A 72,089-nucleotide genomic window follows, 5' to 3' on the forward strand; every position below is an offset into this window, starting at 1 on the left:
AAAAGAGATATTTTTCTATGAAATTTTAGGCTCTTGGCGGATGTCTAAAAGTTTTAAAGTCTGTTTTTCCATTGTGGCTTCATATTCTATTTATAGGGAGAGAGTGAACCTAGGGTTTTTTGTTAAAATTACCTTAGTACCCTAAAGTTCATTCCTTTTATGTGAAAGATGGTGCATAGGTGTCCCATCCTATATGGTTGATTACAGAAATCACATATATTTAATGACAGCTGCCTCTTACTAAAAATATCTTCTTTGATTTTTTTCTGCCCAGAAATGTCGTCCAAGTTGTCGCGGCAATCGCATTTTGCTCAGTAGTCTCATAATGTCATGGCAATTCCCTTTTGCTTATCCTTTCTCCAAAATCCTACACATCATCAAACAAAACACCTTCCCCATAAAGCAACACTGATTACAAAATAAAATGCCTCGGCAAACAGAATCTCACCATATACAACTATATGCTCCTAAATGCATATATATGATCCTATATGAGCTCTTAGACAGTCAATAACTTAAGTGAAAAGGTCTCAAATATGACTTTTTTATGGAGTTATCAATCATATAGACATGTTTGAAACCCTTTAACTCGTTTATAATGGCAGCGAATCAATCAAACATTATCTTAATGTCTTTATCGGGCTTTGTCTTAAAATTTATATTATTGAGAGTGATGAGGCCAATCTTTGATTTATTGACTTGACTTGTACCTTCATGAGTGACTTTAAGTTTGTCCCAAATTTTCTTTGCATTGGAACTTGAAGACACTCTACTATACTCGTCGGGGTCTAATGCCTAAAAGAGAATATGCATAGCATTGGCATTGAGTTAAAGGGTCTTCGGTCTTCATCTATCCATTTTGGCTTGACCTTTGGTACAATTAGCTCTCCTTGCCTCTTTAAAGGAATGGATGATCCGTTGATGATGACATCCCACACCGAATAATCGGTGGCTTGTACAAATAGCATCATTATATACTTCCCATAAGAATTGTTTGCACCATTGAAATAAGGAGGTTTTGATATAGATTGAGACTCACCAAAAATTTTGTAGGAGGATTGAGTGGCAATTGATGATGAAATGATTGAACTCTTCAAAGGATCTTCTCAAGATGATGTTAATCCTTCCATTGAGTTAAGCTCTGATACTAATTGTTGAGTTAATCGAATGGATAAAATAGTCAATAGGGAGTGAATTGGTAAATAAAAATCTTGGTAGAAGCTTAAAAAGAAATTGAAAAATAAACTCAAGAATTTAGAGTGGTTTGACTTTCTAAACCAAAGTTTACATCCACTACCTTAGCTATCCATACTAAGGATTTTCACAAATTTACTAATTGTAGCAACTTTTGAGGACAAGGTGTAACCTTACAACTCCCTCAAGAATTATACCTCAAATTCTTGAGACGCTTTCTCAAAGAGAAAAAAATTGCAAACTTATAAAAATCTCATTAGGAATGGTTTTGCACAATTCAAGAACAAATAAAAATACTTGAAAAATAACAACAAATGAGTACAAAAGTGTTCTTTGAAAGAAAAAGGAATGTTGACTTAAATTTTGCTCAATTTTATTGTTTTTGGCTTTCTCCTTGCATTAAGTATAAAAAATATAACTATTGCGGAAGGGTAGTATCGATACTGGTACAAGGGGTATTGGTATTACTGTTATAAGTAGTATCGCTACTGGGACTAGTATTGATACCATATGAGTATATTAGAATTTGACAATTTCAAAACCAAAAGGGCAGTATCGATACTATTATTAGGAGTATCGATACTATTATTAAAAGTAGTATTCATACTAAGGATTTTCACAAATTTACTAATTTGTATCAACTTTTTAGGATAAGGTATAACCTTGCAACTCCCTCACGAATTATACCCTAAATTCTTGAGACACTTTGTCAAAGAAAAAATTAAAACAGAAAACTTATAAAAACCTCACTAGGAATGTGTTTGCACAATTCAAGAAAAAATAAAAACACTTGAGAAATAACAACATATGATTACAAAAGTGTTCTTTGAAAACAAAAGGAATGTTGAAGAATATTGACTTGAATTTTTCTCAAATTGATTGCTTTTGGCTTTCTCTTTGATCTCTTGTCTTCATATATGACTTGGAATCTTATTTTTATACTCCCTCTTTAATTCTACCCATTTGGGTTGTTGTGGGAGTAAATAGAGCCGTTGGGAGATAGTTTCCGGCAATAAATGCTGCATAGATGCTTTTAGTATCGGTACTCGAGCTGTGGGTACCGGTACTCTCTGCATTAAATATAAAAATATAGCTATTAGGGAAGGTAGTATCAGTATTGGTACAAGGGGTATTGGTACTACTGTTATAAGTAGTATCGATACTGGGACTAATATTGATACCAAATAAGTATACTAGAATTTGACAATTTCAATACCAAAAGGGCAATATCGATACTACTATTAGGAGTATCGATACTACTATTAAAAGTAGTATCGGTATTGAGATAGTATCGATACTAAAATAACATTCTGTTTTGTTAAACCTTTATGCAGTATCGGTACTGCCTTAACAGTATCGGTACTATTGTGTTATTTTGGACTTTAGCATCGATACTATATTGATACTTCATGAACAATATTTTTCTTGCAGTATCAGTACTACTATGCTTAAATTGAATTTTTGACTTTATTGAAGTTCGTAATCCTTAGGAAAAATTATTTCAAAAATATTTCCAGTATTTGCTCAATTTTTAATAGAGTGAGGAGTAAAATAAAGTTTTTGATCTTAAAAACAATTTATATATCCGAATGACCGGATCAAATATAATCTCAAAATTTATTAAAAATATTTATCATTTTTTGTATATTAAAATATCAAAGTATGTTCAACATTATCAAACCAAAAGAGTATATTGAATCAAATCACTAGTTGTATAAATGTATTCTACCATCAAATAATAACAAGTTATTGTTAAATTGTTATTATATCAGGAAAATAATATAACATTTTTTAGGAAAAGAAACAAGCAACTTAAGAGAAGAAAAAAATACAAAAATAATGTTATTTTTAAATACAAAGGGTTAAATTTGTTGAATTATTTTAAATTAAGATCAAACTGATACATTGAATAAATTTTAAGGATTTAAAATAATATTATATCAAGTTACATCACAAACCCATATATATATTGAATAGTCTGGGGTGATTATAAAGTAGTATATATTTAAAAATTTTCTTAATCATTGACAACACACACCCTACAGACGCAACTACTTGGTTGTTCCCCTTAACCATTGAGTCCATTTGATGGATTCACTATTTCATCTATATTTAACGATGAACTATTTGTAATTGTACTTTAATTGAGTATATTGTTTGTAACTTTGAGAAAAAGTGACATATTTATTACCGAACTCATAATTAATTAACTTTACGTATAATTTACCCAATATTTAACGACCAAGTTACTTATTTGTAATACTCCATCCGCTCCATTAATTTTGTCTCATGTTGATCAAACACATAATTTTAGGAGATAAATTTGATCACATGCCAAATCAGATAAAATGAGGGAAATGACAAAATTTTTCTCAAAAAGTGAATGATAGATTTGTTTTGATAAATGTAAAAGAATGAGATATTATTCAGGTAAAGAGAAAATCTAAGTGTTATTATTTTTTGACTTTTCTAATAGTACATTTTGAATGAAATACTTTTTAAATAAAAAAACAAATTTAATGGACAAAGAGAGTGATATTTTAATTAACTTGTTTATAACTTTTTAAAAAAGAAGACTTGTTTAGTACCAAACCCATAATGAATTGACCTTAGGTGTAATTTACTCATAATTATATGCAAAGGCTCGCCACAATTAGTCGATTACCCTACACTCTTTGGTAGGGCTGTAAATGAGACGAGACAGATCGTGAGCTACTTGAGATCGACTCGATCAAGGCTAGATAAATACTCGGATCGAATAGACTCGACTCGAGCTCGACTCGAATTCTTAACGAGCCGAAACGAGCTACTTGATACTCGACTTGAAAAGCTCGTGAGCAGCTCGAAAATATAATATATAAAATTATATTTTTTTAAAAAATTATTAAAAATATTAATATTTATGTATTGATTTTTTTAAAGAGAATACATTAAGATTTTCATGCATTTAAGGTTCGAGTTCGAGTTTGAGTTTGAGGCTTCAATCGAGTTAAGTTTAAGAATTTTTTTTCTTCATTTCGAGCCTTTACGAGCTGCTCACGAGCTTCAGTTCAGGATTTCGAGTTCGAGTCGAGCTTGAAAATTTTAAGCTCGCGAGTTTTCGAGTCGAGTCGAGCTCAGCAATACTCGAGCTCGACTCAGCTCGTTTACACCCCTACTCTTTGGTCTTTACCTTTTTGGTTAATTACAAATTTTATCACTGAATTTTACTCTCTCTCCTATTTTATTTACTTAACTTTAATTTCTTTTTAATTTTTAACTGAACTTAATAAATTGAATTTTTTGTCAATTCGTCATTAAATAGTTAACGATGTTAAAATGATATCGTTTAAAAAACAAATTTTTTATTAAAATAAATTCATTTTGCATCTATATAACAACTTATTTATAACCCCTTTAGTGAGAAAATTACTGAGTGACAAAAAAATCTAATGTATTAAGTTTAGTAAAAGAATTAAAAATATTTAAAGAATAATGAGTAAAATAGTAGGTTGATTAAAGTTTAACTACCAAATTTGTAATTTACCCTAATCATTTTGGATAAACCCAACCAAAACTAATAAAAATAAAAAATGAAAATAAAAATAAAAATAAAATAAAATAAAAGTGGAAGCGGGACGCACCAAAATTTTATCTCTTCATCCTTTCAGTGTACCTAACTCCGAACCAACCCCACTACGACACACGTGTCAACCATAGGTTGGTTCTGGATCTGCTTCGTGTACTAGCCACGTCGCTCCTCTTTGCTAATTACTCTCTCTTCTACCTTTTTCTTCTTTTTACACCAGTCTCTCTTTTCATATGTAGATCATTTCAAGCCTTTGATCATGATAAGGTACTGATAGAGAATATTTCTATTTCTCGTGGAATTGTTTTTGGCTATTCGTTTCTGTTTCTTTTTGTTTTATTTGACGAGAAGATGATCGTTATCGGCTGAAATTGTACAATTTTTTAGGCTTTTCTTCCTTGAATATTGACGCTTATACTGTTGTTCTTTCTAGCTTTATCTCATCCTTTTTGTATTTTTTGGTTAGATTTTTATTATGAGACCTCTTCAGTTATTTCCGAGAGAAAACGGAACTTTTCTCTTTTGCAGGAAACTGGAAATATTTTCTGATAATCGGTGTATGACTTGACGTTTTTATTCCCCTGTTTTGTGTTTATTAAATTTAACTTCTCTATTCTTCTTCTTCTTATGATAATAATAATAGTAATAATAATAACAGTACACTCCATGCTTCTTTTGGCTTGAGGACTGGAAATAGTATTTTAAAAATTGAAAGGAAGGCTTAGAATTTACATTTCCGTTATTTGGAATGAACATCTAATTGAATGTAGTGCCCTGCAGTTATAAAAGTCATGCAATTGAGTTTGAAACCATAAGGTTTCTTTTGTTCAGGGAAAAAAAAGAAAAACTGTTACTTTGTCGGCTATTTAATAAAGGCTTTATGTTAGGCACTTCTGTTTTTTTTTAAGTCAATCTAAAAAGAAATCCGACTTTTGGTTATATTTACCAATTTTGCTTTGTATTAATTATATTTAGTATGATTGTGACCGAGAATCATATGATAAAATATACACAATCTTTTGTTCAACTTTTTTGGTTTGTATTAGTCGAACTTTTGGTATATCCATGCCTTCCTTTCTTTGATCGTAAAGCTTTTCATACTAATGAATCTGTTCTGTGGATTATACGTGAACTGTTACATGATTGTTGGATAAATAAACTTAGTCCCTTAAAATATGGTAAAAGAAAACAGTTAAAATGAAACCCAAAGAATAATATAAAGGAGAGTACATTTATGTTAATATCCTTGTAGATAGCATGTAATAAGTTACAGTGTTTATCCAGCACGTTGCTCAAATAGTTTACCCGTTTCAGGAAAAGTTTTTTCATTTCTTTCTAATGAATGTTTTAACCTTATCCAAACCACTCTAAGAATTGGTGTGAGTGATTTACATACATATTTGCGATGATCGTGTCAACTGAGTGCTTATTCTGCTGCTGTCTTTCATATTCACAGGGCAAACTGAAGTGTGTTTCTAGTTTCTGTAATTGAACAGATCTATGGTCTGCCGCAGTTTTTATTACATTTATTGATCGCAAGGTATTTCCTTAATGGGGGGTGTTTGTTCTAGGAAAAGGGACCAATTAGAAATTGAAGATGGTTTACATAGAGGGGTTTCTGGAAGATTTTGCAAAAGTGGAAGTTCAAAGTGGTTGGCGACAACTTTTTCTAGACCAGTTGTAGAAATCCAAAGGGGAAAAGGAAAATGTCCATCACTTATGGAGTTATGCATTTATAAAATACGGGAGGTATAGCTAGCTTAGACCTTGCTTATGCAAATCCTTACATCCTGTGTCTGAATGATCTTCTAAGCTTGGTTCATGAGCAGGATATAAACAATTATGGTTCATTCTCAATGCTTCCAAGAGATCTAAGTCAGCAGATCTTTAATGAACTAGTGAATTCTCAATGTCTGACGGATGTTTCTCTTGAAGCTTTTCGAGATTGTGCTCTTCAGGTAACCAGTGAAAACATTTAGCAAGTCAGATATCAAAATCTGTCAATGAATTAATTTTTTTTTCAGTCTAGTTGAACTGAGTGTATCTTCTTTGCTATAGGACCTGTACCTGGGAGACTATCCTGGGGTTAATAACAACTGGATGGATGTGATTTCTTCACAAGGCTCATCTTTGCTTGTGTTGGACCTCTCAAGTTCTGATGTCACTGATTCTGGGTTGATATATCTCAAAGATTGTGCTCATCTTCAAGCTTTAAATTTAAATTACTGTGACCAGATTTCCAACTGTGGGCTACAACACATCAGCGGTAATCTTTTAATGCCCTACAATTCTTGTCTAGTCAAATGCCAAATTTCTGTCATAGGTGAAATGATTAAATAGCATTGATTGCAACCTTTGATGAGACATAACTATACAAATCTGGAATTTGGTTTTTTGCCGAACTAAAATTCTCAAGTCTGTTTTCATTCTACCTTCCGACCTGGTTTCTCTTTACTGTTTCCTTTTAATTAGCATTAAGTACTTTACATTTCATGGTATTTTTAATGGGCCAGAATGTAACACTAAATATTCAGGTCTCTCAAACTTGACCAGTCTGAGCTTTCGAAGAAACAGTGTGATTACTGCTCAAGGAATGAGTACCTTCTCTTGCCTAGTGAACTTGTTGAAGTTGGACCTTGAAAAATGTCCTGGGATTCATGGGGGGCTTGTTCATATTAAAGGTAATTTTTTTCTTTGAAGGTAGCTTATCCTTATGACTTTTATAATTGCCCTCGTCTCTTTCTCTCTCTCTCTGGTGCTATTAAACATGATTTTGCATGCCATCCCTTTCTCGCACTGTGCCCGAGGCAGAAAGCTCTTTGGAGGAACACATTTTGGAATGGTAGCATTGTGGGCATTCTTAACCTGTACTGGGGATGCACAGTGGCAGAGTAGGATCTTAGTTTTGTTTAGTTGTTGGGCTCTCAAAGTTCTATCTACAGTAGTAAGTCTAGTGACTATGTTTGAATAACAGAGAAATGTATAGAATGATGAATTTGTGGTGGCTCTGGCCCTTAACTACTTAGCATATAATGAAATGTATTTCTATGGACTTCTATTTGCATGATGAATATAGATGCATGAGCTATTATTTAATATTTGGCTGATGAGCACTATTTATCATTTCACAGGTTTGACGAAGTTAGAGTCTCTTAATATTAAATGGTGTAATTGCATAACAGATGTTGATATGAAGGCTCTCTCAGGTGATTCTTTCATTGCCATATATGTTAGTCATAGGATTGGACACTAGAACTTGAGGAAAAAAGGAAGAGTTTGGATAACATAGTTTTCCAGAACATGTACACTTTTTGAAAGCGTTTTCTCTCTTTTGATTGCATTTCAACTTTCAATAGGCACTCAAAGAGTTGTACACTTTTTGAAACCGTTCTCTCTTTTGATTGCCCTTCTCCTCTATTTTTTTATTGTCTGGCTTTCTTAGTTACATAAATCACAGTTAGAATAAGGACACCTTAAACTGACTAAATTTGTGCCACTTTTGCTTTTGTCATTTTTGTGCTAATGCAAAAGTTTTCTGGGTAATGTTAGTTTACTTATTCAATTACATATCTGGTTAACTTCTCTTGTCATGTTTTAGGGCTTACAAATTTGAAAAGCTTACAGATATCCTGCACTAAGGTCACAGATTTTGGCATCACCTACTTAAAAGGTACCTTGCCAGTACTTTCTATCTCACTTGCTATCATTTCCATAAAAATAAAATAAAATAAAAGTTGCTATAGTGAATTAGGATGGAAAAGAATTTGTCATCTAAGACTGCTAGTTTGTTGATGTTGGATTAGTGTACTGCATGGTGTGGAATGTTATGCTGAAGTTATCATTCAACAAACAATATACACTGTGCCAACAAACCTTGGCCCATTAAGTTGATCAAAGAAGTCAAAATTTGTAAACCTTTTAAGTATGTAGGTTGAATGATATAGAATAAACGTCTTTCCTTTTTCCTTAAAAAACTTCCCTTTTGTTTTTATCATTATTACTTTGGGAATCATTGATTTATTTTATATTTAATCTTTTTTATTTTTTATATATTCTGTGATACATTGAAATTTTGTTCTATGACAACTGGATTTGTGTAAACATTTTATACTTTCAATTTTCTTCACCATGATTTCGGTGGTGGTGTTGTTGACTTGTGTATATTATGCATGTTCAATTTAATAGTTAACGCTTGGCCATTTTCTACTTATTGTCAGGTTATAGGAATTATGGAATCAGTTGTTATTGATTATTGAACTTCTATTCGATGAAATTCTTTATACTTTCAAATCTGTTTCAGGTCTGCAAAAGCTTTCTATTTTGAACTTGGAGGGCTGCCCGGTTACTGCCTCATGCCTGGATTCTCTTTCTGGTATGTATTCTTGGCATGCATATTGCATTCATTTTCCTCTTAAATTGATTGCATTGGGAGCTGCAGACTGCAATTTTGCTTTTCCATTAACAGTTGGCGTTTCATTTAAATCATCTTTGTGCTTTACTTTTCCTATTTAGTATTTTCATGCTGATGACAGAAACTTGTGCATTTTCATTTTAGAAACTAGTCTTTGTAATCTCCTGATGGTCTTTCTTCTACGGTTTCTCACTTCTTTCAACATTTATCATGTCATTCTTAGGAAATATTCAAAATGATTGATTGACCATATAAACTCTACTTGCGTCTTATTTTGATTACTTTGTCTTGTACATTAAACATGATACTGAATTGGACTTTTTTTGCACAGTTCTTGCATCTCTGTTATATTTGAATCTTAGCAGGTGCAATTTCTCTGATGATGGATGTGAGAAGTTTTTTAGTAAGTTGGTTTCATGCTCTTACCAATACGCATATGTAAAAATTCTTAGATGGCCTTTGGCTTATTGCATTTTTTATTTTGACAGAGCTTGGTAATCTGAAAGTATTAAACTTGGGTTTCAATGACATCAGTGATTCTAGTTTGATACATATGAAAGGTGTTCCCCCCTTCCCTTGTGTTGTTTGATAGAATATTGAACTATATAATGTCTTTGCTTCATATATCTTTCGTCTCGTATTTTGGAGGACTGATAATGAAGAGGATATAATGGAATAAAAATCATTTATCTAAATAATGAGTGGTTATTCTTTGCAAAACATATAATAGAATCTTGTGAATCGTGACATGGTTTTCTTTGTGAAATTTGTTCCATGTTTTTCAGTGGTAGTTTCCGTCTGTAATTTGATTTTTTTTTGTTGCTTGGATCCAGGTTTGACAAATTTAGAGAGCTTGAACTTGGATTCATGTAGAATTGGTGATGATGGGCTGGTTCATTTGTCAGGTTGTTGGTCGAACTGCTATCATCTTTCTTTGTTTATATATTTTTTTTAATTTTGAAGTAGAAACAATTAATTTAATTTAAATGTTTCTACCTACCTTGTTTTTCTTCTGCTGTGGGAGGATTGGCATCTTCAATAAACCATCCTATCCTATTACCTCAGCTCATAATTATTCTCCGCTATCTTATCCACACACACACACAAAAAAAAAACTAATAGATGGCAGTGGCTGAAAACAACTGCTTTCGTTTGTTTAGGTCTTCAACGATTGAAATGTTTGGAGTTGTCTGATACTGAAGTTGGAAGCAATGGCCTTCGCCATCTTTCTGGTTAGATATCCTCCTTTCTCATAGCATGAAGTTTTCTATATTTTGCAGTGGTTGTTACTTTTTGTTTCTAGTTTTGGTGGTAAAGTGCTTCTATAACTCTTGTTTCATAAAAGTATTTTTTTTATTTGATTCTCTGTTATCATTACCTTGATTTGATATCCTTCTTTGGAAGCCTTCTCAAAACTCGGATGATTCTACATGGAAAATTTTAGAAAACAATTGAAGGCACATGAAGACATTAGTTTTTTATTTCATTTGTTTCATTTATTATTATTATTTTATTTTAATATTATTATTATATTATATTTATTAAATAATTAATTAATTTTAATACATTGTAGGCCCAAAACCATAAGCCCGATTACAAACCAGACTGGTCCAAACTTAATAATAAACCTTAAACCCTCTTAGGGTTTCAGCATCATCTCTCAGCCGCCTTTCTTCTCAACCGTTGGATCTGGCCTTGATCCAACGGTCCCCAGATGTGCCAGAAGAAACCCTAGGGTTATGATACCCTAGGGCCACTTTGACGTTTCCTCTTCCACGCCACTGCCAGGTGCTTCAACCACGACGCTGTCGCCCTCGTCGAAGATTCCAGCGGTTGCCACGACCTCTCCACACGTCAATGCCCAATGGGTGAGTCACCACAAGTTCGGTGACTCACCAAAAACTTCCCTTTGGACCGGTTCGAAGAGGATATCGGTAATGGCTATAAAGCCTCACCATATCCTGCAAAAGAGGAAAAGATGGGGCACCCGAGAGATACCGAACGGACAGCAACTACAGAGAGAAAAAATAACCCACAACAGAAACATAAACCAAAAGAAGAGAAGCACTTACCAAGAGGAGCACAGCTATCGGAACCTCCATGCACAGCCAAAAATAACTGAAATACCGAGAGTATTTCTATAGATCTAGGTAATTACAAGGCTTTTTAGAGAAAAAGGACACCGGATTCGTCTTTAGGACGTTATGATCTTTATTTTGGGGGATTTTGAAATTTTTCGGCCACCGACAGCGGTAGTTGCCGACGTCGGAGCACGGCTGCCGGTCGGTGGTCTCTCTCTCAGTTTTAGAGAGAGGCGAGAGTTAAAAACTCTCAGTTTAGAGAAAGAAGAGAGAAGAAGAAAGAACAAATGAGAAAATGGCCCTTAGGGCCGGTTATAACAAGGTTTAAATACCCTCACCAAAACGACGTAGTTTTGGTGAGGGTCTTTGTGTAATTTCACGCATGGATAAATTATTCCCGCAGCCACTGTAGCTTTAAAAACTTGCAATTTGATCATTATAGTATTTATTTATTATAATTTGGTTTTCCCATTTTAATTTATACTAATTTAGTCTTTTACAGTAAATATATATATTAGGCAAATATCCGATTTAGCCCTCATAATTTTATTAATAAATATTTTAAACCCCGAATTATATGTTTTAATTTGTTTTAATTTAATGTGCTAATTTAATATAATTTTATTTTAGTCACCAAATTAATAAATGGGTAAAATAACATGTTTAATCCCCGTAATTATAAATAATTAATTGAATTAGGTATTTAATTTCATTAGTTTATAATATAATCACTAATTTTTATAGTTCTCGTTTTTTTACTATGAATTTTATATATGAATATAATTTAATTGCTTTAATTTCAATTATTTGTTGTTTAAAAACTTTCTCAAATGTGTTGTCAATTAGATATTCATGATTAATTTGCCTTTAATGTTTCATTCTCCTTAATTACTTGTAATCTTAATACTTATATCTTTGACTTTATTTTCCTTTTCATTTATTTATAATTGGTATCTTAAATTTACTTTCCATTTTATCCATTTAAATCATAATAGAAATTATTACCATTTGATTTTATTATATAATTATTTATTAAAATATAAATCTTTTTTAGTATTTATTATATTCATTTACAATGATTGCTTTTCTTATATTTATATATGGTATTATTATATATAACGTTAAATGTGTTTATATTATAGTTTTAATTTTTATTTATTTTATTCATTCTTAGATTGCAATTTATTTTATTTAATTAGTACCCTGTTAATTTCAATATATTTAAATTATTACTTTAATTATTATTTTATTATATTAGTCATATAAATAAATATATATATATATATATTTTGTTTAAATAATAAATATTTACTTATTTTTTATATATTAAGAAAAGGCAGTCTTAAAGCAACTGGATGTCCATTTCCTGATATTTTAAATAAATATCTTACTTTTATAAATTATATCTATTTTTAATTATTTTTAGATAAATATTTTATATTTATTTATTTTTTAATATTAAGAAAATAGCTGTCTTAAAGCACTTAGAAGTTGTTTTGATATTTCTAAATAAATAAATATTTTATATAAATTAATAGATTTTCTTAAAATTATAAATTTGGAGTAACAAAATTATAAATTAAATATATTTTCAAATTCTTAAATTTTCAATAATAGAGACAACTTATAATTAATAAGTATTAATTTTGGGCGTTATAGTGGTGCTAATCCTTCCCTAAACGTAACCAATCACGAACCTTTTTTATTATTAAAAAGAATAAATTTTTGGTTATTCGCAAGATCAGTTTATCTTTTAAATTATGTTTTCTTAAAAACTATTTTAAAAGATTGTTTTTAGGTATTTGACCTACCTAACCCAAAAAGGTTAATGGTGACTCCCAAAATATTTTTTAAATAAATTTTTTTTATTTATTCATTTTATTTTTCCTGCCAAGTAAAATTTCGTGTCCGGACGAAAATCGGTTACGACAGCTTGGCGATTCTGCTGGGATGGTGAAACTTTAAAACCAATTATTAATTGTCTCTATCAATTAGAAAATTAAAAATTCATATATTTAATTTTTAATTCTTTCTTTTCAAAATTTATATATATATATTTATTATTTTCATAATATTTATATTATTTTATTAATGTTTTATTTTATTTTTCAAGTATTAAATTTTATTATTTATTGTCTGTCAGAGGTTTGCACATTTCTCCTCACACACAAACACATGCATTGCATAACATAAGGTTTTTAATCAAGCTTGTCCCTTTTAAGTAGGAGTGAAAGCGACGTCTTCGTGAGAATTTATTCTCCGTGTCAGACCTAGCAAGTAGTTTTCGGGGTTCATATGCTCTATGTCTTCGTGGGAATTTATTCTGTGTCAGGCATAGAGAAGTGTATCCCCTCGAATTGAACTCGATCCACTTTAGTCTGTGATGGACTAGGATTGAGGGTTAGCAGCCCAAGGGGGCACTAACAAGGACAATTCGGGTACATTTATTCTTAGATCTGAAACCTTGCATATAATAAACCTTAGAACTTCTCCTGATCTATGACAATACTAAACCTCTGTCCGTAGGTGTACACAAAGAAGAAATAAGTTTTAGCTTTTAATTTTTTTATTATTATTTTTCTCTCTGAATAAATGCATGCGAACTAGAAATCATGCAGTTAGGTTAATTTTTCCAAACAAAGCATGGAACAAGAAAGCATGAGATTAGGATTTATACCTTGATAAATAGAATTTTTCTTTCCATTAATTGGTACTAATTATTCTATTTTTGTTTTCTTATTTTTCCATGCATGTTACATTGCTCTAATTTGTTTATATTCTTTTGTCTGCATTACATAATCATTGCATAATCAAAAGGTGTTGACTTGAAAGACTGTTCATCAAATTGGAAAGAAATCGTAAATGGACAAAAAGTTTTATGATCAAACAAAATATGATGCGGCCAAGGAAAGACATCCTGAAGAAACTACGAGGATCGAGGGAAGTTCTGTACATAGAGAACTGGTTATATTAATACCAAAAGTATTACACAAAGATCCTACCATATTGATACCAAAAGCAGTCTATGGTAAGAACATCAGTCAGGGCATTCAGAGTAGTGGAGGTTTTTATGAAGCTCGAGCATGTTATTTGAAAGACTTGAACGACCAAAACAAGAAATTGAGCACAAAAATGAAAACCATGCATGAAGATTTTCAGAAGATCAGTCAAGCCTTTCAAAATGCTGGCCTAGGAAGTACCCCAGAAGAGTGGATAACAGGGGTCACCAAGCTGAAAAAGAACTGCAACTTATATGAAGATCTTGTTCAAGAACTTCTTGGACATAAAGGTTCTCTTACAAGGGAAAATAAGCAACTCCAAGAATTGATACAGAAAATGAAAGAGAATGTCATGGAAGAAGCTGCAGTCCAGACAAGCAATATGACCCATAAGCTGATAGACCAACCTGATTTTACGAGGAATTGAAGCAGACTGATAATTCAACTATTGAGCATGAATGGAAATTAACTTGGCTTTAGAGAAGTTAGGAGGGAAAGTTATCCCATATATGTAAAGTTTTGCTGAAGTTAGGACTGAAAGATGTCCCCTATATGTAAAAGTTTTGTTTGATGCACGGAAACATTTGTGTTCAATGAAATATGTTCTAAAATGATCACTCTTGAGTAACACCTTTTCATACATGCATTTGCATTTTGCATCTGTACATTTTTACGTTTGTATTTACATTTACATTTTTAAACTTACATCATGCATTAAAACATATTTAATTAATTAATATTTATTTATTTTCAATATCAAAGAAAAAGACAGTCTTAATATAACTGGATGTCCTATTCTGATATTTTAAATAATTTACATTTTTACATTTGCATTTGGCATCTTTGCATTTTTCTGTCATAATACATTAAAACATTCATTCATTAAAATAAAGATTTCAACCGAAGTGATCTTGGTTTTACCTTGTAGCAAGAACGCTTAGCACGACACAAGAAAAATGTCTAAAGAAACTGAGGATAGGCTATCCAAATTAGAGATAGAGCAAAAAGAGATACAGGAAGAATTGAGGAGCAAGTTGGCACAAATCGAAGCTAATTCTCAGATCGATCTACTGAACAATATGAAAGAAATGATTGAGAAGCATTTGACTGCTAGAAAGAGTCTTGTTGAAAACTCCACAAATCCTCTGGGTATTACACCTGCTCACATTCCTGAGCACACCTCTGTACGTCAGGAAATCCAATCACCAGTTCACTTCACTGTTAAGAACCAACAATATCAGGCTGGAGTTTCATTCCCCACTGACTGTCTTACTGCTTCTGGGTTAAAGTCAAATGAATTTTGTACTACTTCTAGAGAGACGGTTGAGTCATTTTATGAGTTTGACGCCAAAGAATTGAACTTGGTCCCCGACTTAATTCTCCCACCAAATTTTAAAATTCCAGATTTTGAGAAGTATAATGGGACCACATATCTTGAATATCATATCACTATGTACTGTCGTCGTATGACTGGCTATGTAGAGAATGAAAAATTGTTGATCCACTGTTTCCAATATAGTTTATCCGGGTCTGCATCCAAATGGTATAATCAGCTAAAACTTACTCAAATACATTCTTGGAGGGACTTATCTCAAGCCTTTTTGGGTCAATACAATCACATGGCTGATATGGCCCCTGATCGAACAATGTTGCAAAACATGAATATAAAGTGCAATGAAAGTTTTCGACAGTATTCACAACGATGGAATGACGTCGCTTTTCAAGTGCATCCACCATTGACTGAAAGGGAGTTCACTACTTTGTTCATCAGTACATTAAAATTTCCCTATATTAATCACATAATAGGGGCTGCCACTAATAATTTCTCTGACATCATCATGATTGGAGAAATGATCGAAATACCTATCAAGAATGGCAAGATAAGCGGCTCTTACGATACTAACGTCGAGAAAGAAGTTGAGGTTAATATAATGAGGTCTTATTCAGTTAAACATGGTGCCAAACCTTATAAAGTGGTCAAGAAGAAAAAGAATGTGCAGGGTTTTCAATTTCCTCCCTTCCATTGTTCGAGTGAAAAAATGCATTTAAAAATGCTCTCAGCCAGATTAACTACTCCACGACTTGTTCCACCACAGTGGCCTCCAAATGAGAATTGAACCTATAAGGAGGTTCCTTGGATAAATCAGACTGGAATTTCAAATTGTTCAGCTAAGGTTCCTGGTAACCTTGAGGGAAATTTCCAAGATCCTTTAGAGCAAACAATTCAAAAATATAAGGTAAAAGAAGGGGTGAAGGTTCAATGTTCAGAAATTGTTGCTTCAACAGAGACTAATGTGACCAAATCCTGCAAAAAATATCAGGTGCAAGAAAATCAAAAGACTTCCATGGATGTAATTCGAGATTGGCCCCTAGGTCTAAGAAAGAATGGAGCAGAAATAACCCAGAAGACACCTGAGATACTTATATCAGATTTTCTGAAAACTAGTAAGGCAAGGGGCAACTTAAGGAGTCTGGTTAATAATACCCCAGTTGTAGCTGAAATGAGCTTCTAGAACCCCCTCGATCACAGGAGAGCATTTATTCGCACAGAACGATCAAAGAAAGTGATAATCTCTCGAGCGAGAAAAACTCTGAAGGTGTTTCAAGAATCTATCTCAGATATGTACCTTCATTTGGTTAAAGGTCAATACATTACACCAAGATTGGTGAAAGTATCACTAAAGCCTTATGCCCATTGCTATGATCAAAATAGCTTCTGTAATTTTCACTTGGGAGTATCTGGGCATTCAACAGGGAATTGTTGGTCATTGTTAAAAGAAATAGAGATGCTCGTTGACAAGGGAGTCTTGACACAAGAAATGATCAAGAAAAGAGGGACAAATAAGGATGAGAATCCTGAGCCAAGCACACACCCAACATTCAAGGAATGATAGATGCAAGCTAAATAAGCAAGTGGAAGTTGTTATCTACCACTGTAGTACTTTTCTATTTTCAGCATCCTGTTTAAACTTGTTTTTTGTTCCTTTCTTAACCTTTTGTGCAATAAATAAATTTGTGTTGCTTATTAAGGTTATGAGCATTGAGTCAATTTTGTAATCTTGCAGTTCTTTGAATATCAACTGGATTAAAAATCTCTTCATGATTAGAGTTATAATCTTTGACAGAATATCAGGATTGAAAACCAGAAAAACAAGGACCATTGACCTTACCTCAGAAGAAATACACCCAAACACTATCCTATTACAAATATGAGATAGCCTACTCCTATTGAAAGAAATTACAAAAAGGCTTGGTATTTATATATATGAGCGTACAACATGGGGCATCGTTGATGTATTACATTACAAAACCGATTAGAATATTTTTCTATTGATGACGTTCGATGATGAACATAATTTTTACAAATAGGTAAATCTAGTTTAAGTCAGTTGCTTGGGAATTGAACTCTAACGAAGAGATTTTCTGAATTCCACCAAAACACCTAGACTATAACAGGTTCTTCTTAACAAGCTTAAGAAATTGGATTTGGATACCCATGTTATATTATTATATACAATAAAGCTTGAGTTGTCCCACTAGAGCAAATGGTTAATCGCCCCGGCTTTATGGATAATATTCAGCTAATCTATTTATACTATTATATGCAATAAAACTGTCCCTCTAGAGCAATTGGTTAATTGCCCCGGCTTTATGGATAAGTTTCAATTAATCTGATAAAGGTGATTATATTATTATATACAATAAAGTTGAATTCAGCTAGCCAAAATGGAAAATGCGTTAACAAATGGACTAAGGGAGTTACGAAACACCTGTTATAGTCAACTTCACACAAGCACTCAGAAATTTCATTTTTAGATCGATATTTTTGCACTACTTTGATTAGATGAGTCTAAATGAAAAATTCCAGAGAATTGAAATGGAAGGATTCTAGAAGGTCTAGTGATTGGCAATCCTAGTTGCATCATTTTGTACGTATCTGGTTAAAATACCAAATCCTCAAAGTGAGGCATGTGACAAAGTTCACAAAGAGAAATAGATGAGTGACATCTTAAATAGATGTAACCATAGAAAATAGGAAAGCCATCCTGAAACCAACCCAAATTTTGATATTTGTCAAAGAGTTAAAATTCTTAAATTTTAAAGAGTTGTTAATTCTTTTGATATTCTTTGAATTCATGCTTATGCTTTGATTTTATTGTGAACCTGTGATAGATAACATTTTACAAAATTCTATCATTCTTCGATAAAGAAAAGAGGAAAAACATTTTTCAAACAAGACAGTCTCAAATGAGGAAGGTCCGTAAAGCAGATTGTTGCCTATTCTACATCTATCGTAGAAAGAATAAGTCAGACCAAAATGATGAAGCATTCTTGAAATCAAGTGGTCTGAGAAGCCGAAAAGTTTGGGGAATTGAACTCATGACGCTCTCTTGTGACATTATTAGCAATTCATCAAGAAAGATTATCACTTATCTCATGTTGAAGGCGATAAGCATCACCAGACTAATTATTTTCCCTAGCCATCAATCCATGTCTCTAGCAGATTCTCCAATCACAGAGTCATAAGTCCCATTAAGTGTATTATGGGAATGAACAAGTCACCACTTTCACTCTGGTTATACTGTGATACTGGTCTCAAGTCTTGGTACATCATTGCTACTTCTTCCATGTCGATCATTTTCCTTGTCAGGATTATATCCATAATGTCATTCAGAAGATTGTTGAACTTAAATAAGACATTGGAACAGATTCTACACTTGTATGCTTTTTATATTGGGTAACATTAGTTACAGGATTCCAAAAGTAAAGATAACCAGTTTTACCATCAACTAAACCTTTCCATGGTTCGGGAAGAGTGAGATATAGCAGTGAATATCTTGAAACAGCAGAAGAGACAGTCACTGTAGCAGTCATTCCAAGAAAATGCACCAACAGAAATCTTCTAGTTCACCCCGATGATGTTTATTTCTTCCAGTAAGGTTGTTACAATGGATGCCACCGACAACCAGGTCGAATCTCCCAGATCTACTCATCAATTGCTCTAACAGATCACTATTCAGTTCTTGCGTATCTGTTTTCAAAGGTATGCCAAGACAGGTAGAAGGCAACCTCTGCGCCACTGATCCCAGAGAAAAGAGACAGGACATTGATACTACCAGGGAGCATGTCTCTATACAGATCCTCGTGTATGGTTTTTAGGGAAATCTATAAGCATTTCTTCCTCATCAGGTTCAAGTGGATCAACTTTATTCCTTCCAACTCATACCGAATTTTATTTTCGGCACTCATCAAGAACATACTTATGGATACTCGAATGTGGCTCATCGTCATAAGCTTCAAGAGCCTTACAGATCATTTCTGTCATTTTGGCACTTCATGTACATGTTTGTAAACAGTTCAACTTGGTTCTTGGATCCCAGGAAGATCACCATTTCTTTGTCAATAGAAAAGCATCATGTATGGTGCGTGGAAGAAGCAGAATAAGAGGAAATATGTTCTCAATTGGCAGATTATGAACGTAGCCCCTTTTATGTGAAGCAACACAAAAATACTTCGAATCTACAAATTCTGGCTCTACATCATATGAGTACCATGACATTTTGGTCCAAACACCAACTGGAGCAAGTGTCATGTTCTCATAGTAGAAATAATGAGACCCAATAGCATCTTCTGGAAGTGATTATTTGAGTTATCTGATCTGGTTCGGTAGGAACCCCAAAACCAATAATTGGATTTGGAAGATGAACTGCATGATCGTCTTCATTGAGAAACTTTTTTCAAGCTTCCTCTGCTTCTTCCTTTACAAAAATCATAGCCCGAGTTTTGCCTTTTCTTGTAATTGGGGACATTGCATAATGGTTTCCTATCTTCTACCGGAAGAAGTACGTCAGCAGCCTTAGCCATTTGAGCAGCACATATAAAGTCTGTCAATTCTGCAATTGATGAATCTGGACCACATATATCCATGATTATTAAAGCTTCAGCCTCTGAGTACTCCATTTTCGTCAAATATAACAGTTCATTCTCCTCATTAGCATCAGAAATCAGGATTTCCTCGGTATCAGAAGAACTATCAATATTTGTGAAATCATCTTGAAAGATCGCTTCATAATCAGATGAGTAGTTATCAGAATCAACATGTTGCATGGGTGTGGATTTTCAAGAGCCTGTATATATAGTCTTGCTATTGCATCAGATTACTGTTCACATGAATTGGTTTCTCTCTCATAGAAAAGTATATTCCAGAAATAGCCTTCACTGAAAACAAGGTTTACTATGTCAACCTGGAATGAATTACCAAGCGATTTATACCACTCTGTCTGACTAGATCCCTTCAGATTTAAAAAATGGGAACTTCATTCAAAAGAGACACATATCTCAGACGTTTCTGTCAGAATGATTGAGTATTTCTTAAGTTTGTGACGACATGAAGAGAATTCCTTAAGTTACTTTACAACACTGCTGTTTAGTGACATCAGAATGAGAGTATTCAAGATAAATAGATTTGGGGCACGAATAAAGCCACAAGTACCCACCACAGTGCATTGCCAAAATTGAACCTTGTGGGAATCATGATATTCAAGTCAAACAGACGTTGAGAGTGAACCAAAAGCAAAATGTTGGGGCATTTTGAAAGCCATTTCAGACAGAAATAATCTATGTGTGGTATTTTGAAGGCCTACATCAGTATGAATATTTGGGCATCTTTGAAAGCTCATATCAACAAAAAAAAGCAAATGCTAGGGCATGCTGAAAACCCTTTTCAATCAGAATGAAGAATATTGACGCATTTTGAACGTTTGTATTAGCCAATGTTGGGGCATGCTGAAGGCCCACATCGTCATATGTTAAAGATCATTTGACGTGAGTAAATATTTCCAATAAGACAAAAAGGAATGAAGAATGAAAATGGTAAAACAGTGACAATGGAACTGACTATACATTATTGTTTCGTTCAACAGACAGTTACATCAGGATCATATTGTTGAACAAATATCTACTCAGCAAGAATGGTTTCAAATACTCAATCTTCTTAAATCATGTGTCACACGACAGCATGTTCTTTGTTAAGCTACATCACGGTTGCATGAATAAGGATGGTCCCCAGGCAAACCATTTGATCCAGGGTTCAGTTTCTTAAAATCTCGGCTTTGAAATTTTGTATTTTGTGTGTCGGTGATGACTGGACATTTTTCTTTGAAGTTTCCGACAGTTAGTTTCAATAATGCTGTTGGGATTACGAAGCCATTTTTCACATTAGTTTTTGTTTACTTGATGATATTGAATAAAGAGGCTCAACATATATTACTCTTATTCCCGTTATTATTAGGGTTATCATTGCCAGTCAGGCTGAACTGAGTTTATCTATTTTTGGTTTTATCATGTGTGTGTTTCATCCCCAGCAACAAGAATTCCATGGACCTCTTTCTGTATATGGATCCTATAGTTGATGTGTTTCTACTTCCTACAATGCTCATTAAGGAAGAAAATGTGATCAGTATTACACTTTCCCTTGCCCGAGATGATATCAAGATCAGTTGATATCTCTTATTCAATTCGGCACTAGCATATCTTGTGAATTTGACCAACTTTTTGGTCATGAAACACGCCGGCATCTCATTTGTATTCCAACTGAGTTTTGTTCTCAAGTGGTCTTATGACATCATACAAAAGCTTTGAACACTATGTAAAGAGCTTCCTTGACCAGAAAACTGTGCAGAAAATACAGGAAAGGATGAATGTTTGTCAAATGTTTATGAAACATCTATACATAAGTTACAGCTGGATGAATGTGTTTGAACCAGTGATTATGGTACTGAACCAATGTTGTATCATATGGTTTCCATCTATTGATGCAAGACAAAGCATGTCTTCTTCAAGCCCAAGGTTAGAAGTGATATATGATGAAGATTTCTTTCCACAGAAGGGAAGCAGAAATTTTAACAACAAGAAACTAATGGAGCCAACTAATGTTGAACAACAAGTTGTTGTTGAGCATCTCGACATGATATGGTCCAAATTGCCTTATTCGAGATCTGATTAGATGTTGAGACATGAAAAGAATTAGGATAAATCCTCCTTTTAATGTGTTGCATGAGTCAAATCAGAACAGACATTGTTCTCCTAATTAATCCCTGCTGAGAATGACATGTCTACATTTACACTCTCTAAAGATGATATATTTTTTCTCCTAAGATGATAGATTTCCTCTCCAAAGATGATAGATTCTCTTTTCAAAGATGAAAGTTTTATTGAATTTCTACACAAATCCAGATAAAGAAAGCTGATGTTATCAAAAATAAAAATAGGGCATCAAGGTCATAATTTTGATTACGGCAAGAGTTCCATAAATGAAACATTTCTTCTGAGACTTAAATGAAGCAAAGAAGATACAAAGATTGCTCTTCCAAATCAGAAATGCAGTTTGAAATGACATTTTGACCAAGTGAAGGAAGACCGAGTTCACACTTTGAATCAAATAAAGATGAACTTAACATTCATGCATCATATCTAGACATTTGCAAATATGGGCATTTTCATTCATTTTATCCATGTTGAATATTTGACAGGAACTTCAAAGATTTTAGCAAAGATTTGAATCCATCATTCAATGGATCAACATTTCCAAAAGAGTTCATAATGAGAAGAACTCATCTGAAGAAAGAAGAAGAAGTTCATAATGAGAAGAACTTGTTCAACCTTTTGCTCGAATTCATCACTCGGTGGATCAGCAGTGCCAGGTAGAGTTTATAATGAGAAGAACTTATCTGAAGAAGGAAGAAGAAGTTCATAATAAGAAGAATTTTTTTGTTCAACCTTTTGCTTTAATTCATCACTCAATGGATTATCATTACCAGTTAGAGTTCATAATGAGAAGAACTTATCTAAAGAAGGAAGAAGAAGTTCATAATAAGAAGAATTTGTTCAACCTTTCGCTTTAATTCATCACTCGATGGATTAGCTTTTCCAGAGAAAGTTTATAATGAGAAGAACTTATCTGAAGAAGAAGAAGAAGTTCATAATGAGAAGAGCTTGTTCAACCTTTGTATGACTCTATCACAGAAGGAGATAGATCAACATCAATATTTTCAGAAGTATTCATAATGAGAAGAACTCATCTGAATAAGGAGAAGAAGTTCATAATGAGAAGAATTTGTTCAACCTTAATTTAATTCATCACATATGAAGCTGAATTAATAATACCTCTTTTGAAGATCAGCATTTTCAGAAGGAGTTCATAATGAGAAGAACTCATCTGAAAAAGAAGAAGAAGTTCATAATGAGAAGAATTTGTTCAACTTTTTGTTAGATTACATCATAAAAGGAAATAAATTGTCATCCCCAGTGGAAAATTTCATAATGAGAAGAACTAATCCCAAAGAAGAACTTGTTCAACATTTCCATCATAATCAAGTGAAGTCAAATGAAAAAAAAAAACTTATTGTCTTTTCGTCTTTGCCATATTCTCGTTAACACAAGAATGAACAAAGAGGGGCAGTTGAAGACACTAGTTCTTTATTTCATTTGTTTCATTTATTATTATTATTTTATTTTAATATTATTTTAATATTATATTTATTAAATAATTAATTAATTTTAATACATTGTAGGCCCAAAACCATAGGCCCGATTACAAACTAGACTGGCCCAAATAGACTGGCCCAAATAGACTGGCCCAAACTTAATAACAAACCCTAAACCCTCTTAGGGTTTCAGCATCATCTCTCAGCCGCCTTTCTTCTCAACCGTTGGATCTGGCCTTGATCCAACGGTCCCCATATGTTCCAGAAGAAACCCTAGGGTTATGATACCCTAGGGCCACGTTGTCGTTTCCTCTTCCAAGCCATTGCCAGGTGCTTCAACCACGACGTTGCCGCCCTCGTCGAAGATTCCAGCGGCTGCCACGACCTCTCCACACGTCAATGCCCAAGGGGTGAGTCACCACAAGTTCGGTGACTCACCGAAAACTTCCCTTTGGACCGGTTCGAAGAGGATACCGGTAATGGCTATAAAGCCTCACCATATCCTGGAAAAGAGAAAGAGAGGGGGCACCCGAGAGATACCGAACGGACAGCAACTACAAAGAGCAAAAAAAAAAATAACCCACAACAGAAACATAAACCAAAAGAAGAGAAGCACTTACCAAGAGGAGCACGACCATCGGAACCTCCATGCACAGCCAAAAATAACCGAAATACCGAGAGTATTTCTGTAGATCTAGGTAATTACAAGGCTTTTTAGAGAAAAAGGACACAGGATTCGTCTTTAGGACGTTCTGATCTTTATTTTGGGGGATTTTGAAATTTTCCGGCCACTGCTGTTGGTGGCTGGCGGTGGTTACCGACGCCGGAGCACGGTTGCCGGCCGGTGGTCTCTCTCTACCAGTTTTAGAGAGAGGCGATAGAGTTAAAAAAAACTTAGTTTAGAGAGAGAAGAAGAAAGAACAAATGAGAAAATGGCCCTTAGGGCCGGCTATAACATGGTTTAAATACCCTCACCAAAACGACGTAGTTTTAGTGAGGGCCTTTGTGTAATTTCACGCACGGCTAAACTATTCCCGCAGCCACTGTAACTTTAAAAACTTGCAATTTGATCATTATAGTATGTTTTTATTTATTATAATTTGGTTTTCCCATTTTAATTTATACTAATTTAGTCTTTTACAGTAAATATATATATTAGGCAAATATCTGATTTAGCCCTCATAATTTTATTAATAAATATTTTAAACCTCGAATTATATGTTTTAATTTGTTTTAATTTAATGTGCTAATTTAATATAATTTTATTTTAGTCACCAAATTAATAAATGGGTAAAATAACATGTTTAATCCCCGTAATTATAAATAATTAATTGAATTAGGTATTTAATTTCATTAGTTTATAATATAATCACTAATTTTTATAGTTCTCATTTTTTTTACTATGAATTTTATATATGAATATAATTTAATTGCTTTAATTTCAATTATTTGTTATTTAAAAACTTTCTCAAATTTGTTGTCAATTAGATATTCATGATTAATTTTCCTTTAATGTTTCATTCTACTTAATTACTTGTAATCTTAATACTTATATCTTTGACTTTATTTTCCTTTTCATTTATTTATAATTGGTATCTTAAATTTACTTTCCATTTTATCCATTTTAAATCATAATAGAAATTAATACCATTTGATTTTATTATATAATTATTTATTAAAATATAAATCTTTTTTAGTATTTATTCTATTCATTTACAATGATTGCTTTTCTTATAGTTATATATGGTATTATTATATATAACGTTAAATGTGTTTATATTATAGTTTTAATTTTTATTTATTTTATTCATTATTAGATTGCAATTTATTTTATTTAATTAGTACCCTGTTAATTTCAATATATTTAAAATATTATTTTAATTATTATTTTATTATATTAGTCATATATATATATATATTTTGTTTAAATAATAAGTATTTACTTATTTTTTATATATTAAGAAAGGGCAGTCTTAAAGCAACTGGATGTCCATTTCCTGATATTTTAAATAAATATCTTACTTTTATAAATTATATCTATTTTTAATTATTTTTAGATAAATATTTTATATTTATTTATTTTTTAATATTAAGAAAATAGTTGTCTTATAGCACCTAGAAGCTCTTTTCTGATATTTCTAAATAAATAAATATTTTATATAAATTAATAGATTTTCTTAAAATTATAAATTTGAAGTAACAAAATTATAAATTAAATATATTTTCAAATTCTTAAATTTCCAATAATAGAGACAACTTATAATTAATAATTACTAATTTTGGGCGTTATAGGGGTGCTAATCCTTCCCTAAACGTAACCAACCACGAACTCTTTTTATTATTAAAAAGAATGAATTTTTTATTATACGCAAGATCAGTTTATCTTTTAAATTATGTTTTCTTAAAAACTATTTTTAAAAGATTTTTTTAGGTATTTGACCTACCTAACCCAAAAAGGTTAATGGCGACTCCCAAAATATTTTTTAAATCAAAATCATTTATTTATTCATTTTATTTTTCCTGCCAAGTAAAATTTCGTGCCCGGACGAAAACCGGTTACGACAACACCTATGTTAGACACATACCCAGATACGACAATCTCATATGAGTCCGAATAACAACATTGTTCATTTAATAGTTTGAGGAGCTTTAATCATTGAATAAGCATATTTAGAATGATATCTTCTCAAACAGTTAATTCTTATATATGATCATCCAATTTCCTTTTGGTTTACTTGTAGATTTGGTTAACCTGGAGAGCATAAACCTGTCATTTACTGGAGTTACGGATGGTGGTTTAAGAAAATTGTCTAGACTCTCATCTCTGAAATCACTCAACCTGGATACTCGTCAAATCACAGATGCCGGACTTGCGGTTCTTACCAGTATGACCGTTCGGAGTGCCTATTTGTTTAACATGATTCATTGTGAAATAATATGTCTGTGTTTCTAGTGATTGTGTTAATTGTCTAAACACCTGTCAACAAGAAACAAATTTTGCTATTGATCTTAAAGCTCTACTAATGCAGCGAGATTGTGTTAATTGTCTAAACACCTGTCAACAAGAAACAGATTTTGCTATTGATCTTAAAGCTCTACTAATGCAGCGAAGCATCTAGTTAACTTGTAAAAGCCTTGGATCATGTGCATATTATTAAATATACATTCAGCGTTGAAGATTTTGTTTATCTGGTGTTTTCTCCTTTTGAAACAGGTTTGACTGGCCTGACTCATCTTGATCTTTTCGGAGCTCGTATCACTAATTCAGGGACAAACTATCTGCGAAGTATGATATATGACACTTTGTATTTTGAATTTCCTTTCAAAAACAAGAAATATTCGACTTTCTAGTTTCTCAGAATGGCCAAGAACCAATATATCGATAATTTTAGCTTGTAAGGTGTTAAGAGTCGGCTGTGTGTTTTACTTGGATACATTATGTTATTGACAAGTTTTTTACGTTAACAATTCGATTGTTATGCCTGTACGTTAAGTTAAGGAGTTTGTATAACAAATCTAAACACCTATTTGCTTTCCATACATCATCTTTTGTACTCTTATTGACGTGTTTTTGAAGAATTAATATAACTGTTTGCTTATTTAATAGACTTCAAGAACTTGCGCTCCTTGGAAATATGTGGCGGAGGATTAACCGACGCTGGAGTGAAGAATGTTAAAGACCTTTCATCCCTGTCATTGCTGAATCTGTCACAGAACTGTAACCTCACGAATAAAGCATTGGAGATGATTTCCGGTATGGCTCCGACTTAACACAATATATTTTTTCTGTTCCAGGGAGGGTGGGGAGGAAATATGCTAATATGGGATCTTCGTTTTCCTTTAAGCGGTTTCATATTCAGAGACGAGAATGGAGGAATGATCCTCCAGATGTGTGAAAAAATTTATTCCCTATACCAACCTTCACTCCCATGTCCAGATAACATAAGAGACGTGATGAACGAGGTCGCCATTGTAGACTAACCGCACTTACATATGAAATGCAGGGTTGACAGGATTGGTCTCTCTGAATGTTTCAAATTCTCGAATAACAAGTGCAGGGTTGCGACACTTAAAGCCACTGAAGAATTTAAGATCTCTGAACTTGGAGTCTTGCAAGGTCACCTCGAACGACATCAAGAAGCTTCAGTCATCTCACCTCCACCATCTCGTGAACTTCCGCCCCGAGTAAATCCCATTGGTGGCGTTTGTATATTCTGTGAACGTCTTTTATCTTACCTCTATATATGTTTATGGAAGATGTTTGATGTAAATCTGTATATTATGTTATCGGGGTTTGAATGTATCGGACATGAATATGCAAGTCCGATATTTGTATTTATGTCTGAATTTGTGTCGAGGCTTCGACACAACGTGAAAATTGACCCGCCCCTTCCGGAGCTGCGGTGAATAGATTGAAGGATGGTGTAAGTAATGTCCTTTGGGTGGTATTTATGAACAGTTTGTGAAGCTATTATTCTGATTTGATCTATGAATGAATGATATTGAACGATTGACCCATGTGATTCTAATTTTTAATTTTAAATTTTTAATTATAGGTGTTTTGTTGAGTCATTCGATTATTAAAAGTTATAAAATAGTCTTTGTTTTGTTGAGTCTCTTGATTATTATTATTATTTTATTAATATAAGGTCCTTTGACTATAAACGTTGAAAAAATTGTCATCTAATTGTTCATATGTTTTAAATTCGTATTTTTTCTTTAAAAAATTGTTAATTGTCTGAACAAGAAGTTAATGTTTTGATTGGGATGTGATAGTTGTTTGAGATTTTGGAATTAAATTTTATCATGTCTAAACTGGCAAATTAATATCCAGTTTAGAATGTCGCTAAATTTTTTTAATGAAAAAAGAAAAATTTGGAATACACGAATAGTCGGGTGATTATTTCGTAACTTTTAATAGTCGGGGAATTCAATAAAACGTCTTATAATCGAAAGATCATTTTATAACTTCTAATAGTTGGATATTAAAAAAAATAATATTCTATAATCGAAGGATCATTTGTGCATTTTACCCTTTAATTATTGTTCGCGTTCGAGAAGTGTTAATTTTAGTAAAGAAAATATTGTTTACTTATATTTGTTACATTCTTTTTACATTTTTTAATAGGTCAAATTTTGTCCGTACACTTTAAGTATTTAGTCTATACACTCTAATATGATCATTTTAATTTTTGTTTTAGTCTGTGTTGTGCCTAAGTTTTAGATTTAGTTCTTATATTTTAATTTAGTCTTTTTTAACCATTATATTTTTTTCAAATTTAAAATTTCATTCCTAACTGAAACAATAATATTAAATATAAAAGACAAATTTTGCTATTAGTTTTTTTATTACATATTAGAAAGTCGCATGGTAATTAGATTTGATTATTTTTTTTTTTCACATAGTTATAACGTGTTTGAATAATTATTGTAATTACACTCTTCAATTGTTACGGCGAGGAGAGAGAAATTATGTAAATACAAGTGTTATTATATTCTTTAATTTAATAATTATACCAAACATAATATAGAGAATAGAGACATAATTACATTGCAGTGTCGAGCATGCCCATAATTCTTATTCCTTAATTTGATCGTTTTAAGCTCTTGTAATTTAATTAAATTGTTTTTCCCTGTTTAGATAAAAAAATAAATTTTTTATTTTTAAAAATATAAGAACTAATGATAGAATTTGAGCAGTTATAAAAGAAGCCAACTCATATATTTCGTTACCCATATGGCCATATATGAAGGATAACAAATTGAATAATTTGTAGTATAAGGGCTAAATGTATAAAGTGTTCATAATATAAGAACTAATTATAGAATTTGACCAGTTATCAAAGAAGCGAACTCATATATTTCATTACCCATATGGCCATATTTGAAGGATATTCATCTTTTAAATTGTTCAATTTAATTTCAAATTTTAATTTATTTAAATAACATCATTCAAATTTTATTATTGATAAATTAAATTATTTATAGTAATATCGTTCAATAATTATAACGAATAAAATTATAATTGACACTTTTATTTAACACATTTTTACGTATATCATCAAATAATGTTTAATTGATAATTTAAATATTTTTGTTAGAATTTTCTCAAATATTTCATGAAGTAAATTCAAAAGAAAAACTTCTCTATAAATTCTAACAAAAGAAATGCATTAAACTATTAATTAAATATTATTTGATATGATATGTAAAAAGTATATTATAAAAGTCTCAGTTAAATTTTTTTCGTTATAATTATTTAACAGAATCAACATTAATGATTTATTTTATTAATAAAAAATTCAATTAAATTTAATTAGATTAAAAGTGTATTGTCTAAATAAAAATTTAAATTTAAATTCAATGAATTGAAATGTAAATTACCCTAACAGAAATAAAAGTTCAACAACTTGGTCATTTAATAATTAGAAAAGATTATTAACTTTTATGTTTTATTAATATAAAACTTATAACTAATATTTTCTTAATGAATCGAAGAATTATGTATTGGAAATTTTAAATTTAAATTATAAACATATGATATTTTGTATAAAATTAAATATCATATATAATTATACTACTTATAAATATAAATTTTAAAAGATAATATTATTAAAAAAACAAAACAAAACAAACATATTAATGTATTTTATGAACTAATAAGTAGATCATTTATCTACTAAATATTTTCTACGCTTGTTGAAAAAAATCTAGTGAATAATTTTATTTTAGATTATCAATCATATTTAAAATATTTTTTTATTAATATGAGATAATTATAAGGTAATATCTTTTCAAAGATAATTCTCAATTATTTGATATTGAACGCTCACACCCCTGAAATTCATGGTGCTTGAACCTGAAAAAATAACAATGATTCTTTTATCACCGAGGTCGTTTGATTCGTACATTATATTTAAAATATTAAATCACTAATATTATTAATTTTCAATAATTTATTTTAAATTGACATCGCAAGTAAAACAGATTTTAACTCAGTTTAAAAAAATTAAATGTAAAATATAAATTGTTAAAATTTTCATTTTAATTAATTTTATGATTTAAATTTATTATATGATAAATTTTAAAAACAATCTTTATATAATAAACACTTTTTTATTTTGAAAATAATCATCATTCATTTTAGGGTACAATATACAAATGATCCTTTGATTATAAGATATTGTTTTAGTGAGTCCCTTAACTATTGAAAATTATAAATGGTCTATAAGATTTTGCTTTGTTAAATCTCTCGACTATTAAAAGTTATAAAATAGTCACTCAATTATTCATATGTTCTAAACTCATCATTTTTTGTTAAAAATTAATGGTCGTTTAAGTTAAACGTTAACTGACTGTGATATGATAGTTGTTTGAGATTTTAAAATCATATTTTATCATATCTAGTAATAATATTAACGTCCAACTCAGATTATCGTCAAATTTTTAACCAAAAAAAAGAGTTTGGATATATGAATAATCAGTAGTTAAATGACTCAACAAAACAATGTTCTATAGTCAGGAGATCATTTTATTTCTTTTATTAATAAATTTTTTAACAAAACATCATCTTATAGTCGAAACTATGTATATACTTTACCATCCATTTTAATATATATATATATATATATATATATATATATATATATATATATATATATATATATATTTAAATTGTTAAATAATTTAATAATGAAAACGGCGGAATACCGCAAAGTAATAAATGTGGAGTTTTAGATCCAAGTTAAAGAGCTGACGTGGCAAAATGGAAAAGTTGGTCTAAAAATATCTCCTCCAATGGCTACTCCTTCATTTCCAACAAATTGCTCTCTCATCCTCTGTTTCTCCTCCACACGAAGCATCCCAAAACGTTGACCCACCACGGATCTGCTCTTTGACCCTTTCAAAATCCATTTATTTCAATTCAATTCAATTCCTCCCCATTTCTTTGTAATTTCTTTAATCTCTACATTCCATTTTTTCTGAGAGTTCTCTGCAAAGTTTCAAGCTTTTTTTTTTTTTTGGTTTTAGAATGGATAGTAATTATTCAGCTATTCCCAGAGGCTCCCATGTAGAATTACAAATGCAAAATGAGCCCCAGGATTTTAGATCCCAACAGAAATCTCTCCTTTCTGATGATGGAAACCGGGTAAACTACCCCAAGGTTGCTAATGAGTATGATGATCTTAACGATGGTGATGATGATATTGATGTTCATGTAGATCTTGATGATTATTCCCTTGTTCAAGGTAAACCCAATACTGGGTCTGGTATTTCTGGTGCTGTTTTTAACTTGACCACCTCCATTATTGGTGCGGGAATCATGGCTTTACCTGCCACTATGAAGGTTCTTGGTGTTGTTTTGGGGATTTTTTTTATAATCCTGATTGGCATTTTGTCTGAAATGAGTGTTGAGATGTTGATTAGGTATGCGGTTTCTTGTAAAGCTAGATCTTATGGGGAAGTTGTGCAGATTGCAATGGGAAGAACTGCTAGGGTTTTGTCTGAGATTTGCATAATTGTCAACAATGGAGGTGTTTTGATAGTTTATTTGATTATTATGGGTGATGTTATGTCCGGTTCAGATCGTCATATTGGGGTTTTCGATCAGTGGTTAGGACATGGCTTTTGGGATCATAGGAAGTTGTTGATTTTGGCTGCTGTTGTTGTTTTTCTTGCTCCACTTTGCGTGTTAAACAGGATCGATTCGTTGAGCATGACATCGGCTGCCTCGGTTGCTCTCGCCGTTGTTTTCGTCATGGTTTGCTTTGCTGTTGCGTTCATTAAGCTCATTGAAGGGAAAATTGATCCTCCAAGGATGACCCCAGATCTCGGTTCGAAAATGGCAATTTGGGAGTTCATAGTAGTTATCCCTGTTATGACGAATGCTTATGTTTGCCATTTCAATATTCAACCTATATATAATGAGCTCGAAGGTCAATCTCCACAGAAGATGAATCGGGTTGGAAGGATCACAACTGCTATTTGTGTTGTAGTCTATGCCTCAACAGCTATATCAGGGTATTTTCTCTTTGGGAAGGACACTGAAGGTGATGTCTTGACCAACTTTGATAGGGATCTTGGAATTCATTTTAGCACTGCTTTGAATTACATTGTCAGGGTCGGTTACATTCTTCATTTGGTTCTGGTTTTTCCTGTTATCCACTTTTCCCTACGGCAGACCGTGGATAGCTTGGTGTTCGAGGGATCGGCTCCTCTAACAGAGAGTCCGAAAAGATCTTTGGCATTAACCATAATATTGTTAATGCTTATTTATATCGGATCGACTATGATCCCGAATATATGGACAGCTTTCAAATTTACAGGTGCAACAACAGCTGTTTCACTTGGTTTTACTTTCCCAGCTCTCCTTGCATTGAGGCTAAGTCAGCAGGATGAGAGGCTGAGGTTGAGCAGAGTAGAATTTCTTTTGTCATGGTTGATGTTAATATTGGCTATAATAGTTAGCATTGCCGGGACAATCGGAAATATATATACTGTTCGAAGTGAATCTGAATGATTCCTCCGGAAGAGTTTCGGCCCTGTTTTCCCAAGGTATCGTTGGTTAATCTGTTTCTATGTTGCTTTGCTTGCTTGATAGACAATCCGATGGTTTGGGATGATAATATTGTTATGCATTTTGTTGAGGTTCTGGTACATGGGAAGCCTGGATGGTTCGATTATGCACTGATACACTGCCTTTTAATGCTTTTCAGAGCAACTGCAACAGGTTACTCGGCGTACGATGAGGACTTCGAAGGATACTGAATGGACCCTCATCTCTTGTAAGTTTTGCGACTTTACAAATCGAACTACGCTACGGATATTCTTAGTTACAATATTCTTCTTGAACAAAAGATTGGGGTATAAGCATTTGCTGTAGGAAAATTATTGCTAGTGATTTATTACATTTTTATTTGAAAGTTATTTTTGCTTATAGAGAAAAGCTCTGCAATGTACTGTTATAATTTTTATGATACTTGTTCTGCTATATAGTTGCTACAATTCAAGTATGAAAACTGGAATTGCTTCATTGATGAAATTCGAATGATATTTTTTATTAGATGGTATGGATTTCATCCGGATTCAACTAGATGTAAAATCCGATTGATCTGATTCGCACCTATACGTGTGTGTATGTATACATACATATGCATATATTCATACATACATATTTTTTACATGAGCCCTTGAGTCAGTTGTGATGTCTTTGTTGGAAAGCTTTGGTTTTATGCAGGTGAAATATACTACATTGTGTGTACGTATACATACATACTTATACACACTTATACATATATTCATACATACATGTTTTTTACGTGAGCCCTTGAGTCGGTTATGATGTCTTTGTTGGAAAGGTGTGGTTTTATGCAGGTGAGACATACTGCATTGTTAATTTCTTATGCTAATTCAGTATTGAAAAGCAACTGGTAAGATGTAGTTTTAATTAAGAAATGTATGAGAAACGTTGTATGGAGTGGATCTTTCAGTTTCAGGTTTCCGTCCCTTTCTTTCAACTTCAAGAAATGTATGTTATTTTCATGGATTTTTAATGCTAAATTATTTCGTCAGTCACCTGACGTTTAGTTCGCGAAAAAAATTATTATTAAAGCAATAATTTTTTAGTAGCCGTTTAGCTCGCGGAAAAGATCATTATTAAAGAGAATAATCCTTTCCGAAATTGTATTCCCACGTTTGGTTTACGGAAAATATTATTTATTATCAGGGAATAATCTTTTCTCAATAATAGTATTTTTTGTTAAAATGGTGGGGATGTCGTTACTAAAATTTTTTGGTATTACACAATTTCCATCACTTTGGACAAAAATACCTTTGGAATAATGAATTTTTCTTATAATCATCATTCTCAATTCATATTTTTCGTGTTTTTTTCAAAATTATAAATACAATAATATACAAAGAGTTTGATTTAGTAAAATATTAATAAATTTGAGTTGTTAAAATTATTTTATGTTTTTAATATTCAATATATTAATTATTTGTAATTTTATGAGGTGAAAAATGAAATTATTGTAAAAAATGTAATTATTTAAAATAATATTTAATTTTGAGTTATTAAAAAATGGATCTTATACATTGAAAAATAATATCTTTATCCACTCCAGATCATAAATTTATTATTTTTATATTATATTATATTTTATAATAAATATAATACTTATGGAAATTATTTAAAAATATAAGTTTGATATACTAATTATATTAAATATATATTAAATGTATTTTTTCTCAAAAGCTAAATAATGTAACGATTAAAATAATTTTATGAAATTTTATTTAAATAATTATAATTTAATATTAAATTTTAACTTTTTGAAAGAAAAAAAATATAAATCACAGATAAATTAATAAAATATGCATTCAAATAATCTTATATTTCTCTATCCAAACATTATAATCTTAAATTATTGCTAAATAATCCAAATAAGAAATACAATATTCCTATTGCATTCCAGACGTTGCTTGTACCAAACACCCCCTAAAAGTAAATAAATATAGAAGAGTAAGGTGGAGAGAATGTAAAATAAAAAGGGTAAATTACGCCTTTAGTACCTAAACTATTAGTTTTGATATGTTTTATACATAGACTTTTATTTTTTTTTAAATTATACCTAAAGTTTACTTTTTTTGTTTTATTTAAATATCCGTCGTTAAAAACTTAACGCGTTTAATACCTAAACTATAAGTTTTGATCCGTTTTAGTACCTAAATGTTCAAAAAAAAAAAAACTTAATGGTGGGATACTAAAATGAAACAAAAACTAAACTTTATGTATGATTTGAAAAACAATTGAAAGTTTAAGTATTAAATAAGATAAAAACTGATAGGTTAGATATTGAATGCATAGTTTACCCAATAAAAAACTATGAAATGACAAAGTGAACTGCAATAGATATGCCAACAGAGAGTATTTTATCATCAATTAAGCACAACTCTTTCTAGTCGATTGAAAATTTTCCTTTCCTAAGGGGATTGGCTTCCGGTTAAAAGTCCATTATCTATTTTCCTACGGGGATGGGTTTAATGATGAAGCTTTTATAAACCTCAGTAATCACGAAAAATGGATAAAGCAATTAGATGACAATTGAAAACGCCAAATCCAAAGTAGATTTAAGTCGATTAAAATTAGTTGGTGACTGAGTAAATATGATAATTCAACAAGACAAAATCATGTCCCTCAGATATGATAATTCAACAAGACCAAAAAAAAAAAAAAAACTTCGGAAATGTAAATGCAATGCGCTAATGCAAATATCCAAGTTACGGAATACACCATTTTTACAAAGTTAATAATTTTGTATGATTTATATGAAAAGACGTAAATACCCCTAAGCATGATTACCGATTTAGTTGCGTGATCCAAGTTCTATTCGGTCGACAAAGATGGATGTTCTTCCGATCTACAATTTTATGAAATTTTCCAACTTTATTCAAGCTCAAATGAATTCCCTATAAATAAATCTATGTTGGGCGCCACTTCAATGACTGATGCGACGTTCGGTATTTGAGCCTTGATTATTTTATACTTGATTTTTAGATTCGATTAAAGGGAAATTATGATTGTTGGTTTCAACACAGCTAATTGTATATTTCTTTCTTCAATTTCTTTTGTTCCTTTCTTTAAATTGATTCAAGCTTCTGCTCCCCTATCACCCACCAATGGTAAAGACTTGGACTAATCAGAGTTAAAAATGGTACAAAAATCTGGAACAAATAAAATAACCTACAAAATAAAGAAAATGCATAAAAACAAGCACGAGTATCAAATAATGGATAGTAAACACCAAAAACCACCTCCCCTAAGAGAATAGAAGTTAAGTTTAATCCTCGTCATTCATTTTTTTTTATTAATTTGGGATAAGTATAAGGTAATATCTATTTAAAGATAACTCTCAACCTTTTGATTTTGAACGATCATACCACTGACATTCCTAATGCTCGAACTTGGGACTTCAAGGAATAACAAGTAGTTAGATTGTTTAAAAATGATAATTTCAAAGGATTATATACCTAAATCAATATAAAAAGTGTTAAAAAATATTCTCTATTAAGTGATAAGTAGGTATACACCATTGGCGGATTAGAAATATTTTTCGGGTAGGTACACATGTATTAATAATATAATTTTTTTGTATGATGCAAACATAAATAAAATTTTAAGGTAGACATCATCAATAAAATAGACAACTAATATGAATAAATTAGTATTTCAAGATAGACACTTAAAAGTATAGGTACACCCGCCACTAGTATAGACATGGGTTTAGAGTAAATGCTCAGACGATTCATTAAAAATATTAAAAGATTTTCTGACAACCAATATATATAAATTAGTATTTTTGTTTAACATTTAATATTTGATATATTGATCAACTATTTCAAATTGGATTTTGAGAGACCCATTATATGATAACTCTCTCAACCCAGTTTGCTCCATTCGCAAACATCAAAATTTTAATTCCTAATCTTGCTTAAGGAATTTAGTGTCTCATTTCACTAGACCAATTGGTTATTAGTTATATAAATTAGTATTCAATACATTTATAATATTATTTTAATTTATAAGTAGTTGTAATTTATTATTATATGTTTTTAATTAATATTTGAATAAACAAATAAAACAATAGATTAAGACAACTTGTAGATATAAAAAGCATCAACTGAATATATCAAATAATTGTCCCGCTTATATAAAACAAACTAAACCCTTTCTTAATTTCCAATCAATAGGACCACCAAGTATCAATTTACTTAAATAAATAATTGTATCACAACATAAATATAAGTTGCCAACGAGTGTTGGTATAAGTGGTTGGGATTCAAGAATTTAAGTTTGTAAGGTCAAGTTCGAATCCTACCACTGTTATTCTTGGTGGGTAATCTATAAATTCCTATATAAATCTCAATTAGGTCTTAGATATACTCTGACTCTAGACTGAGGGACCATCCCCGACCTAAACTTTTTTGTAACAAAAAAAAACAAAAAACATTGTAGATGCTCATTTTGTCCGGAGGGGGTCTCATTCTATTTTTCGTCCGAGTTACATATATATAATTAATTATTTAGGTTATTATACACGTGTATATATATATATAATGCACTAAAATTTATTTAATTATTTTCTGTTACATGCCCAAAAAAATTAAAATTACAAATGGACCAACTGAAGATGGCTCGAACCAACAGTAGTCCTGAAATATAGGGTTTGAGAAACCCTAGGGTTCCCCCTTTCCAGTCGTCGCCAAGGATCTCAACTGTTGGATCAAATTTGATCCAACGACCCGGATTAACCCAAGCTAGAGTTTCACCCTAATCAACAGCAACCTCCACGCTCCAAGACAACCGCCACGCGCCCAATGCTCATTGCGTAGCAACACCGCCCAGTTGAAAGCTACTCGTCACTCCTTGCCGTGTCCCGAGAACTTTCATCGCCACCGGTCGTCTTAAAACTGATGAAAAGGCCTCGGGAAAACCATTTTACCCCCTGTTTAACTTACATCACCATCGTTTGGGACAGGGCATTGTAACATCCTACAAGCCGGGTCAGTGACTAAAATGTAAAATTTGGAAAATTTGGAAAATTTGTGCTCAATTCTGAAATAAGCTAAAAGTTCAGGGACTTAAGTAAAGGATTTTGGATTAAATAGTAAAGATGGATTAACTAAAGGGGTAAAATGGTCTTTTCGTAGGAAAAATTTTTATCTCCCCTTTTTGAGTAATATAAACGTGGGAAATGCGAGAAACATCCAGAGTTCTCTTCTCATTTCTTCTTCTTCATACCTGGGAGAGCAAGGCAAAGGTGAGAGTTTTATTAGTTGATTATTATTTGAATTTTAAGTTTGGTTTTGATCTTTAGTTGATGGATAAACTTAAGGAAAGCTTGGGTTATGGTAAAATCAAAAAATGGAGGGGTTAAGAGAGATTAAAGATTTGGAGTTTTTATATGAAATTTTGGAAAAGAATTGATAAGTAGATTTTGAAGTTAAATTTGACTTGTCAACAGTTGAATTAAGAGATTTGGTGTGATAGAAAGGAATTTAGAACATGTTGAAATTTGAGTATGATTATTGAATTTCATAAGAGGAGAGGTTTTTGAGAATTAAGATGGGATAAATGAGTACAAATGGCTTAAGTATGTGTGTTTGAGTTTAGTATATAAAAGAGGTTGAAATAGGAAGTGTTTAAGTTGAAATGAAGTATTTTTCGTGCTAAAAATGTAATTTCTGGGCTAGGGGAATCGATACCCATTCAAGGGGAACCGATACCCCTTCAAACGAATAAAAAAATTCCAGAATGTCATGGGGGAACTGATACCCCCACAGGAGGGAACTGTTTCCCCCTAAAGGAAAATTGTAGTTATTGGTTTAATAAGTTCGTTTAAGTTGCTAGTATCAAATTACAAGGTGTAGGTATCTAATAATTGCCTTAAAATGTATAATTATGTAGATTCAGAGCCTAAACGAGTTTTGGAATCATTGACAAGTAAGATCGATAAAAGGGAAGATAAGAGATTGGAATGGACTAGTGAGTCCAGGTGAGTGCATATTAGTAGTATATGATGTTAAATGGAAATAAGATTTGCGACAAGTCTATTTTCTATAGTAAAATGCACGAATTCATAAATAGAAGTATGTGTGTGTATTATTTATATGTGTTGACATGTTATTGTATATATGTATTATATGGTTGATGTGAATATGTGCTATGTTATGATGAAATAAACCATATGATATGATAATAAATTATATGAATATAAAAGATAAGTTATGCGATAAGATCTTTGATATATATATATATATATATATATATATATATATATATATATATAAATGAAATATTACTACGTGAATACATGATATAAGATAATTTAAGTAATAATATGAGAATATGGTAAAAGTGAGTTTATGAGAAAGGATATGAACTAAGTAAGCAAATGTTACATAAATAATATATTAACTAGGAGACTTGAACTTCAGTGATACTATGAGCATATAAGATAAGATAGAGGAGAAATATTCATATGCTTAAATAAAATTATGATACATTAGTTGTATAATAGAAGATATGGAGTGATATGAAATGATTATAGGAGTTGTACAGAATTGAATTAAGTAAATACATTAAATTGTATATAAAAGAAATAATAGAAGTAATATATTCATGTTTATAAGTATAATGTAGGTTAGGTAATGTAAGTGCATACCAAGAAATACAGAATAAGGTAGATGATATGATGTAAATTATATTATGAATTAGTGATGTAGGAATGCGATATAAATATGCAATAAAACTTATGTTTTATATGATAAATATGAACATATGAGAATAAGAGATTAGATAAGTGACTTGGTGATAGAAGCTATATGACCATGGATTAGGTAAATATGAATAATTTAAGTGATATGTAACTTTGAGTATTTGAGTATGTATCTATGTGATGTGATTCATGAGGTTATATGAAATATTATACTATATGACTATGTGAGTATATGAAAAAGAATATAGGTACATGCAAGTTATATAGAAATGAGTTATGTAACCATGCCTGATATGTATTACATGTATGAGAATATAGGAGAATAAAACGTAAACTATATGAAAAGATATGATTCATGTGATGTGACCCATGTGAACATATGAGAAAGTGTATAAGTTATGACATGAGCTATGTGATTACATGATTATAAGAGATCAGACATGTGATAAAAGATCATTAATATGCATGTGTGAATATGAAATGATATAAATGACAATGGCCATGTTGTGTGTCATGAGAGCTTGGGGTATAGTTGGCATGCCAAGAGTCGAGGGTCTACGCGGTCCTTCGGGACAAATATGTGTTCTTTGGAACATGTGTGAGGTCTTTTGAGACACATACTTGATCCTTGGCATATGTATATGATTCTTAAGGAATTTTCTACATGGTCCTTAGGGAAAATCTTATATAGCACTTCGGTACAATTCTACGCGGCACTACGGTGCAATTCTACGTGGCACTTCGGTGCATTTATATGAGCTGTGGTGACAACATTAGTGCACAACCTCTATAGACTCACATATCTATAGTTCTCACATATGTACATGAGCTAATCAAGAGATATAAACAAATATATGTTAGTGATATGATAAATGTTATAGAAATGATATGATGTTGTGTGTGTATATTGTTTGATTGAAAAGGTTAAGCATAAAAGTATGTGGTTACATGATAAACTGTTAATGATAGTTTATATGTATGTATGTATTTATTGTTAATTAATCTGATATGATTTTACATGATATGAGGAAATCATGTAATTTGGTATAGCATGATAGAACAGAACATGCATGTATTGTTATATGTTATAAAGTGCATTATAAGTTTTTATGCCTCACTAAGTCATAGACTTAGCGTGTGATTGTTTCATACGTAGGTTACAGAAGCTAGAAGAGAAGCGAAGAAGAGTAAGACAGGTCAACATCTTCCTTACAAAATTTCATATCAGAAAATAGATGATTTAAATGGTTTTGGCTATTTTGAATATAGTTGGCATGTACTAATTGAATGAGTTAAATATGATCTGATCGATTTTGGTTTTTGTGGTCAATTTATGTAAATAAACCACTTTTACTTTAATCAAAGTTTTAAATTTTCTTGAATTTTGTCAAGAGACAAAGTTTGAAAAGTTAATGTGACACCTCAGACTCGGATCCGGGTCGGGTACGGGTTGGGGGTGTTACATTTAATGGTATCAGAGCCAAGGTTTTGCCGATTCTAGGCTTAAACCAAAGGTAAAAGAGTTTTTAAACTGTGTACATGCCAACATAAGGTGAAAATTTCTGATCTGATAGTGTAAGGAGTGTGTTGTCTTACTAATAGAATTAAATTGCTAAGTTATAATAGAAGTATAATTATAGTAATTTCGAAGTGAAATGAGAGGAGATATTCCTGATTGTGATATCAATTCACCTGCCCTGGCCAGGCAGGATGAAGAGCAGACATCTCAGGAAGTTTTTCGTAAGATCAAAGATTGATTACAAAAAGTTGAAATCATATCAGAATAGTGATAAAAGATCTTCACTGTTTAAATCAAAAAAAATGATATGGATTATTTTTGTTATTACGTCAATAAGATAAAATATGGTGAATAAGTGTCACCATAAGAACGCTAAAGAGTTTCCACTATTTTGAAGTGAAGAAGTTAGATTAAGTAGTTTAGTTACTATATGGAGAAGTTGAAGTATAGTGAACAGATGTTAACATAAGAATGATAGAAGATTCATGGATGTGGTTATTAGTTAGGAGAATTCAAGAATAAGTGCATCAGTGACAAGCATATAAGACATATAAAGTCAGAGCTTATGAGGTTGAAACAAAGAGATAGTACCGTGTATAAGCAAGAGTGTGGCTATAATAAGGGCTTGCATTCTAGATGGAAAGAGTTAGCGTTGGCTAACCAGATGATGTGATGGAAAATGTATTGTAATTATAAGATTTTGAGATATTGTCAGGATAAGATAACCAAATATGAAGTGGATCTGGATACAGTTGTATATTTTGATCATAATAATGTGATATAGTGAAGAATGTGAGGATTCATATGTTTAAGTAAAGATAAGGATTGATAAGAAGAGTTTAAGAATGGGAACATTAGTGATCAGTTTATAAGATAAAGGAATTAGAAGGTTGTGTTGGAACAACAGAAATTGCATGGTGTATGAGAATAAATGTGGATTTGATAAGTAAGTAAATTGCATTGGTTGGATTTCAACTGAGAAGATGAATATGAGTAGTTTGATTAGGGCTTATGCCCTAAATTGAAGCATTGTTATTGATTAATTGTAATGGTATGGATAATAGAGTTATAAGATTTGAAGAAAAGATAAAGTTAAGTTAATCAAGTATGATGTGGATTTAGATATGGTTTTGATCATATAGATATGATGTAGGCAAGGAAATAAGTATTTGTATGTTTAAAAGGGTGTTTTAAGGAAGGAAATACAAGTATAAGAAATGATAAAGAATAAGGTTCTGTATAAGTACAGTAGATTATCAAGCTACGAAGATATGATGAAGATCAGTAATTAGAGATGAGTATAAATGATAAGAAAAGAGTATGTGAATATTAAATAAAAGATATGATATGTGTATAAAATGATTTTGTTTTTGAAGGAATAAAAGGGATGGGAAAAGTCAAATATGGAGTTTAAAAGATCAAGGATGACAAGAGGTATATTGAGATATCAATTATGAGTTTGATATGGAGTGATACAATTTTCAATTATTAGAAGAACAAGAACGAGTTATTATTCTTTGAGTAAATACGTAAGGGTTATATAAAAAGATTGTGTATATAGTAATACATACAAGGATTAAGAATGAGCAAAAGTTTGATTTATGTGCAAAGCACATAGAGAATGATGAAAAAGATCAATTGATTCATAATATTAATGAATAAGGATTAGGGTTATTGTCTATATAATGAATGATATTATATGGACTTATTAAGATGTGGATTTATATGAAGATTTGAGTTTGGGGAAAATGGTAAGTTTGCTAGCGGTAACAGGAAAGATTAAGAAAGGGAAGCAACATGAAAATATTATAAGGCAGGATATTATAAGGTATGCAGTGAAAATTCGAGGGCGGATTTTCTTAAAAGGAGGGGAGATTTGTAATATCCCAAAAGCCAGGTCAGTGACTAAAATGTAAAATTTGGAAACTTTGTGCTCAATTTCAAAATAAGCTAAAAGTTCAGGGACTTAAGTAAAGGATTTTGGATTAAATAGTAAAGATGGATTAACTAAAGGGGTAAAATGGTCTTTTCGTAGGAAAGAATTTTATCTTCCCTTTTTGAGTAATATAAACATGGGAAATGTGAGAAACATACAGAGTTCTCTTCTCCTTTCTTCTTCTTCATACCTGGGAGAGCAAGGCAAAGGTGAGAGTTTTATTAGTTGATTATTATTTGAATTTTAAGTTTGGTTTTGATCTTTAGTTGATGGATAAACTTAAGGAAAGCTTGGGTTATGGTAAAATCAAAGAATAGAGGGGTTAAGAGAGATTAAAGATTTGGAGTTTTTATATGAAATTTTGGAAAAGAATTGATAAGTAGAATTTGAAGTTAAATTTGACTTGCCAACAGTTGAATTAAGAGATTCGGAGTGATAGAAAGGAATTTAGAACATGTTGAAATTTGAGTATGATTATTGAATTTCATAAGAGGAGAGGTTTTTGAGAATTAAGATGGGATAAATGAGTACAAATGGGCTTAAGTATGTGTGTTTGAGTTTAGTATATAAAAGATGTTGAAATAGGAAGTGTTTAAGTTGAAATGAAGTATTTTTCATGCTGAAAATGTAATTTCTGGGCTAGGGGAATCGGTACCCATTCAAGGGGAACCGATACCCCTTCAAACGAATAAAAAAATTCCAGAATGTCATGGGGGAACCGATACCCCCACAGGAGGGAACCAATTCCCCCTAAAGGGAAATTGTAAATATTGGTTTAATAAGTTCGTTTAAGTTGCTAGTATCAAATTACAAGGTGTAGGTATCTAATAATTGCCTTAAAATGTATAATTATGTAGATTCAGAGCCTAAACGAGTTCCAGAATCATTGACAAGTAAGATCAATAAAAGGGAAGATAAAAAATTGGAATGGACTAGTGAGTCCAGGTGAGTGCATATTAGTAGTATATGATGTTAAATGGAAATAAGACTTGCGACAAGTCTATTTTCCATAGTAAAATGCATGAATTCATAAATAGAAGTATATGTGTGTATGATTTATATGTGTTGACATGTTATTGTATATATGTATTATATGGTTGATGTGAATATGTGATATGTTATGATGATATAAACCATATGATATGATAATAAATTATATGAATATAAAAGACAAGTTATGTGATAAGATCTTTGATATATATATATATATATATATATATATATATATATATATATATATAAATGAAATATTACTACGTGAATACATGATATGAGATAATTTAAGTAATAATATGAGAATATGGTAAAAGTGAGTTTATGAGAAAGGATATGAACTAAGTAAGCAAAGGTTACATAAATAATATATTAACTAGGAGACTTGAACTTCAGTGATACTATGAGCATATAAGATAAGATAGAGGAGAAAGATTCATATGCTTAAATAAAATTATGATACATTAGTTGTATAATAGAAGCTATGGAGTGATATGAAATGATTATAGGAGTTGTACGAAATTGAATTAAGTAAATAGATTAAATTGTATATAAAAGAAATAATAGAAGTAATATATTCATGTTTATAAGTATAATGTAGGTTAGGTAATGTAAGTGCATACCAAGAAATACATAATAAGGTAGATGATATGATGTAAATTATATTATGAATTAGTGATGTAGGAATGCGATATAAATATACAATAAAACTTATGTGTTATATGATAAATATGAACATATGAGAATAAGAGATTAGATAAGTGACTTGGTGATAGAAGCTATATGACCATGGATTAGGTAAATATGAATAATTTAAGTGATATGTAACTATGAGTATTTGAGTATGTATCTATGTGATGTGATTCATGAGGTTATATGAAATATTATACTATATGACTATGTGAGTATATGAAAAAGAATATAGGTACATGCAAGTTATATAGAAATGAGTTGTGTAACCATGCCTGATATGTATTACATGTATGGAATATAAGAGAATAAAACATAAACTATATGAAAAGATATGATTCATGTGATGTGACCCATGTGAACATATGAGAAAGTGTATAAGTTATATGTATTACATGATATATGTGATTTTACAAGAAATGACATAAGCTATGTGATTACATGATTATAAGAGATCAGACATGTGATAAAAGATAATTAATATGCATGTGTGAATATGAAATTATATAAATGACAATGCCCATGTTGTGTGTCATGAGAACTAGGGGTATAGTTGGCATGCAAAGAGTCGAGGGTCTACGCGGTCCTTCGGGACATATATGTATTATTTGGAACATGTGTGAGGTCTTTTGAGACACATACTTGATCCTTGGCATATGTATATGATTCTTAAGGAAATTTCTACGTGGTCCTTAGGGAAAATCTTATATAGCACTTCGGTACAATTCTACGCGGCACTACGGTGCAATTCTATGTGGCACTTCGGTGCATTTATATGAGCTGTGGTGACAACATTAGTGCACAACCTCTATAGACTCACATATCTATAGTTCTCACATATGTACATGGGCTAATCAAGAGATATAAACAAATATATGTTAGTGATATGATAAATGTTATAGAAATGATATGATGTTGTGTGTGTATAGTGTTTGATTGAAAATGTTAAGCATAAAAGTATGTGGTTACATGATAAACTGTTAATGATAGTTTATATGTATGTATGTATTTATTGTTAATTAATCTGATATGATTTTACATGATATGAGGAAATCATGTAATTTGGTATAGCATGATAGAACAGAACATGCATGTATTGTTATATGTTATAAAGTGCATTATAAGTTTTTATGCCTCACTAAGTCATAGACTTAGCGTGTGATTGTTTCACACGTACGTTACAGAAGCTAGAAGAGAAGCGAAGAAGAGTAAGACAGGTCAACATCTTCCTTACAAATTTTTAGATCATAAAATAGATGATTTAAATGGTTTTGGCTATTTTGAATATAGTTGGCATGTACTAATTGATTGAGTTAAATATACTCTGATCGATTTTGGTTTTTGTGGTCAATTTATGTAAATAAACCACTTTTACTTTAATGAAAGTTTTAAATTTTCTTGAATTTTTTCAAGAGTCAAAGTTTGAAAAGTCAATGTGACACCTCAGACTCGGATCCAAGTCGGGTACGGGTTGGGGGTGTTACAAGCATTGTCCTCATTGAACTACCATCCTCGGTTAGCACCCCTAGCACAAAAAAAATAAAGGGTCAAACCCTTACAAGAAGGCAACAACAAAAAAGAAAAGGGGGATTTTTATATTCGGGTTATAAAACCCACAGAAACAAAAGTAAAAAGGGGACCTTCTTTTATTATTCAAAAACAATAGTGTAATCCCACCATTCGAGAGGAAATAAAAAAAATGGAGCAATAAAGAAGAAAAAAAGAAACTTATTTGAAGTTTTCAATCCTCTTTTAGTTTTCTTTGTTGTTATTGCTTGTTTCAAAACCAAAAAAAAGGAAAATATCAAAGGGAGAGAGTAGTTTACCCGAGTTTCAGAGGGCCACCGTTCGATTGCCTCGACCGTTAGAGGCTAGAGACCGTATACCTTAGGCGTTCGAATTTTAGGTCTCGTTGCATGTTGTTGTTTTTGTCTAGATCTAGGTACTAGGTAGTAGATTGATAGATTTTTTTTGTTATTTAGTTTTTCTCGGTCGTCGAAGGTTGTTGCTGGAGTAAGAGTCAAAATCGGTAGGCTTTAGAGGGTCGTGGTAACCTTAGGGTTTATCGAAGGTAAGATCTGAAGAGTCAATAGGGGTTTCAGGGAGTTAAGAGGTTCTGTTTTGGAATATTTGCTATAGATATGGGTCAGGGAAGGAGGATATGAGTTTTTTCGAGGTTGTTGGGCTTAGTTTCGATACCGTTTGGGTTTTTTGGCCATCGTCAGTGGTGGCCGAAATTTGGGTTTCAAAGGGGTTTTTGGCTTTCGGCCGATAGAAGAGAGGGGAAGAGTTGAGGGAAAACAAAGTTAAAAAAGGGAAAAGAAAATAAAGAGTGGATAGAGCTTCTAGTTTACCTGAAATGGCAAAAAGTTTGTTTTTATAGGTTTTTTGTTGGTTTATTTATGTGTAAGTCCCTGAATGTTTAGCGCCTATTTACATTTTAATCACTTGTTGAGATTGTTTCGTTGTTAGTTTAATCGTGATGTCCTAATTTTGCGATTTTGTAGATTTCTATTGTTTGCTTATTTTAAGTTTATTAATTTGGAGTAATTATGCTTCGATCCTCCTAATTTTAGCGTCTATTTACACTTAGGTCACTATTTAAATTCTTAAATTACATGCTATATTTTAAAGAATATTTAATTTAGTCCATATTTTGAGCTTGTATGGTCATTTTTAAATTTGGTCTTTGAATTTTGTTGGTGACTTTAATTTAGTCCTTAGATTAATTATTTTATTGATTAACCTTTTTGCTAATTAGTTTGTTAAAATTTTATCCATGATTATTAGTTTTAATTAAAATTGTTTTTTTTATTTTAGCATACTCAGTGTTAAGTATATTTTGTTAGATTCAATCGTAAATATCTTTAAGATATTATTTTGTGAGGAGTGTTCGTGTAAACGCTTCTTGACTGACAATGAGTGTGTTTTCAAGAATTATTCGTGAGAAATAACATCCTTTTTTATACTCGAATGATTATCTTTTTATTTTATTTTTATTATTTTATATTAAATATAATTTAATAAAAACATTGTAATAATCTTTGGTATGGAGAATCTATAAAAACACGCCTTAACTAGCTAGGAGTATGTTTTTGAGGAATGTCCGTACGAAGTAATACATTTTTCAAATTTTTTCTAATAGGATCATAATTTAAATGTATATTCAAATTTGTAAATTTCAATATTTAGATGACGTATAATCACTTAGTACCAATTTTGGACGTTGTGGGGGGTGCTAATCCTTCCCCACGCGTAATCGACTCCCAAACCCTTTTCAAAATGAGTTTTTGGTTAAACACATATAACTTTTTATCTTTTAAAATCATTTTTCTTAAAATTTATTTTAAAGGATATTTTTAGGTATTTGACCTATCTAATCCAAAGGTCGATGGAGACTCCAAATTTGTTTATCTGAGCATTTATTTTAAAACCTCAATATTTTCTAAAATTAAATTGGATAACTCCCCGCCATAGCCTTAACAAGCTTAAAGACCGTTCTGAAAACTTGGCGACTCCGCTGGGGAAATTAGAGAGTCAAGCCTTAATCGATTATACTATATCTTTTTAGTTGAAAATGGTAAATTTGAATGATATTTAAATTTTTATCCTTATATTTTGTTCGCATCGCATCATATATCTTTTATTTATTTATTAGTCGTACTAATGTGTGATTTCCATTGTTTTAGATTTATAACATATTTTTTAAGTTTGTTTTTGGATCGAGGAAAATGATTGTGAGTTTCTGAGCATATGCCTCGTGTTTATGAACGAAACATTGAGTTTCCTCGCATGGACATGGCGAAATACATCCTCTCGAATTGAACTCGACCCGTTTAAGCCTATAATGGGTGAGGATCGAGGGTCTGGCAGGCCCAAAAGGACACCAAAAAAGGACAATTCGAGGATCCTTTTTTTAGTAGTACCGAAATTCGTCCGTTTTGTGCTGAAATTCTGTCTGTGGTTTTTCAAAAGTCACAAAGGGGAAACTCACTCTAACCTTTCCTTGGATTTATTTATTTATTTTACAAAAAAGCATGGGAACTAAGAGAGCATGCGGTTAGGTTCTATATTTCTGTACGAAGCCTATGAACTAGAAAAAATGTGGTTAGGGTTTATTTGCATGAAGGTAAATATCATGTCTAGGTAAGATTCACCATATCATGTTGGGTAGATTACATGTGGGTAAGATTTACGATATAATTTCTTGCTATTCAATTATTCATTTTATATACAAACACAGTTCTATTTTTGTTTTTGTTTGTGTATTGTTGCATAGCATGGTCATATCATTAAGAAAGGTGTTGGTTCACGAAGAGGTCATCAGAGTAGAAGGCAGTCATAAAATGGACAAGAATTTTCATAACAAGGAAATAAAGAATGCATAAGTGAGGTCATGGTTTGAAGAAACTCAAAAGAAGGAGGGGATTGTTTGATTGAAGACTACATATTAGTGTTACCAAAGGTTGCTATAGTTAGTCTTAAGCAAAATTATCGGCAAGGGCTACATGAAATCTGGGAGAGTTGAAGACCTGATACGAAGCATTCATTTCGGAAAAAGTATGGTGACATAGCTTTCTTGTTGTATGTGAAGGTAAACGAGTCATTGATCAAGGCCTTAATCCATTTTTGGAATCCAACATATAATTGTTTCACTTTCAAAAAAGAGGACATGACTCCCACACTGGAAGAGTACACCTCCCTATTTCATTTCGAAATGATACACTTGGATAGAATCTATTCAAGGGCGACAAGAGTACAACCCTTCAAAAGCAAGCATGCAAAGATTACTGGAATGGGAGAGAAATAGGTAACTGACCATATTCAAAAGATAGGGGAGTCTGTCTGTTTTCCTTGGCCGTGTATTAAAGGATTGATTGTCAAACACATTGATATAGAGAAAAGCATGGAAATATTCACTTTGGGAATTTATGACTTAGTGATTTTCCTGAAGGTTCTTTGCCATATAGACTCTGTCGTGGTTGATCTATTTGAGCGGTTGGAAAAGAAAGTAAATCTTGCTCCTACAGTCTTAGCTAAGATATTCAAGTCTCTTAACAGTTGTAAAAGAGCAGAAAGTAGTCGCTTCATTGGGTGTGGTCAGTTGCTTACTGTGTGGATCTGTAGCCACTTCTGAAAGATTGAATGAGAGTACAATCATCAATTCTCAAGTGCTTACTCACCATTGAAAGATTTCCTCACAAAATAATGGCTAGAGCATCCGACAAGAAAAGATTGGGTTTCACTTTTTAGGAATTTACAAGATCGCGATATAGTGTGGAGGATCCCATGGTTAGCCTATTTTGATATATTGTACAAGTATGGGGATTCCGATTGGATAACACTGTTAGGGATATGGGAAAGAGTAGGTTATGCTCCACTAATAATTTTAAGGCAATATGGGGTACGACAGTTTGTCCCAGCCACCTCTGGCTTAGTAAATTCGAATTTGTGTACCATGGAGATCATTACAAGAAAACAGCTCGTTTAATGTCAGATGCTTGGAAGTTAACCTTTTGAACTGATGTGTTAACAGCTAATATCATGTTAACACCAGACTATGTGGTTTGGAGAGATGCAAGGAAGAGTGACATTATTCTCTTATCCAACTGTGATCGAACTATTCCTTTAGAGGAGCAATTCAGATATGTACTATCTGAGTTGGAAATACCGAGGAATAAATTTGAAACCAAAATTTCCAAAAACGAAAAAGAGTGTAAAGACCTTAGATGAGAAAATTTCATGTTGGATCTTGATGTTGGATTCCATAGAAAACAATTTGAGCTTGTGTGAAAGAGGAAAGATGAAGTTGAGGTTGATTTCGTGAACCTGCAGTAAGATTATCGAAAGATTAACCGGGCTTGGGAAATTGTTGGACTAAAAAAACTTCAGAACTGTGGAAGTTATAACTCAAGGCTGAAAATGAATGTCAAATTAAGGACGTCTGAGTTGAAAGAGAACATCAGGTTAGAGAACTAGAGGCAGAGAAGAAGAAAATAGATCAAGAGCTCGAAGTAGAGAAGAAGTCCTAGACTCATGCTGTCGGTGCTATTGCCGAAGAACCTTTATACCCCTAGGTTTCGCACCATGAGCGGATCGTAGAAAGGATCCAATCATTGGTGTTACCACTGAAGAACCCCTATACCCTCTAAGCTTTACACCACCTCATGTTAGAGCGTAACAAGGAGCAACATCTCATCCAGGAAGAGTGCACATAAACTTAACAGGCACCTTCGTAAACCCACACCTGGTACCTCCGTACACCCACACCAAGCTGAAGATGTCCCAGATTTTGACGAGGAGGACAGAAAAGAGTCGAACAAATAATTAGAAGAAAAATTGAAACAACTGGAAGAGAAAATTAGGGCTATGAAAGAGGACACTAGCATGTATGGGATTGACACTAAAGAGTTGAGTATGGTTTCTGATTTGGCGTTACCTCCCAAGTTCAAAGTTCCAGATTTTGAAAATTTGATAGAACGAGATGTCCCTATGCTCAAATCACTATGTTCTACAGCAAAATGACTGACTATGTAGGGGATGATCAACTGTTGATTCATTGCTTCCAAGAGATCTTAGCAGGTTCCGCCATTCGATGGTACAACAAGTTGAGCGAGGCTCACATCAGGTTGAGGAAGGATTTCGCTAAAGCTTTTCTAGAACAATATAAGCACGTGAAGGATATGAGGCCTAATAAAATCATGCTGCAAAGCATGGAGAAAAGATCTAATGAGAGCTTCAGACAGTATACTAAGAGGTGGAGGGATGTGGCCATACAAGTTCATTCGCCGCTGTAGGAAGAGGAAACTAACATACTTTTTATCAACACTTTGAGATCTCCTTTTATTGGCCACCTCATAGGGAATTCATCAAAAAGTTTTGCTGACTTGGTTAATGCAGGAGAGATGAGCGAAATGATAATAAATGAGAGACTCTATGTAGGTGAGTTTTACAAAAAGCTACCGATGAAAAAGGATAACGAGGTCAACAATGTGAGGAAATATGAATCCAACAAAATTACTATGTCTCAAACTCAAGTCGTAGTTTATCCACACAAGGTTCTGACAGGTAGGGGCATGGGAGCCAAGGTAAGAAAAAGGGAAACCTCAGTTCGACCTGATCTCTATGTCCTACAAAGAGTTATTCCCGATACTATATGACAGACACATGGTGTCACCTTATCATGTGTCACCTCTGTAACCTCCCTACTCTAAATAGTATGATGCTAATGTCTAATGCGAGTATCACACAGGGGTTCCTGGACATACGATAGAGAACTACAATGCCTTTAAAATGATTGTTCAGAGATTGAGGCAAAATAACATTATAAACTTTGGTGATAGTGAGCAACCAAATGTGGCTCATAACCCACTGCCAAGCCATTTAGGTTCGGAATTCAATGTAACACCCCAAATATCGAGCCAATGACCAAAATGTAAGAATTCAAAATTTAGTAGTTTAATTAACATAACTTGAAAAGTTTAAAGATTTATTTTAGAAATTTTGTTTAGGACTTGATATCAAAGTTGGATTATTGGAAGGGCATTATGATCTTTTCAAAGAAGGATTTTTATCTTCCCTTTTTAAAGGATATAAAACACATGGATTAAAGTAAGAAAGGAAAAACAAAAGTCTGGAACCATTGTTAGCTTATTCCTCGTTGTTGTGAGCTCCATTTTAAAGGTGAGTTGATTTCAAGTTGTTTGTTCCTTGAATTTTTAAGTTGGTTCTTGTTCTTTGGGTGATATATAAGCTTAAGGAAGTTTATGGTTGATTAAAACCAAAAGATGAAGGGAATAATGATGAATGTGTATAATGGGTTTTAAGGGAATTGTTGATATGTTTAGAATTCTATTGATAAATTTGACTTGACAAGGGTCTAATTAAGGAGTTAGAAGGATTAGAAATGATTAAGAACATGTTTGAAAATATGGTATGATTTTGAGATTCAAGTGTTCTAGTGAGATTTTGGATATTTAGGAGTATTAAATTGAGATAAGTTGGTTTTGATGAATGAAGTTGAGTTTAAAGGCAAAAAGGGAGATAAAAGTATGAGATTTAGGTAAGTTTTGGTTAATTTTTGAAATAAAAATGGTAATTTTTGGACAGGGGTATCGGTACTGGAACAACAGTACCGATACTTCAAGGTAAAATTAGTTTGAGTTCGAGGATCAATATCGGTACTGATTCAGGGAGGTACCGATACTAAAAGGGAAGTATAGATACCAAGAGTAAGGTATCGATACCATTATCAAGTTTGAAATTCTAGAATGCCAAAATGGCATCAATACTAAAGTGGGTATCGATACCACAGAAGGGGAGTATAGATACTATAGGAGAAGTACCAATACTATTGTGCTTGAAATGATGAATTAAGTGTTTCTTTCAGCTTAAGTTATTATGTTTGGTTATAAGCGATATGAATTGCAATATTCATTTTCGATTGTTCTTGTGTAGACATCGAAAAAGACAAATTTTAGATAATTCGACGTTATATGTTATTGATCAAGATTGATAAAGATTTTGCTAGAAATTACGTGAGGCAAAGGTAAGTGCAACTCATTTGTTTTATATTAGATTTGAGGACGGCTTACGATAAGCCAACCTAAGAGTTTTCGATCGAAAACCTTTCTATTTCTTTTATGTTCTATTTTTACAATGTTTTATTCAAGTTATTATACTTAAGTTATGTTTTGATGTTTTTGTGTACATGATTATGAAAATGTGACATGTGAATATGTGTATACGAAATTACTCCATGTGAAAGTGACTATGTGAACAAGATACACTTTGAATAACAGAATGATAAATAATTATGTGGTTAAAAGCCCAATGTATATGTATGAGGATTAGATGTATAGTTGGCATGCCAAAAATTGAGGGTTCTATGTGGTCCTTTGGGATAAAACTATGAGGTTACGAATGGAGTTCTACAAAGAAACCACTGAAGAAGAAGAAGTAGAGATTTGTGCATCTAAGGGTTCGTCTAGGGGAGTTTACAACACCAATTGCCCTCTAGTCATCACTCATAAAACTCATGTGGTTAAAAAAGTAACCCCTAAGGTGGTCATTACACCCCCATCTCCATTCCCTTATAAGGACAACAGGCAAGTCCCTTGGATTTATGAGTGTAAGATCGATAATGTGGGGGCATTAAAGATTGTTGAAGAAGACATGGGTAAAGTAGGCCATTTCACCAGGAGTGAGAGGTGTTACTCTCCAGATCATCCTAAAGAGCCTGAAAAGAGATCCGCCACAAACAAGGGAAAGAAGGTTGACTTGCTGCTAAATGAGGATAGTTCATTCATTAACGATCCTATAATAGAAAAAGAGGCTATTGAGTTCTTGAAATTCTTGAAACACAGTGAATATAGCATTGTTGAACAGTTGGACAAGCTATCTGCTCGTATCTCGGTACTTGCTCTTCTATTGAGCTCCGAGGCACACCGAGACGCCCTGCTAAAGGTTTTGAATTAGACTTTTGTGACTAAGAATGTACCTATTGACAAGTTGGATAGGTTGGTTGCAAACATCCAAGCTGACATTTTCTGATTATGAGATCCCGTATGGGATGATGGGCAGCCACAAAGCCTTACATATCAATGTCAGTTGCAAAGGACATGTTCTGTCTCGAGTGTTAGTTGACAACGACTCTACTCTAAATGTAATAATGTTCGTAACCTTAAGGAAGTTGTCTGTCGACATTACACATATGAGAAATTTCTAGAGTGTCATTCGAGCATTTGATGGAACGAAGAGAGAAGTTATGGAGAAGATTGACATCCCCCTAACTATTGGCCCATCTACCTATGAGATATAGTTCTTTTTCATGGAGATCATGCCTACATACAACTACCTATTAGGAAAGCCGTGAATCTACCAGGCTGGGGCAGTGCCATCCACCCTGTATCGGAAGCTTAAGTTTATGATTGAAGGAAGACTGATATGTATCAACATTAAAGAATATATTATTTCTTCTGTTTCCACTACTGCTCCTTATGTGGAAGTAAATGAGGATGTCATTAAATGTTCTTTTAGATCTCTGGAAATTTTCAATGCCACATTTGTGGCTGAGGGAAAGAAGATACCCAAGCCCATACTATCTAACTGCACTAGAATGGAACTTAAACTAACATTGGGAAGGGGAGTCAAGGTTGGAAAGGGACTAGAAAGACGTTTACAGAGAGCTTGTAACCTTGTTTTCCCCACTACCAAGAAAGATCGCTTCAGTTTGGGAAATCAGTCGACTCTGAGAGAGAAATTGAACGTATCAAGAAGAGACATGAGAGGAGAAAAACGAGGTTAACTGAAGAGGATCTCAGTTGGGAGCCAATGACCTTCCCGCTATTGCATGACACCTTTATTTCTAGAGGACGTATATTTCAAGGGAGTAAGTGAGAAAAGAACCGATTGTTAAGAATACCCTAGGAGACCTAGGCATTAATGTCATACTAAGTAATAAATATGAAGAATAAATGGTTGTAGGAATTTATCCAGCTCGCCAGGCTTTGTGCTGAACAATTGGACTACCAAAGAATTGCATGTGTTTTACAAATCTGTTTTAGAGTAATACACGAAAACTTTCCCTGCTGTCTAAACCTAGGATAATAGGTGATCTTATGTAAAGGGTTAACCTATTTGTTTTTAATTTTTAATGAAATATGCATTTCTATTTATTAACAAAGTGGTAAACATTCTTCCACGCATTTCTTCATTCTTTATTATTTATATTATTATTTCCTTATATTTATCTTGATATGGGATAAATTCTCCTGTATGTGTATATGTATATATCTTCTTGTTCGTTACTCTTTCAGGATATCAGATATCAATAACATGAATATTGATGACACTGACCCGAAGATTGATTTCGAGCTGCCCATGTCATGGGGAAGTCGAGGGTTGTGATAATAATGAGGAATGTGACTTACCTTCTGAACTGCTAAAAATGGTAGAAAGGGAAGACAAATAGATTTTGCCTCATGAAGAGCTCACTGAAATTTTGAATCTGGGATTAGATGAAGATAGGAAATAAGTGAAAATTGACAACACCCTATCCGCCGAGGGAAGATAGAGTTTGATTAAACTGCTCTGAGAGTATAAAGATGTATTTGCATGGTCATATAAAGAGATGCCAAGTTTGGACACATAATTGGTGGTATAATAATTGCCGATAAAGTCAAAATGTAAATGTTTGCAACAAAAGCTTAGAAGGATGAGACTCGAGAATTTGTTAAAAATTAAAGAATAAGTAAAAAAGTAATTCAATGCTAGATTCCTCAAAGTATCCAAGTGTCATGAGTGGGTGGAAAATATCTTCCCAATTCCAAAGAATGATGGGAAATTTCGTATGTGCATTGACTATAGAGATCTCAAAGAGCCAATTTGAAGGATAATTTCCCTTTGTAACATATAGACACCCTGGTGGAAACTATCGCTGGTAATGCATTGTTTTCATTTATGGATGGGTTCTCTGGCTACAATCAAATAAAGATACACCCTAAATATATGGAGAAAACTACGTTTTTCACCATGTGGGCATATTTTGCTACAAGGTGATGCCGTTTGGGCTGAAAAATGCAGAGGCAATGGTAACATTGTTTCATGACATTATGCATAAAGAAATAGAAGTTTATATCGATGATATGATTGTCAATGCCAAGATAGAGGAATAATATTTGAGAATTTGAGGAAACTCTTCCAACGACTAAAGAAATGCCAGTTAAAACTCAACCCAAATAAGTGTACCATTGGGGTAACATCTGGGAAGCTCTTGGGGTTTATAGTGAGCAAAAAGGGAATCGAAATAGATCTAGACAAAGTCAAAGACAATAAAAATTGCAACCCCTACAAATACAAAAAGAAGTTTGAGGATTTCTGGGGAGATTAAATTACATCACTCAGTTTATCTCACAATTGATCGAGAAATGTAACCCCATTTTTTGCCTTCTCCGCAAAAATAACTTAGAGGTATGGAGTGATGATTGTCAAGAAGCTTTTGAAGCAGTAAAGTGATATTTTCAAATACCCCAATCTTAGTGCCATCTATCTTAGGAAAACCATTAATTCTCTACTTATCAATCTTCGAGAACTCCATGGGTGTGTACTAGGGCATCATGACCACACTGAGAAGAAAGAGAGAGCAATTTACTATATCAGTAAGAAGTACACTGATTATGAGGCATGGTACTCACCAATCGAAAAGTAAATGAAACCTCAAACATGATGACCATTGAGATACAGACTTTTGAGTATCTAACCCATTGATATAGCATCAAAGAAGAGGAATATGGAAATCCATGGTACTATGATATCTTGCAATATGTCAGATATCAAAGATATCCTGAGAAGGCAACTGAGAATGACGGCAGGACTATTAAAAGGATAACTACGAGATATGTGCTTGATGGTGAGATCTTATATAAGAAAATCCCAGATCAGGTCCTGTCAATGTGTGTATATACCAAAGGAGCTAAAATAATTATCGAGGAAGTACATGAGAGAATGTATGGTACCCATGCCAATGGACATACAATGGCTAGACAAATAATGAGATTTGGATATTATTGGTCAATAATGGAGACTGATTGCATCAATTATGCCAGAAAATGCCACAAGTGCCAAATTTATAGAGACATGATCCATACCCCTCCTCATCCCTTGTACGTGGGGCATGGACGTCATTGGAAAAATTTTACCTAAGGCTTCAAATGGTCATTGTTTCATCTTGGTGGCAATATATTACTTCACTAAATGGGTAGAAGTGGCTTCCTATGCAAACATCATTCAATCAACAATATGTAAGTTCTTAATAAAAGAGATCATCTATCGATATGGCTTACCAGAGAGAATTATCTCTAACAATGCCTTGAACTTAAACAATAAAATGATGAAATCAATCTGTGAGCAATTCAAGATAAAATATCATAATTCTACTACTTACCGCCCGAATATGAATGGGGCAGTTGAGGCAGCTAATAAGAACATTAAGAGGCTTATAGAGAAGATGACTGAGACTTATAAGGACTGGCATGCAAAATTTCCATTTGCTCTGTATTCTTATTCAACTTTGGTGCAGATGTCAACTGGGGCAACTCCATTTTCTTTAGCCTATGGGATGGAGGCCGTGTTACCTATTGAGTTAGAAATTCCCTCACTTCAAGTTTTGTCAGAAATGAAGCTAGATGAGGCGGAATGGGTGCAAGCCAGATACGACCAATTGAATTTGATCGAAGAAAAGATATTGAAAGCCGTTTATCAGGGTTAGATGTACCAAAGGCACATGATACGAACACATGATAAGAAAGTTTGTACCCAAGAGTTTCACGAGGGAGATCTGATGCTTAAAAGGATCCTACCTATTCAAAATGATTTTTGAGGAAAATGGATGCCAAATTGGGAATGACCTTATGTTGTGAAGCAAACCTTTTCTTGAGGAGCTCTAATCCTTACTGAGATAGATGGGCCAAAATTACTCAACCCAGTGAACTCCGATGCGATCAAGAGATACTTTTCCAAAAGAAGAAAAAAGAAAGAAAAACTATTAAAAATGAGGAAAAATATAAAAAATAAAAATAAATAAAATAAATAAAAATGGGTTCAAGATGAAAATCCGTAAAGGGCGTCTTGAAACCAAAAGAGACCTCAAGTTAAAAACCCGTAAAGGGTAGCTTGAGTATCATTCAAATTCAGGATTCATGCATGGCGAAGGTCTTGAATTGACAATGAAGTTGAAAAGACTTTGGGTCTACGCAGTAACGTCAAATGATGATCAGAGTTGGGACTGAAGACTGAAAAGGTCATGTTTGAAACAACCAAAAAAGAAATTAAATACAGGCAAGATCTAATACTTGTTTATAACATCCTACATCTGGAGATTTGGTAGTCTAGAGAGAATTTCACACCCTTACGCATTGTCACAACTCTCAAAATCCTTTTAACAAAAGCTACACTTGAGTCACTCTGCGGCGTGCCAGTTTAAAAGCATTTGTATTATTGATATCTGGAGACACCTACTTCATTTTCTTCTATTTTCTTTTCCAATTAAAAGTTTGCCATGTATTTACCCAAAAACTCTATGCATTTGTATAAATAAAAAGGAGGTATTTTCTTGTTAACACCATGTTGCAAGCATCCTACTTTGAAAATTGAAAACATGTAGTTTAACTTGAAAAATATGAGATCATCGTGTATTATTGTGCAAAAAGTTATGGAAAAGTACACGTGTTCTGAAGCTGACAATGGTTTTAGCATAAGGCTTACATGATGGTGGGCTACATGAAACTGAAACCTTTGAGTACATAGAAAGTTTTCACAAGTTGGGGTTAATCCAAAACATTTGTCACTGATCAAGCAGCTGGTCATGAATACTATCCGGTTTCAAGAAGGAAGAAAACCAAGGCCATGTCCAGCCATAGAGTATCTAATCAAGATTATCAGCTAGGGTAAACCGATTGTGATTTCTGTGCCCAAAATTGGACCGAGTCACATGACGGCCAACGAGGGAAGGTTCTCCATTAATAAATGAAATACACTAAAATTGCTTTATTGCACACATTTTAGGCATAGATAGGATCATGACATTCATAAATGCATGATAACAGGTGTAAGTAAGCATCAACAGGTAAACTGAAAGAAAGCTGAAGGTTGCACGATAATGAGCAAAGATGGGCAGCTGCAGATGCTCATTTTTTCGGAGAGGGTCTCATTCTAATTTTCGTTCAGGTTACATATATATAATTAATTATTTAGTTTATTATACATGTATATATAATAATCAAATATATATATAATGCACAAAAAATTATTTAATTATTTTCTGTTACATGACCAAAAAAATTAAAATTACAAATGGCATAATTGAAGCAGGCCCGAACCAATAATAGCCCAAAATATGGGGTTTAAGAAATTCTAGGGTTCCCCCTTTCCAGCCACCACCAAGGATCTCAGTCGTTGGATTAGATTTGATCCAACGGCTCGGATTAACCCAAGCTAGGGTTTTACCCTAATCAGCAGCAACCTCCATGCGACAAGACCGTTGTCACGCGCCCGATGCTCCTTGCGAGTCAGCCACACCGCCCGGTCGACAGCTACCCATGACTCATTGCTTTGTCCCGAGGACTGCCATCGTCGCCAAGATGCCCGTCGGTCGCCTTAAAACTGATGAAAAGGCCTTGGACAAACCATTTTACCCCCTGTTTAACCCACACCACCACCGTTTGGGACAGGGCATTGTCCCCGCTGAACTACCATCCACGGTCAGCATTCCTAGCACAGAAATAGAAAAAAAAGGGTAGTCAAACCCTTACCAAAAGGTAGCAACCAGAAAGAAAAAAGGCAGATTTTTGTATTCGGGTTATAAAACCCATATAATCAAATGTAAAAAGTGGAACATTCTTTTATTATTCAAAAGCAATAGAGTAATCCCACCAATCAGGAGGAAATACAAAAAATGGAGCAATAAAAAAGGAAAAAAGAAACTTTTTTGAAGGTTCAAATCCTCTTTTTAGTTTTCTTTGTTGTTATTTCTTGTTTCAAAACCAAAAAAAGGAAAATAGGATAGAGAAAGGGAGAGAGTAGTTTACCCGAGTTTCAGAGGGCCACCGTCCAAGTCCCTCGATCGTCAGAGGCTAAAGATCGTATACCTTAGGCGTTCGAAGTTTAGGTGTCATTGTATGTTGTTGTTTTTGTCTAGATCTAGGTACTAGGTAGCAGATCGAGATATTTTACTATTATTTAGTTTTTTTTTGTCAAAGGTTGTTGTTGGAGTAAGAGTCAAAATCGGTAGACTTTAAAGGGTCGTAGTAGCCTTAGGGTTCGTTGGAGGTAAAAATTGAAGAGTCTAGAGGGGTTTCGGGGAGTTAAGAGGTTCTGTTTTTGAATATTTGCTATAAATTTGGGTTAGGGAATGAGGATAGGAGTTTTTTAGAGGTTGTTTGGGTTTTCTGGACACCGTCAACGTTGTCCAAAATCCGGGCTTCAAAGGGGTTTTTTACTTTCGGCCGAGAGAATAGAGGAGAAAAGTTGAGGGAAAACAAAGATTAAAAAAAAAACGAAAAGAAAAGAAAAAGTGGCTAGGGTTTATGGGTTACCTAAAATGGCAAAAAGTTTTTTATAGGTTCTTTGTTGGTTTATTTATGTGTAAGCCCCTGAATGTTTAGCGCTTATTTACATTTTAATCACTTATTGAGACTGTTTCACTGTTAGTTTAATTGTGATGCAATGATTTTGCGATTTTGCATATTTGTATTGTTAGTTTATTTTAGGCTTATTAATTTGGAATAATTATGCTTTGATCCTCCTAATTTTAGCGTGTATTTATACTTAAGTCACTGTTTAAATTCTCAAATTGCATGCTATATTTTAATGAATATTTAATTTAGTCTGAGCTTGTATGGTCATTTTTAAATTTGGTCCTTCAATTTTGTTGCTGACTTTAATTTAGTCCTTAGAGTAATTATTTTATTGATTAACTTTTTTGCTAATTAATTTGTTAAAATTTTATCCATGATTATTAGTTTTAATTAAAATTGTAATTTTGATTTTAGCATACTCAGTGTTAAGTATATTTTTTTTAGATTCGATCGTAAATATCTTTGAGATGTTATTTTGAGAGGAGAGTTCATGTAAACACGCCTTGACTGACAATGTGTGTGTTTTCAAGAATTATTCGTGTGAAATAGTATCCTTTTTATACTCGAATGATTATCTTTTGTTTTATTTAATTATTTTAGTTTAGTTTTATATTAAATATAATTAAAGAAAAACATGGTAATATTCTTTGGTATGGAGAATCCATAAAAACACGTCTTAACTAACTAGGAGTGTGTTTTTTAGGATTGTCCGTACGAAGTAATACCATTTTCAATATTTTTTCTAATATGATCATAATTTAAATGTATATTTAAATTTGTAAATTTCAATATTTAGATTATGTAAATCGCTTAGGTACAGATTTTGGGCGCTGTGGGGTACTAATCATTCCCCACGCGTAATCGACTCCCGAACCCTTTTCAAAATGAGTTTCTGGTTAAACATATATCACTTTTTATCTTTTAAAATCATTTTTCTTAAAAAATATTTTAAAGGATATTTTTAGGTATTCGACCTATCTAATCCAAAGGTCGATAGCATCTCCAAATTTGTTTATCTATACATTTATTTTAAAACCCAAATATTTTCTAAAATTAAGTTGGATCGCTCCTCGCCATAGCCAAAAAATTCTTCTAAGATGAAACTTTGAAGAGAGCTTCTCTTTAATGATTTTTTGCCGTAATCTTGAAAGGGAAAGGAAAAAACAACTAGGGATTTGATTTTATTTATTTATTTTAATTTAATATGATTTTTAAGTAAAAAAGGTTAAAAATAATTATATAGAACGATGCAATCTCCCTTACTTTTGTCTTAAATTTGTTAAATTTTAATATTTTATTTTTAATAAATGCATAATAATAATTAATGATATTGATAACTCATCGTCATCTTAATATTTTTTTAAATTTTTTATTCAACGATGCACCTAAACCTAATTAATATCTAATAATTAATAAGTAAAATGTTTTTTAAGGGGGCCCAATAAAACATATTTTATTTATTTTTCAATTTTTTTAATATTAATTAGCATTAAAGAAAATTAGTTGGCAAGGACCCACGCTCCTCCTGATCCCTGCTATGGTTCGCCCTTGAACCCAACACACACCCTAATGCTTCATGTTGCTTTGAACGCTTGCCCTTGATCTTGTGAAATTGTTTAGGGACTGTTTATGGTTGTTTGAAGGGTTTGGTTTCTGGAATAGGTTCAGTGAGGGTGTCGTTGATGAAGTTGCCGTCGATGAGAGTGGAAATTTGTGTTTAAGGTTTGTATATTGGGGATTACATATTAGGGTTTATAGATTAGTGAATCTCTACTATATATTGGGACTCTTTTAGATATTGAAAAGGAAATATGCTAATCGAACTAAAAGAATATAACACATAACGACCAAATTATTACACTTAATCTTCAAAAGAGCTAATATATATATAAACTAATTTTATATTAATATTAGTGAATCTGTACTATATATGTTTGCATGGTGGGTGTGTAACACTTACCAATTTGCATGATCCTTCACTATTTAGCATCATGAGCTGTTGTGCTTTGGATCTCAAAACCCATTCATGCAAAAAAGGGGATAAATTATTTATTTTATTTTTTCTTTGCATAAATAATGCATTAAGGATGTTGATATCTATTAAATTCTAATTTTATTTATATTGTAATTGTTATAAATTTAACCGATTAAATTTATAGTACGAATCAAGCGACCTCAGTGGTTATAGGATAGTTGTTATCCTTAGAGTCTTTTGAATATATATATTCTTGTAATAATCTCAGACTAATCAAAAAATTATAATTTTTAAGGACTACTTTTTCCCTTGTAGTAGACCCAATTGATCTTTTTCGCTTCTATGGTACTGTCCCATCAATTTATCCCACGAAGATGTTTAGGGGCATCATCCTAGCCCTTGAAGAATGTTTTGACTAACAAAATCGTTAGTTTTTTGCGTCTATGGACACCAACAATTTCAACGTCAACCAATATTGTTGGCGTGACTTGATGATGACGTGCCATTTATTAAAATTAAATAATAAAATATTTGCTAAACACAAATGTTAGCAAAAATCCTTAAAATTTTAACATAATCCTTTAATCTTACTGAAATAAATAATAAAATTTTGAGAATTTTTTCTAACCGTTGTGTTTAGTAAATATTTTAACTTAATCCTTAATCTACATACGTAGAAGACTAACTATTATGTTAGTCAAAACAGTCAACGGACTTCGAAGTCTATGATAATATTCCTAAACAACTTCGAGAGCTAAATTGATGTAAAATATCATAAGGACGAAAATGATAAATTGAGTCTATTATAAAAGCAAAAGTAACCCTTAAGCCTTTTTTTAATTTTAAATAATTTAAATATGGTATGAAAATGATATGGATGGGGTGGGATGAAAGAAAGAAGAAAGTTTTGCAAACATGTACCAAGAATTAGTTTCACATGGGAATAGTCTCAATCTCTTTCGGTCTTTGAAATTTCAAAAGTATAATTTGATAGGGCCATGTGAACATGCCCACAGCACCATCATTTTCCTTCCTTCTTTATTATTATTATTATTTTTTTTTTTCTGTTCGTTCACAACACAATCACTTCCACTGCTGGATTTTTTTTTGTGAATGATTTTTTGTCTGAACACTTTTTGAAAAGCATGTTAATATATATATATATATATATATATATATATATATATATATAAAGAAATTCTTATATTATGTTTAAATGATTTTTTTAATTTATTGAACTTTTAAATGTTAAAAAGTTATTATTAAAATTTTGGAAAGATGATATAACCCACGAATCAATTGACTTCATTAGTTAAAGGGATGATTGCTATCCTTAGAAGTTTGAGTATGATATATGCAGGAGTGTTGAGTGATCATTGTCAAATTAGCCCATAATGTTTACCAAAATAGTCATTTTGTCTCATATTCTATTTTTGGAGTATTTTGGCCCGTAACGTTTAAATTTAGGGCAAAAAGGGCCCTAACATTTAACATAATAATCACTTTGTCCTTTATTTTTTTTCTGGGGCATTTTAGCCCACAATGTTTAATTTTACGTTAAAAAAACTTCTATTTTGGGGCATTAATTGTTTGTTAATTAATAGTTTTCATCTATAGAGAGAGCTTTTTGCTTCAAAGTGAAACGTTGGGGGCTAAAATACTCCACACAAAAAAGAATTAAGGACCGAAATGACATTTTGGTAAACATTGAGGCTATTTTTTATACTATGCCTAATAAAAAATATGTTATGACAATAGTTTAATGATTAATATTTTTCTTTAAAAATATCAAAATATTTTTTTTAAAATTATAATTTTTATGTTTTAAAAATCATAAAAAAATTAAAATGACTTAACATCAACAAATATGTTTATGGGACCGTATGGTAATTTTTTACCATAAATTATAGGGTATTACGGTGTTTTGTTATGTTCATTAATTTAAAGCGGCAAACTAATAATTCCTCCAATAACTTTCGGAGTTATCATCTAATTTTCAAAAATCCAAACTATGAAGAGTCTAACTTCTTGTGCTAAATTGAAAATCAAAATTCACCAAGGAAGAGTTTAACTATGTTGAATTAAATATTGTTAATGAATGGTTAATGATCGTAGTCATCTTTATTGATGACATCTTTGTATACTAGAAAATTAAAGAGGATTGTGATAAGCATCTCTGGACACTACTACAATTTCTTTGTAACAATAGATTTTTTTGTCAAACTTATCAAATGTTAATTTTGATTGAGCGAGATCTCATTATTAAGTCATATGACTTTAGCAGAAGGAATTTACGTGGATCCGAGGAAGATTCTAGTAATTAAGGAGTGTAAAACTTTGAAGAATGTATATGTCGACACCGTTTTTCACTCAGGTGGGGAAAGATCGATACTGACTTGGGGATTTTCTCTTTGAAAAGTTTTTTCGAAATGTGAGGAGTCGCCACCAATAATTTAAGGTACGATTTGGACACCATAAAAACCGGATGATTTTAATAAAATATTTTATTTTTATCAAAATACCAAGTTTTAAGGTATGCGAAAATCGAGAAATCAGGTTCGGGAGTCAATTACGCATAGGGAAGGATTAGCAGCCTCACAAGCGCCCAAAAATTGATACCTAGTTGATTACCCTATATTTTGAATCAGAAATTTTGAGTTTGATCTTTATTTAATTTGAAAATCACTACGAATGCAAAGTTAAAAAGGGTATTCATTTATTAAAGCTGATAGCATTCGCCCCTATATAAACGCAGGAGATAAGCTATTGTGCTCGATAACCGAATATTGCCTCGATATTTTGGAAATCATGATGTGATTTTAAAAATGATGTCGACCTATTTCGGGAATCACCAGTAGTCACCCCCTGAGCATACTTTCGGGAGATATACCATGTAACATTCCAATAACCGGGTCAGTGACTAAAATGTAAATTTTGGAAACTTGGTGCTCAATTTTGAAATAAGTAAAAAGTTTAGGGATCTAATTGTAATTTCTTGTGTAGGATTGAATTGCAAGGAAGGATGAATAGAAGGATAAGATGGCCATTTGTAAGGAAATAATTAAATTATGTTATGGTTATATATTAACCTACGTGGAAATGGTGGGAAGAAAAAATCTAAGCTTCCAGAATTCTCTTCTCCTCATCTCTTCTTCATTCGTGAAGGCCCAAGGCAAATGTGAGATTTCTTTTTAATTGATTACTAGTTGAAATTTAAGTTGGGTTTTGTTCTTTAGATTATACTTAAGCTTAAGAAAAACTTAAGTTACCTTAAAATTCAAAGATAAGAGAATTAGGTGGGATTAAAGAAAAGAGGGGAATAAGTGAAATCTTGATAGAAATGTATTAATTAGATTTCAAGATTAAATTTGACTTTTCATTAGTGGAATTAAGGAGTATGAAGTGTTAGAATTGGATTTAGAACATGTTGAAAATTGAGTATGTTTCTTGAATTCTATGTAAAGGATTGGATTTTGAAGTTAAGGATGTATAGAATGAGTAGAAAGTGAGTAAAGCATTTGTATGTGAGTTAAAAGTATGAAAGGGGATGAAATATGAAGCAATTGAGCTAAAATAAAGTAATTTTCGAGCTTAATAAGTGATTTCTGGGTAAGGGGTATCGGTACCCATTTAACATGTACCGATACCTCAAGAGTAAAAATAATGAATGCATTAAAAGGGTATCGATACCTGGGAAGGTAGTATCGGTACCATAGGTACCGATACCATAAGGGAGGTATCGATACCAGCGAAGTATCGAATGTAATTTCAGTACCGATACCCGTATTGGCATCGATACCCTCAGCTAGGGTAGTACCGATACCCTATAGTGGGTACCGATACATCTTCAAAGGGAAATTGAAAATAGACTTTTCTTTTAGCTTAAGAAAATTAAGGATTTAATTATAATAATTGGAATATTGATATGTATACATTATTGTGTAGATATCGATCGAGAGTAATGTCCAGACAAGTTGACAAAAAATAGGCATCGAGATAAGATATGGAAGCAGAATTGACTAGTGAGGCCAGATGAATGCATATTAGTTGATATATGATGTTTAATATAAATAAGACTTGCGATGAGTCTATTTCCTATATTATTATGCATGAATTCATGAATATAGGCATGTGTTGATATGATTGTTGTATGTATTATATGTTATGGTATATGATACATGATATAAGTAAGTATATGTTAGTGTAATCATAAATGATGATATGAACATATAAGATAAGCTATAAGGGAAAGATTCATGTGCTTAAATAAAATTATGACATATGGGTTATATGAAATTGAACTAAGTAAATAGATTAGATTAATTTATAAATGAAATAATAGATGTGATATGTGTTTATAAGTATGACATATGTTACATTATATAGGTGAATATAAGAGAATGAAGCATAATCTATATGAGATGATATAAGTATTATATCCATATATGATATATGCTATTAAACAAGACATATGTGATTATGAGAAGAAGAATATAAACTATGTGAATACATATATAGGTAAAATGATATATGTATATATATAACCATGAGTTATAATAATGTTATATGATTTATACCAGGATACGTTATGAGACTATATATGAAATGAAATGAATTATATGAGTACATATTTAAGGGATGAAATGGTGAACTATATGAACATGTGAATATATGTCAATGAGAAGACATAAGAATAAGATAAAAGCAGTGTGACAAGAAATGTGAAATGACATGAAAGGTTGATATAAGTTATGTAAAAGTGATTTACATGACTATATGTATACGTGATCCAAGTTATATGACATAAGCTACGTGAAATGTGAAAGTGAATTACGTGTTTATGTGAATATGGGAAATGATATGAAAGAGAATGCCCATGTTATGTGATATGAGAGCTATAGGTATAGTTGACATGCCAAGAGTCGAGGGTTACCTATGTTCTTCGGGACATATGGATAGTATTACATATGTCCTTCGGGACATATGGACAGTATTACCTATGTCCTTCGAGACATATGGACATGTACATATGTTCTTTGGAACATATGGATAGGTCCTTCGGGACATAGATTTCACATGCCACTCAGTGGACCCTTATACGAGTTGTGGTGACAACATATGTGTGCACAACCTCAAAGCACTCGCATACCTTAAGTTCTCATAGGTGTACATGGGCTAATAAAAAGATAAAATAAATAAATATGGTATAATGATATGTTTGTTTCTTTGCGTAGTGATATATGTGTTATATGATGTTAATGTGTATATATGGTAAGTAAAGGGACATATCATAAAATAGATTAATGATAATACTAAGAACAATAATAAGAATAATGAAATTATATGTATATGTTTGTATTTATGTTTTGATTCATAATGCATTTTATAATTTATTTTGATCATATGAAGTGTGCATAGTAGGAATTAGTAAGTTTATTTATGCCTCACTAAGTCATCGACTTAGCGTGTGAGTGTTTCACATGTAGGTTCTGGAAAGCGAGAAGAGAAGCTAAGAGGAGCAAGACAGGTTAGCATCTTCATTACGAAGTTCAGATCAGAAAAGGAATGATTTAGATGTATTTTGTTATTTTGAATATAGTTGGCATGTACTAATAAAATTGAGTTGAATATGCTCTGATATGTTTTGTAAACCAATTGATTTAATTAATGTTAAAATATTCATTTTCTTGAAATGTGAATTTAAATTTTATTCGTTTGTAAAGGAAAAACGCTTTGAAAAGTCAATGTGACACATCGGACTCAGATCCGGGTTGGATATGGGTTGGGGGTGTTACATACCATTAATTCCCTAACAAGTGAACATTGCCTTAGGTTTAAAAATAAAATGCAATCAAATAATTTTTTATTAATTCTAATTAACTAAGGGTAGATTAAGGCTTCCTCTATCTTAAAGTGTCAAATTATTAAAATTAAGGAACCTAGGGGATTAAACCTAAATGTAGGCTCGAATATTAATCCTATTTGATTTTCAAAACAGTTATTGAATCAAATAATCGAGATTGTACCTCGAGCATTTACGCGAGGGCCGACTCGAATTATTCCCTAAATTAAGAAGACTATATTGAAATCTAGCTAAAAATGGAGGCTCTATTTAACCTCTTTGATTGTGTCAATATTAAAGTTATAATTGAAGTTTGGGGACTAAAGGTCAAATATCTAAAGTACCGAGTTCTAAAAGACTTAAAAGAATAAGGACCTAAATCGATAATTTCTAAGTTGAGGACTAATTAATAGACTAAAATCCTAAGTATTATCTAAATTAACCTATTAAAAGGAGAAAACCTAAAGTGTTTTAAAAATATTAATTATTAATAAATTTTAAAAAGTCGAGCAATCGATTCGAGTAATCGGACATCTTATCTGAAACTCGACTCGAAATACTCCTTAATTAAACTAGAGTGTCATCCTAATTTATAAGTTCGATTCGAGTGTTAATCTAATATAAGAACTAAGTCTAATGATTTAAACTACGAAATAATGAAACATTTAATAAACCTAATTTAAAAATTAAAATAACAAATAATAAAAAATAAAAAAAGTAAAAAAACAACATAAAATAAAAATAAACATAAACATAAATACAAGTATCTAATTGCGTAAATATTAAATTACCAAGCTAAAAAAGAAAAAATTGAACAAGCAGTATGGGCTAAATTAAAACAAATCAAAATGTAAGGGATAAGTCTAAACAAAATAAAAAACAATAAAGGGTCTGAAATACAAAAACACATGAAAATTAAAAGGACCTAATGGTAATTTTCCAATTAATTTAAGCCCAAAAACAAACTGTTAAACTTAAAAGGAAAAATTACAAAATCAGTCCACAAAATTGAAATAATATTAAAAGGTCACTACACATGACCAAAGTGTAAAAACACACCTAACTTATAGGGACTAAAAAATAAATTTACCAAAAAATATATATTACGTATAAAAATGGGTAAATCATAAAACAACCCCTACAGGTGACTAACATGCAAAAACATGACTAAACTAGGGGGACTAAACAGAAAATAAACCAAAAATTACATAGTATAAATAAAAATAGGAAAATAACAAAATTGGTCCCTCTCAGTGACCATTTTATAAAAACGCGTGCATTGTTGGGGGACTAAAATGTTATTTTACCCAAATATTTTTCTATATATACAATTTATTCCCTTTTTTTCATTTGCAACGTGTTTTAGAAAAAAATGAGAGAGGTTCTCTCTTCTCTCACTTGGTTCCGGCCAGCCCACTGCTGGCCATTATTTTGACCGCCGCACACGGTGGCCAGAATCCCCAAATCAACCCAAAACGCTCCCCAAGCCCGGATCTATGCTCCTAGAAACCCATCTAAGCCTAGAAACCACCTAAACGTCTCCTAAACAATCCAAAGCCAACCCCGACCGTTCGACTTTTGGGCATCCGACCATCGCGAAGACCTCATCCACAACTCATGTATTATCTATTTTTCTCTTCATTTTAGCTTTATTTTACATACAAAATTTTTGGTTCTTATCACTGTTTGCTTCGAAACTAAAGAAAAAATAGGAAAATATTTTCAAAGTTTCAGACCCCTTTTTTTTCCTTACTTTTATTGACTCTTTTCGAAACTCAAAACTCAAAAAATAAAACCATGTGAAAGTCTCTATTTTTTTTATAAATAAAGGCTTCGCTTTCTTTAATTTTTAAAAGAATCCCACTGTTATTTCGAACACAGAAAATAAATATCAAAAGGAAAGAAACTACTTTGAATGTTCTGATCTTTTTGCCTTTTGAAAAAACAAGGGGAGAAACCCTTTTATAGATTAATGTTCTGGATTTCATAGCTCCAAATATTACATATTTTTCGTCTGATAACATCAAATGATTACAAAATATAATGATTGTTTTTTTGTGTGTGGATTTGCTTTCTAACTTGTTTGTATTGATATGTTCTGGGTTTCTGACATGGCAGGGGCTCGATTGGAGGCAGTAGCGGTGGCCGGTGAGTGGGTGAAATTGGAAGCTACCCTAGGGGTTAGGGTTAGACCCGTGTCGGGTCAAGTTTTGGGCCCCGAGTCAGGTATTAAATATGGGTTTTGATTGTGTCCATTTCGGGTTTTGGTTTTGGTTTTATTTGGGTTTTTGAGTTGGGTTCTTATTTGGTTTTTTGAGTCTAAGGGCTTGAGGCCGGTTCGGTTTTGGGTCTGGTTGAAAAATTGTGATCACAACTGCCCTTCTTTGCTCTTTATAGTGAAACGGGAATAGAGTAAAAACACACAAAGCATCATTTTTCAACATGATATTTGCTTGCCAAGCTGTGAACCCTTTGCTGGGAATGTCAATTCATCTCTTTCTATGAAATCGTCGAGTCCTTATTGCAAATGATGTCATCTTTGCTTCATTATCTTGGATGAGTCTCCATCTTTAGTTCTTCAAGCTAGGGGTTCTTCTCATCATGATCTTTCCACTAGAAATGTTGATCCCTCGATTGAACGTTACTTATTCGAAGTGTTGTGAATTAAGCAAAGGAAATGTTAACCCCTCTGGTGGAGCGTTGCTGATTCGAAAGGTTGTGAATCGAGCAAAGGAAATGTTGAAAACATCCTACCCGAAGGTCTAATGGATTGCCTGAAAGACATATAATCTTGCTCGAAAGATTTATAGATGACCCGAAGGATTTAAGCATCATGCTCGAAAGACTTACTGATGGCCTGAAGGATTTTTGAAGAGGCGTTGCTGATTTGAAATGTTGTGAATCGAGTAAAGGAAATGTTAACCCCTCTGGTGGGGCGTTGCTGATTTGAAGTGTTGTGAATCGAGCAAAGTAAATGTTGAAA

General features: G+C 32.2%; 2 protein-coding genes across 4 annotated transcripts; both read left to right on the top strand.

The window, feature by feature from the left end:
- Positions 1–4,942: 4,942 nt before the first annotated feature.
- LOC120204022 (F-box/LRR-repeat protein 14-like) lies at positions 4,943–28,027 on the top strand. 2 transcript variants are annotated; one of them, XM_039204127.1, is made up of 16 exons: positions 4,943–5,029; positions 6,219–6,511; positions 6,592–6,720; positions 6,821–7,028; positions 7,297–7,443; positions 7,894–7,968; positions 8,361–8,432; positions 9,063–9,134; positions 9,505–9,576; positions 9,662–9,733; positions 10,007–10,078; positions 10,334–10,405; positions 26,480–26,623; positions 26,953–27,024; positions 27,346–27,492; positions 27,743–28,027. In XM_039204127.1, exons 2-16 carry the CDS (start codon positions 6,314–6,316, stop codon positions 27,925–27,927), a joined length of 1,737 nt encoding a protein of 578 aa, XP_039060058.1. In that variant the 5' UTR covers positions 4,943–5,029; positions 6,219–6,313; the 3' UTR covers positions 27,928–28,027. The 2 variants fall into 2 exon arrangements, with proteins under 2 accessions (XP_039060058.1, XP_039060063.1); XM_039204132.1 differs by lacking the exons at positions 26,480–26,623; positions 26,953–27,024 and having other exon boundaries at positions 27,743–28,023.
- Positions 28,028–31,624: 3,597 nt separating this feature from the next.
- Positions 31,625–33,749, top strand: LOC120204038 (amino acid transporter AVT6E-like). Of its 2 annotated transcripts, none has more exons than XM_039204140.1 (2): positions 31,625–33,293; positions 33,455–33,749. In XM_039204140.1, the coding sequence occupies exon 1, from the start codon at positions 31,771–31,773 to the stop codon at positions 33,256–33,258; it is 1,488 nt and encodes a 495-aa protein (XP_039060071.1). In that variant the 5' UTR covers positions 31,625–31,770; the 3' UTR covers positions 33,259–33,293; positions 33,455–33,749. The 2 variants fall into 2 exon arrangements, with proteins under 2 accessions (XP_039060071.1, XP_039060066.1); XM_039204135.1 differs by having other exon boundaries at positions 31,626–33,293; positions 33,394–33,749.
- Positions 33,750–72,089: the final 38,340 nt, after the last annotated feature.

Source organism: Hibiscus syriacus, unplaced genomic scaffold (genome assembly GCF_006381635.1).
Source record: "Hibiscus syriacus cultivar Baekdansim isolate YM2019G1 unplaced genomic scaffold, ASM638163v2 tig00000340_pilon, whole genome shotgun sequence".
In the NCBI taxonomy this organism is placed as follows: domain Eukaryota; kingdom Viridiplantae; phylum Streptophyta; class Magnoliopsida; order Malvales; family Malvaceae; genus Hibiscus; species Hibiscus syriacus.

Bases quoted from the DNA above. Each gene is read 5' to 3' on its own strand.
- LOC120204022 (XM_039204127.1), top strand. From the start codon at position 6,314: ATGGGGGGTGTTTGTTCTAGGAAAAGGGACCAATTAGAAATTGAAGAT. The intron at 10,079-10,333 runs GTTGTTGGTCGA...TCGTTTGTTTAG, and splicing joins TGGGCTGGTTCATTTGTCAG to GTCTTCAACGATTGAAATGT. The intron at 10,406-26,479 runs GTTAGATATCCT...GTTTACTTGTAG, and splicing joins TGGCCTTCGCCATCTTTCTG to ATTTGGTTAACCTGGAGAGC.
- LOC120204038 (XM_039204140.1), top strand. From the start codon at position 31,771: ATGGATAGTAATTATTCAGCTATTCCCAGAGGCTCCCATGTAGAATTA.